This window comes from Hibiscus syriacus, unplaced genomic scaffold (genome assembly GCF_006381635.1).
Source record: "Hibiscus syriacus cultivar Baekdansim isolate YM2019G1 unplaced genomic scaffold, ASM638163v2 tig00110500_pilon, whole genome shotgun sequence".
NCBI lineage: Eukaryota > Viridiplantae > Streptophyta > Magnoliopsida > Malvales > Malvaceae > Hibiscus > Hibiscus syriacus.
The window spans coordinates 1,927,142-1,999,230 of record NW_024062762.1 but is presented as its reverse complement, the minus strand read 5'-3'; the positions used below and the strand labels follow the sequence as shown (position 1 = coordinate 1,999,230).

Sequence of the window (72,089 nt, the reverse complement as noted above, 5' to 3'; positions counted from 1 at the left end):
AGATGTAACCCAGATTAGGGTTTCCTCTTCAGCGGCCACTACCTCTCATCTCAACCATCAGATATGGACCCATCCAATGGTCTAGATCGAGCAAGCTGCTACCGCCATTTTGCCTACTCCCCAGTCACCGTTGTTGACGTCAATCGAAGGCCCTGTAAGTGTCAGAAATCCAGGATCAACACACCAAGCAACCACAGACCAACACCACACGCAAAAATGACTTTTCTTTTCTTTTTTGTTTGTAATGATTTCATCCGAAAACAAAGGAAAATACTGTAAAAAATTTGGGGTTATATAAATCCCAAACCACATCTGTAAAAAAGGTCATCCCTTTGATTTTTCGAAAGGAATACAACTGAAAAAAAACCCAAAAGAGCATTAAGGTATTTTTTTGCAGTTTCGAAAATAAAAAATAAAAGAAATATAAACTCCTTGCATGTAAAATAAAACCGAGAGTAGAGAGAAAATAGATTTACCTAGGTCGTAGGGGGATTTTCGTGGCGGCTGGAGGGTGTAAGAAGTCGAACGGTAAGAGCCTTTTGGGGCTTATTTTGGGGTTTTTTAGGAAGCTATAGGCTAGAGTAGGCTTCTAGGGTTAAGATCTGGTTGCCTAGAGTATTTTGGTTCAATACGACGGCCAGAACGATAGTCAGACGGCGTCCGGGATTAGAGAAAGGCAACCGGCAGTAGGCCGAAGCTTTAGAGAAAAAAATAAAAAGTAGTTTTTTTAAAACACGGTTTAAGCGAAAGAAAAAGAACTAGTAGTATATATAGACAAAGTTTTGGGGGAAATTGCATTTAGGTCCCCCAAACTTTACCGCATTTTTATTCATGCTTTACAATTTTTGGTTTAATCATATTTTAGTCCCCCTACTTTTAGCACATTTTTGTATGTTAGTCACCTATAGGGACTGTTTTTGTGATTTACCCATTTCTATGCATGTTAGATACTTTTGGGGTTATTTTCCATTTAATCCCAATATGTAGTGTTTTGCATTTTGGTAATGTGTAGTGGATGTTTAATTTTTTTTAAAATGCTTAGGGACTGATTTTGTAGTTTTCCTTTTTTATTTCGAATATATTATTTAAGGTTAGAAAAATTGGAATATTTATGAAATAGCCCCTATATTTTTTCATGTTTATATTTTGAACCTCATATATTTTTTATTTATTTTAATTCGGCCATGCAATTTTAATCTATTTTAATTTAGCCTCATGTTCTATTTATTTTTATTTTATCACTTAATATTGTAAATGTTCATTTTAGTCCTTTTTATACTTTATTTTGTTCTAATTTTGGCATGATAGTTTGATTATTTATGTTTTAACCCTACTTTTATTTTTATTTTAATTTTTGCATGTTGTTTGCACGTTAATTCATTTTAGTCCTAATTAATTCCGCATGATACCTTCATAAGCATCACTTGACTCGAATGAAAATAAATTGACTAAGGATAATATTCGATTATTTTAATATTGTCGTACAGTGACTATCTTAACGTATAAGAAAGTTACTTTCGATAATTTTAAAACGAAAGTCTATCACATTTAGTGAAACGAATTAAATCGATTTCATTTTTAAAATTCGGGGATTGAGAAAAAGACAATGTTCTTTTAATTAAATTCATCGAGAAAAGACTGTTAGATCAAAACTAAGGTCTCGTCTCGAGATATTTAAATAATTAAACATCAAAAATTGAACATCCTTACTCTCATTAAATATCGGTAAAGTAAATAATTAATCCCTTGTTTGTCATGCTTTTTATTTGTTTTATTTTTGCATGTGTTTTCCGATAGATTTTCAAAACAATAACATTCGAATCGACATTGAGAACAGTAATATCTTTTCATTTCGATCCAAGTAATAAATGACTTCTTTAAGGTACGAGATGTCATTTATTCGCGATTGGAAATCATTAGATATTTTCATTTTCATTTTCTTTCAAATTGTTATGTAATTTTAAGACGAAATAGTAATATCTCTTTATTTCAATTGGGGTAATAAATGACTATTTTAATGCACCAAAGGTCATTTATTCTCATTGAAAATAATTAGATATTATCGTTTTCACTTTTAAAATTATTTTGTCATTATTTTGAATTAATAGTGAACCTTACAATGAAATTTTAATATTTCTTTATTTCGATTGGAGTAAGAATCGATTACTTTAAGGTATGAGAGATTGATTCTTCTCGATAGGAAATAATTAAATATTATTATCTTTCATCCAAAATTTCAAAGAATATTATTTTTTTATGATCTTAAATTAAACTAAACTCGAACTTGAAAGTTTTATTGCAAAGAGAATTAATTAATTGACTAGGTACTGATTTAGGGCGTTGTGGGGGTGCTAATCCTTCCCCACACGTAACCGACTCACGAACTCGAATTTTGGTAACGTAGACCGTAAGTATTTCATTTTAATTAAAATTAATATTTTATTAAAATGAGAAATACATTTTGAGTGCCCAATCACACCCTAATCAAATATTGGTAGTGACTCCTCGAACCATGTTTTTATCACTAACCGATCATTCCAAAAATATTTTTGAAATGAAACCCCCTTTTCCCTCTCAAAAAAAACCGTTTCGACAGCTTGGCGACTCTATTTAAGACATTTTTTAGAGAGTCAAGCCATTAGTCGACTAATTAATTGTCTTCAAAATGAAAATTATAAGTTCCCTCTAATTTGATTTTTGATCCCTTGTATGGTTTGGATAAATTTTTCACTTGTAATTTAAATAGTTGTATTTATTTGTTTGCTAATGTTTTCAGAGTAAATAATTGTTCAGGGTTTTGAGTTGTATGTTTGGCGTTGTTTGCTTTATTTTCGTTTTTCCTCACATATTGCACAATTGCATTTTCATAACATGAGCTAAAACCCCTCTCCATCCTATTTAAGTAGGAGTGAGAAGCTACTCCCTTGTGTGGTTTTCACCGCCGTATGGGATAGTGAATCGCTCATGGGGCTCACGCCTTATGATCCTTGAGATGGTTTTCACCTCCGTGTGGACATAAGGAGGTGTGTCCTTTCGAATTTAACTCGATCCGAAAGCCTGTGATGGGCTAGGATTGAGGGTTCGGCGGCTCAAGGGGGCACCGAAAAGGATAATTCGAGGATTTCTTACTTTAGAACCGAACCCAACATATAGCAAACTTAGGAACCAGATAGAGCCTTACCTAAATCATAGGATCCCGTGACGAGAGTACACAAGGAAAAGCCTATTTGAGCCTTTTAATTTTTGTAGTATAATTTTTATTCCCTAATAAATGTATACGAACTAGAGATCGTGCAGTTAGGTTTAATTTTTCGAATAAGCATGTGAACTAGATGACATGAGGTTAGGATTTTATATAAACAAAGCATGGGGTAGAAATCCTATTTGGATAGGATCTACTAAAGCATGATTGGGTAGCTAGCATGTAGGGTAGGTTTTATCGACAAATTATATTATATCCGATTAATTCATTTTTTATTACTGACCAATTTTCTCTTGTCCTTTTGTTTTATATTGTTACCATTTTTGCATTGCATTATTCATTCCATGGTGTTGATCCTTGATCGATGTCCATATAGAAGGCTAGTAATATGAAACAAAGGATTCAAAAAAAGGTAGAAAATAATGCAGATGTTCTGAGATGGTACGAGCAGTAACAGCTAACAAATAGAGGCCTTTTATTAATTGGGTCAGATATGATTGGGTACACACACGTCAATGACCGTCAGAATGACCTGATCGCTAGCGACCTGCAACATAATCAAGGAGTGGCTCAATACTTGGTTGACTTATCACATGAAGTTGATATTGTAAGTGAAGGATTGGAGCCCGAGATTGAAGAAGCTTATAGGATCCTGGATTTACTGGGGCACATCCAGCAATTAGGAAAGATAACTTAAAATTTATTTGTTATATGTTTAAGCCTTGTAACAGAACTTTGTTCCTAATATAAAAAGTTATTCTAAGGATTAGTTCCAGAATCAACACCTTGCATTGCATTTACATTGCATCCACATTGCATTCTTTTTTCTTATTTCATTTTATTCATTAATAGTCATATTTTTCACATTCATTAATAAAATATCAATATTAATAAAAAGATTGTACGGCAGAATACTAAACACTTCTAAGCATCTGTACCATACTTGAAAAAAGGAAATGGATGAGAAAATTGCCCAAATCGAGAAGACTCAACTCGAAATGCAGGAGAGTTGCAAGAAAGCTCAAGACGTTATGCGTGAGAAAATGATGAAAGCTCAGAATGACAATATGGAAAAATTGGCCAGTTTGATATAAGGAAAGAGTATAAGTCGAAAAGAGACTCCAGTTATCGGTCCTACTGCCCGAGGAGCCTGTGTATCCCCTAGGTTTCAAACTACGGGCTAATCGTGGAAAGGTCCCAGTTGTTGGTTCCTCCGAAGAACCCTTATATCCCCCTGGCTTTACACCACCACATGTATAGAGCCCCTACAACAGTAAAAGAAAAGAAATAGCTAGTCGTGTTGATCGACCAAAGAAAGTCTCACGATCGAGAAATAATTTGAAGGTGTTCCAAACTTCTATCTCATATTTGTGCCCCCATTTGATTAAGGGTCAATACTTCGTATCGATGTTGACGAAAGTGCCACCAAGCTCTTATTCCCACAACTATGATCAAAATAGTGTCTGTGATTTCCACTTGGGGGTATTTGGGCATTCTACAGAGAATTGTAAGCCGCTATTAAAGGAGATAGAGATGCTTGTTGAAAATGGGTAAAACAGTATTTAGATGAGTAATGGTAGAACAATGGATGACGAACTCGAGTGGGGCATCAAAGCACAATATTTAGGGAGTAATGGGGTATCCTAATTAAGGAGAGATCTTTTCATCCTTCATTTTTCATTTGCAGTATCTTGTTTGAACTTGTTTTCTTTTGTCATTTCTCAGTTTTCTTGTAAGGATATTTCAATGAATTTGTGCTACTTTAAAGATGGTGAGCATTGAATCAAATTTGCAACTTGAAATTCTTTAAATATCAACTGAATTAAAACTCTTTAAATAAGGAGTTTCATAAAATATGGAGTAAGGGAGTTAAGGAACACCTGTTATAGTCAATTTCACATGAGCACTCAAGAATTTCCTTTTTAGATCGATATTTCTGTACTACCTTTGTTAGAGGAGTCTACAAAGCTTGAACAAATGGAAGATTTCAGAAAACTAAAATAAAAGTGTTCTAAAAGGCTTAGCAATGGAATATGCAAGTTGCTCCATTTTGTTGCATCCACTTAATATGCCAAGACGAGAAAGAAGAGTGTGTCACAAGGTTCACACAGGCGTATAAACAAATGAGGATGTCTCATTGGTTGAAACCTTAGAAAGTAAGAAAGCCAGCCTGAAGCCAACCCATCAATTTTGATACTTGTTAAAGAGCTTTAACTTTGTAATATTAAAGATTAGTTGATTCTTTTAATATTATGTGAACTCATGTTTGCGATTTGATTCGATTGTGAGCCTGAATTAAAGGGCAATACTTTACAAAATTCTTTCATTCTTTGATTTCTAAAATAAAAGAAAGGAGAAAAACATTTTCAAACAGGACAATCTCAAATGCAAAAAGTCATTGGAGTAGGTGAAGCCCTTTCTGACTTTGTTGGAGAAAAAGAATAAGTGATGCCAATAATGATGAAGCAATCCACAATCTTGAAAGCATATGATCCGAGAGATCAGAATAACTGGAGGATAGAACTTGTAACACTTCCTCGTGATGTTGTCGCTAACCCATCGAGAGGCAGATGATCGCCTTGTTTGAAAGGGGCACATGTCCTAGCGCTAAGCAAAAATGAAAGAATACGACTTTTGGCACCCAAGTAGGGAGGAACCATGAAAGTGCCCACATTGGAGTATGACCAAAGACCCAGATCATTTTGTGATAACAAGGTTCAGACCAAAAAGACATTGAGAATGAGGCATTTCTTTTGAGATTTTAATGCATATGAGGAGAAAAGAAGAAACGAAGATCACAAGATGATTGGGCAGATCTTCAGAAGTTGCAAGCTACTACACTGATATCTGAGTAAACCCTAGAGAAGAATGATCAAGAGGAAGAAGACATGGTTCTCTACTTTGGAGTTAAAGGAAAATTGAATCAACATTAGTGCATATATGAGAACATCATTTGTATAAAAGAAAATGCATTCTTTGCATTCGTATTTCACACATAAACATATGGTTTTTTCAAATCTTCTGATGAAAAGAGAAGATTCATGATATCATAATTCCAACAAGTGGAAGCTAGAATTCAAACCTCAAATGTAGAGAATCACGTTTAGGGAGGTAAATTCCCATATTCGATGGTTACGAGACAAATTTGCATAAGAAAAATCAATTTTCAAATATTATCTTGAAATCCAAATCTTTACGTATGATATTTCAAATTTTCAAACATATACTAACAAATGATAATGTTTAATTTTTAGATCTGATATTCCCTTCAGAAGAAGCGAAACAAATCCCCCTCTTCTAAGATTTGATATTCCCTGAGTGACAGTGGAACAAGTCTTCCTTGATTCAATCTTCCCTAAGTGACAGCGGAATAGATCAACTCCCCCATATTTGATATTCCTTTCAGATGAAGAGGAACATATCCTACTCTTCCAAGATTTAATATTCCCTGAGTGATAGCAGAACAAGTCTATCTCGATTCAATCTTCCTTGAGTGACAGCAGAATGGATCGACTCCCCTGGATCTGATATTCCCTTCAGAAGAAGTATAACATATCCCTCTCTTCCAAGATTTGATATTCCTTGAGTGATAGTGGAATAAGTCTGCCCCGATTCAATCTTCCCTGAATGATAGCGAAATGGATCAACTCCCCCAGATCTGATATTCCCTTCATAAGAAACGAAACAAATCCCTCTCTTCTAAGATTTGATATTCCCTGAGTGACAGCGGAACAAGTCTGCCCCGATTCAATCTTCCCTGAGTGACAGCAGAATGTATCAACTCCCCCAGATATGATATTCCCTCAAGAAGAAGCAGAACAAATCCCTCTCTTATAAGATTTGATATTCCCTGAGTGATAGTGGAACAAGTCTACCCCGATTCAATCTTCCCTGAGTGATAACAGAATGAATCAACTCCCTCAGATCTGATATTCCCTCCAAAAAAAGCAGAACAAACCCCTCTCTTTCATGATTTGATATTCCCTGAGTAATAGCAGAACAAGTCTGTCCCAATTCAATCTTCCCTGATTGACAGTGGAATGGATCAACTCCCCGAGGTCTAATATTCCCTTCAAAAGAAGCGGAACATATCCCTCTCTTTCAAGATTTGATATTCCCTGAGTGACTGTGGAACAAGTTTGCCCCAATTCAAATTTCCCTTAGTGACAGCGAAATGGATCAACTCCCCCATATATGATATTTCCTTCAGAAGAAGTGGAACAAATTCCTCTCTTTCAAGATTTAATATTCCCTAAATGAGAATGTAACAAGTCTACCCCGATTTAATCTTCTTTGAGTGACAGCGGAATGGATCAACTCCTTCAGATCTGATATTCCCTTCAGAAGAAGCAGAATATATCCATTTCTTTCAAGATTTGATATTCCTTGAGTGACAGCGGAACAAGTCTGCCCCGATTCAATCTTCCCTAAGTTACAGCGAAATGGATCAACTCTCGTAGATCTGATATTCCCTTCAAAAGAAGTTAAACAGATCCATTTCTTTCAAGATTTGATATTCCATGAGTGACAGCAAAATGGATCAACTCGCCCATATATGATTTCCCTTCAAAAGAAGCGAACATATCACTCCCCTTCAAGATTTGGTATTCACTGAGTGATAGCGGAACAAGTCTGCCCCGATTTAATCTTCCCTGAGTGACAACGGAATGGATCAACCCCCCAGATCTAATATTCTCTTTAGAAAAAGTGTAACAGATCCTTCTGTTTTAAAATTTGATATTCCCTTGTGAAAGTGGAACAAGTCTGCCACGATTCAATCTTCCCTAAGTGACAGCAGAATAGATCAACATCCCCAGATCTGATATTCCCTGAGTGACAGCGGAATATATCCCTTATCATATTATTATTATTATTATTATTCAATTTTATTTTTCAGATCCAAATACGACATGCCCAATCAGGCCCCAATTACAAAGGGTCATATGACCTAAAACCGGAGCCCAACAACAACTCAAAACCCAGAGCCCATCAAGACCTAAACCTGGAGTCTATCCTGGAGCCCAAATCAATTTAGGGTTTTACCCTAACATTTTAATCACCGCTCACTCCCAGTCGTTGGATCCGGAGAGATCCAACGGCCTAGATATAACCCAAATTAGGGTTTTCTCTTCAGTAGCCGCCACATCTCATCTCAACTGTCGAATCTAGACTCATCTAACGGTTCAGATTGAGCAAGCTGATGCAGTCATTTTGTCCACTCCCCAGCCACTTTCGCTGCTGGCAATCGAATGCCCTACTAGTGTCAAATATCCAAGATCAACAAACTAAGCAACCACAGAACAACACCACACACAAAAAAAACTTTTCTTTTCTATTTTGTTTGTAATAATTTCATCTGAAAACAAAAGAAAAGTTGTAAAAAATATGGGGTTATATAAACCCTGAACCACATCTATAAAAAGGGTCAAGCCTTTGATTTTCAAAATGAATAAAACAGGAAAAAAATCCAAGAGGGCATTAAGGTATTTTATTGCTTTTTTGCAGTTTCGAAAAGAAAAAATAAAAGAAATATAAACACTTGCATGTAAAATAAAATCGAGATTATAGAGAAAAGAGATTTACCTGGGTCGTAGGGGATCTTTGCGGCGGTCGGAGGGTGTAAGAAGTCGAACGATCAGAGCCTTTTGGGGCTCGTTTTGGGGTTTTTTTTAGGAAGTTATAGGCTAGACTAGGCTTCTAGGGTTGTAGACCTGGTTGCCAAGAGTATTTTGGTTCGATTTGGCACGGCGGCCGGAACGATAGCATGATGGCATCAGGGATCAGATAAGGGCGGCCGACAATGGGCCGGCTGAAGCATTAGAGAAAAAAATAAAAAGTAGTTTTTTTTCTTAAAACACGGTTTAAGTGAAAAAAAAAGAATTAGTAGTATATATAGGCAAAGTTTCAGGGGAAATTTAATTTAGGTCCCCCAAACTTTGTCGCGTTTTTGCAAAAAGGCCACTGGCATTGACCAATTTTATTATTTTTTCATTTTTAGCGCATTTTGCATAATAGTCACATGTAGGGACTATTTTGTGATATACCCATTTCTATGCATGTTTTCTATTTTTGTGGTTATTTTCTATTTAGTCCTTGTATATTTATGCGTGTTTTGCATTTTGGTCATGTATAGTGGCTGTTTAATTTTTTTAAATGCTTAGGGACTGATTTAGTAGTTTTCCTTTTTTTATTTCGAATGTATTAATTTAGGTTAGAAAAATTGGATTATTTATGAAATAGCCCCTATATTTTTCGTGCTTATATTTCGAACCTCAAATATTTTTTATTTATTTTAATTTTACAATGCAATTTTAATCTATTTTAATTTAGCCCCATGTTTTATTTTTTTTATTTTAGCACTTAATATTGTAAATGTTCATTTTAGTCCTTTGTATGCTTTATTTTGTTCTAATGTTGGCATGATAGTTTGATTATTTATGTTTTAGCCCTACTTTTATTTTTATTTAAATTTTTGCATGTTGTTTGCACGTTAAATCATTTTAGTCCTAATTAATTTTGTGTGATACCCTCATAAGCACCACTTGACTCTAATAAAAAAAACTGACTAAGGGTAATATTCGATCATTTTAATATTGTCATAAAGTGACTGTCTTAACGTCTAAGAAAGTTACTTTCGATAATTTTAAAACGAAAGTCTATCTCATTTAGTGACACGAATTAAATCGATTTCATTTTTAAAATTCAGGGATTGAGAAAATGGCAATGTTCTTTTAATTAAATTCATCGGAAAAGACTGTTAGATCGAATCTAAGGTCTCGTCTCAAGATATTTAAATAATTGAACATCCTTATTCTCATTAAATATCAGTAAAGTAAATAATTAATTCCTTGTTTGTCATGCTTTTTATTTGTTTTATTTTTGCATGTGTTTTCCGATAGATTTTCAAAACAATAACATTCGAATCGACATTGAGAATAGTAATATCTTTTCATTTTAGTCCGAGTAATAAATGACTGCTTTAAGATACGATAGGTCATTTATTCTCGATTGAAAATATTAGATATATCGTTTTCATCTGAATTGCTATATAATTTTAAGATGAAATAGTAATATATCTTTATTTCAATTGGGGTAATAAATGATTGTTTTAATGCACAAAAGGTCATTTATTCTCGATTGGAAATAATTAGATATTATCGTTTTCACTCTTAAAAATTATTTTGGGTGTCGTTATTTTTAAATTAATAGTGAACTTTAGAAAGAAATTTTAACATTTCTTTATTTCGATTGGAGTAAGAATCGATTGCTTTAAGGTATGAGAGATCGATTCTTCTCGATGTGAAATAATTAAATATTATTATATTTCATTCAAAATTTCAAAGAATATTATTTTTAGGGGATCTTAAATTAAATTAAACTCGAACTTGTAAGTTTTATTGCAAAGACAATTAATTAATCGACTAGGTACCGATTTAGGGCGTTGTGGGGGTGTTAATCCTTCCCCACACGTAACCGACTCTCAAACTCGAATTTTGGTAACACAAACCGCAAGTTTGTCTATTTTATTAAAATGACAAATACATTTTTGGGTGCCCAATCACACTCTAATCAAAGATTGGTGGCGACTCCTCGAATCATGTTTTTATCACTAACCAGTCGTTCCAAAAATATATTCAAAACGAGCCTCTTTTCCCCCTCCGGAAAAAACCATTTCGACATCGATTATTTGGTATTATGGCGGGATTACTAAGGCTTGATAAAAAGCAGGTGTTCGATTATTGGCGGATAATTCCAAAGGTAATTTTTATTTATTTATTTCAAAAAATTATTTGACGGGGGTATGAATGTTCGTTTACGTGTTATATCAATCGTTTCACATCACCTCATGATGATATTCTTCTGTATTTTCACGAAGCTGATTTTGGTTAAGTTAGAAGTATAATTGTTGATGCCAAGTTGCATCCTCCACTGATAAACGCATTGGTAGGAAGGTAGATGTTGGAGACGCACACGTTTCATTTTCCTTGTGGGGAGGCGACTATTACCTTTGAAGATGTTACACTCCATCTTGGGCTGCCTGTTGATGGAACGACTATTACTGGTATTGCTGATGGTCACTTATACGGCTTGTGTGAGAAACTGCTCAAAATTCCTCCGAACGATCGCAATTTAGATGAGAGAAGATCAAAATTTTATAGGCTGGTCGTCGAGAAAGGAGAGGTTGTTTGATGTGGTGCAGAGACTTGAATTGTCAAATTACAATTGGGAATTATTCTTTTATCGCCCTTTGCTTGGAAGAGAACAAGAAGTGGTTAGCGAGATTGCTAAGCTTGTCAAGATGGCATCTTTTCATGCTTTCAACTCTGATAAAATAGTATGGATTCATGGTAAATCTGGAAATTTTCGGTAAAAAAGTTGTCTATATTAGTTATTATCTATGATATTGATGATACTTGTTTCGACTTTGAGTTGTTTTGGAATTTAAAATTACACCAAAAGTCAGAAGTTTTCTTTGGATGCTGCTAATTGATAGATTTTCCACGAAAGCCATCTTTAGGAGTAGGACGAAAGGCTTGCTGCAGGACGCTTCTTCATGCGCCTTGTAGTTGAAGACTCTTTCCATCTCTTTGTGGGTCATGATTTTGCTGCCGCTTTTTGGAAATCCTTTTGCGATTGGTGGGGGGTTCAGTGGTTTTTGCAACCGGATATTTTGAGCTTCTTTCAATCCTTTTTTACTCAACGAATTCCATGAATTCTCAAGAGCCTTTGGTTGATTTCGGCTAGAGCTGCGATATGGATCTTGTGGCTGGCAAGAAATGAAAAAGAGTTTGATGATAAACCTGTAGTTCTAGCTGATATTCTGTTCTATTCTAAATTGCGTGCTTTGTTCTGGATTAAGTCTTCCAAAGACGATTGGGCTATCAATATAGATGAATGGTGGGTTAATCAGCTCCTCCATTGCCTGGTTTTGTGAAATTTAACGTGAATGGTATGGCAACACACGATGAAGTTATTTGTGAGTGTGTACTAAACGGAGGATGGTGTGATTGAGAGATATTTTCAGGGCAGGTTGACTGTTCAATAAGGGTTGTCTCAATTGTTTGTTCTTCGTTTCGCTGGGTTGTATTCTTTTTCTCAATCTTAGAGAGATTTTTAATGAGACATTTTACTTCAGATAAAGCTTTATGATTATTAATAAAAGCATATTTATTGAGAAAAAAAAAAGATGTGTTTAAACCCAATTTCATCTCGATCTCAATTATTTATTTTCTAAAAATTCTTCACGACTCATTGATCCCAAAATTTAAAAAATGGCTTATAATGATGAATCAAATTGAAACACATTGTATTCAAATTATTTAACCATTCTTAGGTAAAATGTGGGAAGGTTAAGGACTTTGGGGGCATGACCCTCATGATTTTGAATTGCGAATGGACCTCTAAACTTTTTAAATTTTGAATAATTGTAAATCCTATCTTTTTTTAACTATTAGAAAAAATTTGGACTAAATTATTGAAAGTTTTTTATTCTCTTATTTTAAAATTTTAAATTATTTCTAAAGGTCTTTTACTATTTCAATGTTATTTTTGAATTGTTTATCAAACTATTATGTTTTTCGTTTTCATCCTATATATTTTTTATTTGAAATATTTAGTGGGAAAACTAAAATTTTCATGTTCCCACTCATTCTTTTACTTCATGAAAAATAAAAACAATAAAAATTTAGAGTGATTACAAGTGGTAGTATCTTCTCTAAAGACTCTCAACCATTTGACAATGAACGCTCAAATATCCTGCAATCACTGGTGCTCGAACTCGAGTCCTCTAGGGATAACAATCATCCATTTGATCACTAAAGTCGCTTAGTTCGTGAAAAAAAATCAAATTGACCTTTGCAAAAAAAATCGAATCTATGTGACGGATGTATGATTTATGCTAAGGGACGAACTATAAAATTTTAGGGGTTAAAATAAATTTTTCATAGAAAATACAAAAAAATACTTCAATTATACGAGAATTTGAGATTTCAGGGACAACCGTTATACCAACTCCATTGGTATATCCTTGGTATCGTGGGATACTTTAAAGGTGGTAAAGTAGTTAGACAAGGTGATCCAATTTCACTCTGTTATAGCCATGAACATATACTTTCCAGACTGTTAGATGAATCTAGTAAGGATGGTCTATTTAGCTACCATCCTAAGGGTAAAAAATTCCATCTAATGCACCTTATTAGAATAAAAGGGGATAAAATCACCTGGAAGCATCATCACATTCTAAATTTAACAAAAAAATCATTTATTTCTTGGATGATTCCTCTTAATAGAATTGCCAACTAAAGACATGAGAGGAATTGCAACGTGTTGACAATGTAATATTTTCTGTCCATCTAATATGAAAAGTCAATAGTATTTTTTTTTTTTTTGCTCAGCAACCTGAATTTTTATTTAACTTAGAGATTTACATACCCCAACTTAGAGCCTCACCCTAATCCTAAATGGGGGAAAAGAGTACTCCACAGTTGGGGAACAGCTCATAGAACACAAAACGATTTACACAAAATGAAGGTAAAAGCACTCCTTATACCAAACTACCCCGCATTGACAAGATAAAATTGCCGGTTCTTCAAAAATCCATCACAGTATCTAATTAAATGAGGAAACCCCCAATTACCTGCATGCCAATCAAAATCAACCAACCTGCTAGATAATGATAACACTGTTTAATAATAAAACTCCGTTGCTATAGTGTCACCAACTTGCCTTGAACATAATTTTCCTCGTCGAACCCATCTTTGCCAAGTAATCTGCCATATTATTGCTAGTCCTAGGCATGAACACAAACTTTACATCATTTATCTTCAGTACATTAACATCAATTTCCTGAAAAGTTGCTCCCCACCTCCATGGTCGAACATAAGAATTTTGAACCCAATTCAACACTACTTTAGAATCAGATTCTACAATCAGGATAGCCTTAACACACCAATAAGATTCAATGAACACCTCTAATGCACTTTTGATTGCTACCAGCTCTGCATAATCAGAATTAACCTCTGTTACCGACCCAAAAAACATTGCTACTACATATCCGTATGTGTCCTTAATACTCCCCCACATCCTGCTATCTCGTTTGTTGCTGAACCATCCACATTGAACTTCATTTGACCCGTCGCAAGCGGCTGCCAGACTGTCTTCGGACATTGATATGCACTTGAACCGGTTGAATCCCCAAGCCAATCTCACCAGTATTTCTCATCTAGAACACTAAATTCCTCCAACGCTTTACACCAAGCATACGCTCTCATCTTCACATATACAAGAAGGTCTTTAAGTTTAGTGCCTTTATTCCTAAAAACAAAATCATTCCTGGCCAGCCTCAGACTCCAAAACGCCGCTGCACAGCTTACATACCAAGTCAATGCTATAGATCCTGTCCATCGAAACTGATAACAAAACTCAAATAATTCGTCAACTGTTTGCTTGTTACATCCTGTAATATGCCACCACCTGCAAAAAGCATTCCAGAAACATCCCATAAAAATCCATGACACAAACAAATGGTTCGCATCCTCTTCAGCATCTCCACACCAAGGACATAAGCATTGATTATCGGACAGCTTAATCCCTCTATTTTTAAGGAAGACCTTTGTTGACACTCTATTCAATTTTAGCATCCATAGAAAATATTTCACCTTCGGAGGAACCTTTAGACTCCATATTTTATTGAAGTTGAACGAGACTTCATCTTCTAAGCTCCCATTACTGAGCAATTACTCTGTCAATTTCTTGACCTTGAACATTCCATCAGTTCCATGAACCCATATGATCTGATCAGCCACAGACGGGTTTAAACTCACTTTGTCCACTTCTCCTTTTATAATTTGTACAATGATTTGTTCCCTATCCAACAAATGTCTCTCGAAAAGGGTTGTCGTATCTAAACTTTGTCATTCGCCTGCACTAAACATTTCACACACCGTTTTATATTTTCTTGACACTAACCTGTATATGCGAGGGTATCTTGACCTTAGAGCATTTTTTCATACCACACATCCTCCCAAAACAGTGCTGATTTCCTATCGCCCACTATCCATCGAAATGAATCTCCGCTCATCCATTTAACTGTTTCTTCACTATTCAAATTATTAACGATCCCTCTCCATGTTATAGAAGCGTTTTTTATTTTTGAAACTTGGATAAATTTTTTATTTATTTAAGTAGATTTGAATTCAATTTAACTCAACAAATGCTTTTTGAATAAAATTATATCTTAATAGAATTGCCTACTAATGATAATAAGGAATTGCAGCATCCGGACAATGTAATATTATGAACAAATACTACATTGTAATCACTTTAGACTATTAAAAATATAATATGTCCATCCAATATGAAAATCGTATTCGGCTAAACTTGGATGAAATTCTCTCATTCACATTGATTTGAATCCAATTTGATTCAACTAGTGGTGATAATCAGGTTGTTGGGATCAGATACGAGTCAGATTATTTTAGGTTAGATTATTTCACGTCTAAACTACATTTAGTTTAAGTTCGGTTCAGATCGGATCAAATCTAGTTCAGATTTAGTTCGGGTTTTATAGTAAGTCAAGTCGGGTTTGGTACTGAGTTAAGTCAATATCATATCGGTAAATTTTTAGATCGAACTAATACTGGATCAGTCGATTTTTTAGTCAAGTCAATATTAGACCAATCAATTTTCAGTTTGGAGTTGACCTTTGAATCTTCGGGTCAATTCAAATTGAGATTGAAAAGAATCTAATTAAATTTTAAAAAGTAGATAATACGAAAGTGATTGGTAACTAGTAGTGTAATAATATATGAACATTGGAATTATTACCAATATGGTAGTTAACTATTACTCCCTCAATCTCATTAATTTTGTCTTGATTTTTTAAAAGTACAAATTTTTAAATTTTGACCATGATTATTTTAAATATTTTAAACAATTAAGTTGTATAAAATATATATTTAAAAATTAATTGATTTAAGGTTTTGAAAATATATTTTTTTATATTTTTATCAATAGTAAATTTTAAATAATAATGAGTCGAAGTTAAAAAATGACAAAAAAAGATAATAAGAGACAAATTTAATAGGGAAAAGAAGTAATATTTTTTTACAAAAGAAGTAATATAATAAAAAATAATAAAATATATATTATTTTAATATTTATCACATTACTAGAAATTATGATAATAAAAACAAATTATTTGTTCACTTATACTTAATTATCAAGATAAAATCGAGTTGATGTTCTGTTCAGATTGGATTTAGATAAATTAAATTCATGTTAAAATAATAAAAATATATCTAAATATTAATGATACAATAATGATATGAAATTTTGAACTTAAATAAAAAAATAAAGAAAAACAAATTTTACTTTCCCAACCATGAACATATTTAATAAATATGCAATAATAAGACAAATAATTAATACGGGAAATACATCACTTTGGATTTCACAAATCACTTAATTATTTAAGGCATAAAAGTTTAAGCTGTAAACACACCCAATTACAACAATAGACTGAATTAATGAAAATAAAATGAGCAATAAAACCATAACTAAAGCTTAAGGGATAAATCAATTCCTGAACCATCCTTGTATTGATTATCAGTTCCCAAAGATGTGCTTGCACTTGCACTTGCACCAACATTCGCTTGAAAATTCTCGCCAAGGCAGCGGTTTTCACTACTTGAAGGCCCTCCACTGTTAAAGCATAGATTTGGTTGTGAAAAGCTCATTAGTGGTTGCCTAGACGACCAATTACCATGGGGAAGATGATACGGTCGGGACGAGGACGGTGACCATGGGTGCATTGGTTTACGAACCATCGAGTTGAATTGAACCCCAAGGGGTGATCTGTTGAAAGATCCATGAAAAGGATTCAAAGAATAGGTCGAAAACGGATGATAGGCAAAGTCTGGGAGACCGAAATTGCGAGATGGGTTCACTTCGATGAGCCCTTGGTGACGCCTTTTGGCTAACGCTCGTTCTTGCTTGTGAGCGTTTTGGTGTCCCCCCAAGGCTTGGGATGTGGAGAAAACTCTCTTGCAAAAGTTACACGAGAACCCCTTGCTTTTCTGATCATCATGGGAAGTAATAGGGTTCCTCGGGGCGAAAAGATCGAGTTCGATCTTCGATGCGCGTCGCACCTTAGTGTCAACGTCGTCACCATTTCTGGCATGGTTTGAGAGCTTCAAATCTAGCAAAACATCGTGACTTGACTCGATTTTGGTACTCGGTTTCGGAACCGATCCTTCCATCTCTACCGATATGCTTGAATGTTCACTAAGATCTTCAACTATTGTAACCATTGCCAAAATATAAATTTCTTGATTTATGTGAAATATTGGGATATTGATTTATATATATATGCAAACATTAAGGACTTAATTTATGTAATATCATGCAATTATGGAAATAAATCCCAGTGTGAAGTTGTTACTTGCATCATTTAAACACAAGATTGAGAATCATGACGAAGCACTTGTTCAGAATTAGTGCCTTTGGAAATCAATAGTATTATTTCCATAAAAATCTTCTAAATTAATGCTATTTTCAAAGTAGTATATGAACACAATTACCTTATTATTAGGTGGAATTTCTATATAAAGATTATAATTAATTTGGTGGACATTCATGCATGTAACTTCTACCAAATTTAATGTTTACATTTAAAATCAAGAATATTTACTTCTACTTAAAATTATATCAGTTTTTATAATAAATTAAATATATTATGATATGTACCAATGGGTTGGTTCAAATGATAAAAACACCCTTATATTACTTAAATAAGATCTCAGATTTGAGTCTTTGTGTATGCAGAAAATCAAGGTTAGGAGACTCACCCACCAAAACCAGGTGTGCAACGGATTGGTCTGGATTAATCAGAACAAAGTTCTGATACCAGGAGGAAAACAAAAAATATATATTATAAGAAAATTCTACATCGTTTGACGAGCACCACTGAGCACTACTAATGATGAACACCATTGAGCATCATTAATTTAGTTTATAAAAGTTTAAAATTCTAAAAGAGTCAACGTATAATTATAAATTAGTTAAAAATCTAAAAGTAAATTATTTAAAATAAATTTTTAATTATATTATTTTCCATAATTTTTTAACAATAATTGGATTAAATACCAAGCCTAAGTTAAAAAACCCTAAATATTTTTTCCTTGCCATTGAAGCCGATGTCGCGTTAGCTTCTTCTTCTGGTGAGATAGTCGTTTTCTTTATTTTTATTTTGTTTTAGACTTGGCGGCCGTCCAAGCCGTCATCGACGGGTGCATCCCTACTAGATTAGCTGCGAGAACAGTGAGGAACGACGACTGAGATGAACTGCGACCACATAGGGAGGGAGGAACGGCGACGACTATCTTGCCGACATGAGAGTCTAACGACGATGACGGCTTCAATGTCAAGGAAAGAATATTTATGATTTTTTTAATTTAGGGGTTGGTATTTGATCCAATTATTGTTGAAAAAAGAAAAAGAAAAATAATGTAATTAATATTTTATTTTAAATAATTTACCTTTAAACTTTTAACTAATTTATAATTATACATCGAGTCTTTAGAATTTTAATTTTTATAAATTAAATTACTGATGCTCAGCAATGCTTATAGTTAGTGATACTCAGCGGTGCTCGTCGAGCGTGGCAGACTCATCATATACTATAATATTTAAAATTAAATGAGTTATCACGAGTATAATTAGGTGGAGAGAAATATACATCATGAATCAACATTTATGCAAACTTTGTTCGAATGTAACAGAGAAGTTCCCATGTATATAGTTTACAATAACAACTTCCCATATTTGCACTTTTTAATTTATCTCATGTTAATTGTGGTTTCCTTATCTTACCATAAAACTTATGATTTATTTTTTTAAAATATCAATTTTTTTTTCAAAGAGACGTGTAATAATTTGAAAAGAAATAAAAAAATTACAGATATTTATTGTCGAAGAGAATTTAATGCCTTATGCTAGTAAACCCTAAACCCTAACTTTCAAATAAATAAACCGTTAATCAATCGGAAAGGACGCCATTGAATGAGGAAAAAATTATCGCCTCATCAAGGTTGAACTACCAATTAATGATTGTGAATTTGTATGCCTTTTATTATTAAATTTAGAAAGAAAATAATATAATTCGATTACTTATGTCATCAATATATTAAATTTTGGTCACTTTTATAATCGATTAGTTAAATTTTAATCATTTATATTTTCAATTTGACCCTCGAACAAAATATAAAAAAAATCAATTTTGTCCATCCGTCATGTTATTTGCCACATCATCAATCACAATGGACTACAACATCAATATCGTGGACTGCTACGTCAACACCGTGAACTACCACATTAGCATTGTCACAGTTAGGACTTTAAATGAGATGAGACAGATCATAAGCTACTCGAAATTGATTTGGTCAAAGCTCGATATATACTAGACTCGAACTCAAGATCGACTCAAGTTCTTAACAAGTCAAAACAAGTAACTTGATACTCGACTCCAAAAACTCGCGAGCATCTCGAAAATATAATATATTAAGATTTTTATTTTTTTTAAATAAATTATTAATAATATTAATATTTATGTGTTGCTTTTTTTTAAAATGTTATATAAGATTTTCATGTATTTAAGTTCATGTTTGAATTTATGGCTTCAATCGAGTCAAATTTAAGATTTTTTTCATTTTGAGCTTTTACGAGCTTCAGTTCATGGTTTCAGGTTCGAGTCGAGCTTGAAAATTTTAGACTCGCTGGTTTTCGAGCAGAGTTGAACTCCATTTCAGAGTTTTCGAGTCGAGTCGAGCTTAGTAATAGTCGACTCATTTATAGCCCTAGTAACGATCAACGACGGAAAACATTGGTCAAAGAGTCTCATTGAGTTTATTTTCTGAGTTGAAAGATCACATTGAGAAAAAAATAGTATGAGGACCACATTGAATTTTTTTAAGTACAGGGGTTTGGGGTGCCTCTTTGCCATTTATTATTAATGTCCTTTTAAAAATAAGGATATCAAAAATCTAAATCTATATCATAATTAAATAAATACTTATTGTTTTCTTACAATTTTTTATTATGTTAAAAATAGGCATAATGCAATAAAATAACCGTAACATTTGACAGTGGTGTCAAACTTGCCCGTATTTTTTTGAACATTTGACCACTCAACGTTTAGTTTTGGATCAAAAACAACCAACAGTGGATGGAAACCATTAGTCAACTGACGGTCAACGACTGATGCTGACGGGGCAAGCACACGTGGAGGGAAAAGATGAAGTGAATGTTTAGCTCATGCTGATTGATGATGTGGCACTGCCACGTCAGATTTTTTAAAAAATAAAATTTATTATTTATATTTAATTAATTCTTACCAATCAGAGAATGACACTTGTCACTCTCAGATTAGTTTTTGGTTAATGGAACTATGAAAATGTGAAATGCATAAGAAATGACTCAAATCTAAGTCTAAAGAATGAAATGAAATTCACTTTGCCACCAAACTAGGCTACTTACTTGGTTACTTAATGAAATAAAACCTATTTAATAGACCATTCAGTTTGAACTAGATGAAAAAAAACTAAAATACGTGTTGTTATTCCCCTTTTCTAGTAATATCGTCTTCCTCCAACCCTTTTGGTCTCTGAAGATTAACCTCATCCCCCATGAACAAAAGTTTTTGAAGGATCCTCATCTTTGACATGATAACTTGACGGAAAAGGTGTATTTTACGGCGGCGTTGGAGGTTCGCTGATGGTATTAGTCTTATTCCCAAAGCCGACCCTTGGTTGTTCTCTCAAGCCTTCCGGTTGGTTGGAGACGGCATTTTTTACGGCAGTAGACTCGTACACTTCCATGAACGACATTTTTTATTTTCTGAGTTTTATTCGAACTTCATACAGTCGTAATTACATAAATGTCCTACCATATGCAGGCAATGTACAATGAATTTTCAGACAAGTGGGTTCCGGGTTTCCCAGTTCGCAGAGTTTCTTCAACCTCATCAGCACAAGTGGGTTTAGTTTCAGACATTATTTCTGATGACGGACAGAGTTGGAACATTGATTATATTAATTCTTAACGAGAAGGATGCAGAGTCTATTCTAAAAATTCGAATACCTATGTATGATCAAGAAGACATTTTTTGTTGGAAATATGAAGGCACTGGAATTTATACAGCACGGAGTGGATATAAACTCCTAATCGGTTGCAACATTGATAATGGAGGTAATGTTAATATTTTCAAGATGATCTGGAATCTACCATGTAAGAATAAGACCAAAATTTTAATGTGAAAATTCATAAGAAACTATATCCCTACTATGCAACATTTATTTATTAAACATGTCAGCTCCAGCAACCTCTGCACTACATGCAATCTGTCAATGGAAGACAATGTTCATGTAAGCAGGGATTGCCAATATGCAAGATCAATTTGGAGGATGCTAGATATAAGCTAGTCAAAATGTTTTGAAGACTGGCTCCTTTGACTTATTAAATCTCATACTAAAAGCAAACATATTTTTTAGCAGTAACCATCTGGTCCCTTTGGTTTGCAAGAAACAAATTCATCAATCAACACCAACATCAGACAAAGGAGAGTGTTGTTACCTGTTGGGAAATTAAACGTGTAATTTCCCTATAACCATATTAGTGAGAATGCGAAATAAAAGTGAAATAAAAACGAATAATAACACACAAAATTGATAACGGAGTTCGGCCAATTATGCCTACGTCTCCAGACTGCTGCATATCTTTTACTAAAGGAGAAAATTTACAGGTGTTTACAAAAATCACTCACAACTCACAACCCAATTACACCCTAAAAATTGCTCTCAATTTTCTCTCATTAAAGTATTTCTCTCTAAGCTTTTCTTTGTGTTTCTCACTTGGATTTTAAGAACCTATTGGGGTGAGCTATTTAAAGATGCAGAATCCCCCCATTCTTATTTCTACCAACTAATTCATTTAATTGGCTTTCCTTATTTTCAACAAAAGATGCACCGTCAATTGGGTTGTTGGGTTAGCAACCAATTTCTCATATTGCCATTTATTGCACCTGCAAGTTTGACTTGGCAACCAATTTCTCCTATTGCCATTTATTGCACTGCAAGTTTGACCAACAATCTCCTACTTGAAGACTAATTTTAATCTGTCTTCACACCTAGATCAATGCAACAACATTTTTGGTCTTGTTACTCTAGCATGCCAACTGAAGATGAACACAACTTCAGTCTGTTCGTAGTCACCGTCTTTGTTAACATGTCTGCCGGATTTTGAGCTCCACTAATATTTTCAAGTTTCAAAATTCCATCTTCCATAAGAAACCGAATAAAATGATATCGCAATTGTATGTGCTTCATCCTGGAATGAAAAGATGGATTCTTCACTAGATGGATAGAACTTTGACTGTCGCAATACAAGACATTGTTTTTTTATTTCTTGCCTAACTCTTCCAAGAAACTTTGGAGCCAAACCATCTCCTTGCTGGCTTCCGTAACAGCGACGTATTTTGCTTCAGTTGTGGAGAGAGCAACTATCTTCTGTAGTTGAGAAACCCAACTCAATGCGGTATCTCCTAGAGTATAGACATACCCTGTAGTGTTCCTTCTGATGTCAGCATCTACATAGCCTGTTAGTATCGTATCTCCAACTTTGAAATAAAGTGCTTTGTTTTTAGTACCCCGTAAATATATGAGGATGCATTTGACTGCTTTCTAGTGTACCTTGCCTGAATGTACCTGCTAACAGCTCCCACTGTTTGGGCAATATCTGGTCTAGTACAAACTATGGCATACATCAGACTTCCAATTGCTGAGGAATACGACACCTTCACCATGTGTGCACGTTCTTCCTCCGTCTTTGGTGATTGTTCTTTGGAGAGTCTAAAATGAACACCTAAAGGTGTACTTACTGGTTTAGCATCTTGCATGTTGAACTTGGAGAGTACTTTATTGATGTACTCAGTCTGTGATAACATCAAAGTCTCTGACTTTGTGTCTCTCTTAATCCTCATCCCAATAATTTGTTTTGCAGCGCCCAGATCTTTCATTGCAAACTACTTCGACAATTTTTTCTTCAAGTTTACAATCTCTTGCATGTCTGAACCTGGAACGAGCATGTCATCAACGTACAACAATAAAATAATGAAGTAGTTATCAAACTTCTTAATGTAGCAACAATGATTGCTTGGCATCTGGTAAAACCACTGCTACCCATAAAGCTATCGAACTTCTTGTACCACTGTCTAAGAGCTTGTTTTAAACCATACAAGCTCTTCTTCAACTTGCATACCAGGTTTTTCTTGTCTACCTCTATAAAGCCTTTTGTTTGCCTTATATAGATTTCTTCCTCTAAATCACCATGAAGGAAAGTTGTCTTTACATCTAACTGCTCAAGATGTAGATTATATACAGGTACAATTTTCAACACCAGTCTAATTGTAGACAGCTTCACAGAGAGAAAATTTCATTGTACTCAATACCTTATTTTTGCTGAAAACCTTTGACAACCAATCTTGCTTTGTAGTGTTTGCTCCCATCGTGCTCTTCTTTGATCCTATAAACCCACTTGTTATGGAGCGCTTTCTTGCCTGGTGGTAATTCAACTAATTCCCACGTCTGATTTGACATAAGCGAGTCCATCTCATCTTTCATGGAAGACTCCCACTTGACTAAATCCTCCACCTGCATTACTTCATCATAGCACTCTGGTTCACCTTTTCAGTCAGCAACAAGTAATGCAAAGAAGGCGAATAATGTTGGGTTGGTTTAGGAATTCTGGAGGAGTGTCTCAGTTCTGGTGTGACTGGTTCTTCTTGAACTGCTTCAGGACTGATCTGAACATCATTTCCAGAAATCTCCTCAAACTCAGTAAATTCCTTTGTTTCAGCTTCGGTATTGGAGCTATTTGATTCTATGGTTGATATGTCTTTGTACATCACATTCTAATTGAAAATAACATTTCTGCTTCTGATAATCTTTCGATTTTCTTAGTCCCAAAACCGGTAACCAAACTCATCACCACCATAACCAACAAAGACACATTTTTTAGACATAGCATCAAGTTTACTTCTTTCAGCAGAATTTATGCGTACATAAGAAATACAACCAAACACTCTTAAGTGTGAAAAGGTTTATTTCTTTTCTACTCCAAACTTCCACTGGTATTCACCATCCAAGGAATTGAGGGCCCACGATTGATCATGTAAGTTGCAGTGTTGATAGCTTCAGCACATAGCAATTTGGGCAAGCCGACATGTATCCTCATGCTTCTGGCATGTTCATTCAAAGTTATATTCATGTGCTCTGCTACGCCATTCTGCTGCGGTGTCATGGGAACTATTGTATTCATATTGATCACATTGTTTGCGTAAAATTCTCTGAATCTAATATTTCTATACTCTCCTCCATTATCATACCTCAACCATTTGACTTTCAAACCAATCTTATTTTCCACCATGACCTTCCATTTTCTAAAGGTATCAAAGACTTTTGATTTTTCTTCAGAAAATAAACTCACATCTTCTTTGTAGAATCATTTATGAAGGTGCATAATATAGTGAGCCTACAAGAGATGGAACTGGAGATGGTCCCCATACATCAGTATGAACCAACTCTAACTTTTCAGCCTTGGGTGTCTTGCCAATCTTTGCAAAACTGACTTTCTTTTGTTTGCCAAAGATGCAATCCTCACACAGTTCGATATATATACTCTTTAGACTCAGCATCTTCCCTTTTGACAAAAATGTCATCATCCTTTTCTCGCTTATATGGCCAAGCCTTTGGTGCCATATGTTTGATTTTCCATCAGCATCTGCTACTGCAATGATATTCTCCAAGTTTGAGATTACATAGAGACTACCAGACTTCTTACCATGAGCAATGACAAGTGCTCATTTGGTAATCTTCCATTCACAACATGAAAAGGTTGTACAATATCATTCTCCATCAAGCTGTCCTACAGAAATCAAATTTCTTTTGAGGCCAGGAATATGTCTCACTCCTTTCAGCTTCCAGGTGGTCTGGTTTGGCAACTTTAATCGGATGTCTCCTTTTTCGACGATCTTCAAGGTTTCATCATTAGTTAGATGAACCTTCCCAAATTCACTACTGACATAGTTCTCCATGATTTCTTGGCATGGGTGGCGTGGAAAGATGCCCTTGAATCCAAGATTCATGATTCAATCAGACTATTGATGCTTAGAATCATGGCATCACCTATTTCCTCTGTCATGTTGGCAGATTCCTATGTGTCGGTATCTTTCTTCAGTGCTCGTCAATCTCTTTTAAAGTGACCCTTTTTGATTTTCCCCTTCTAGATTTTGATCTACCACGATTTGGATTTCTTTCTAAAGTTCTCCCTCTAGACTCTGTGTGCAAGGCTGAGGAGCTTGTTGCTTCACCCGATTCTCTCCGTCGAATTCTTCACTCAATACCAGATCTCGAACATCGTCGAATTTCAATTTACTGTTTCTCAAAGAGCTGCTGACTGCTATAATAGTATCATTCCAACTGTCTGGTAGATATGATAAGAATTAAAGCTCGAACTTCATCATCGAATTCAATTTTCACGTAACTCAGCTGGTTGTGATTGTGTTGAGTTCATTTAGTTGTTGACCCATTGATGCCCCTTCCTCCATCCAGAAATTGAATAATCGCCTCATCAAGTTAACTTTGTTTGAGGCCGATGACTTCTCATACATACTGGAGAGAGCTACCATAAGACACGTTGTGGTCTTTTCCTTTGTTATGTTGAAAGCAACATTGCGGGATAACGTCAGTCAGATAATTCCGAGGGCTTGTCTGTTGAGAAGAACTCAGTCTTCATCCTCCATGCCCTCTGGTTTCTTTCCTGAGAGAGGTTGATATAGCTTTTTCTGGTACAAAAAATCTTCAATCTGCATATTCCAAAAACCAAAATCCACACTATCGAACTTCTTAATTTTCACATTCCCTTCGTCTGCAGCCATCACTCCCACTCGAATCTAGCTTCTTTTGGATCGTTTCTGATAATTCCTGTGAACCACCGTGTATTAGAACACCTCCGTCGACAACCTCATATTGCCGACCAAAGTTTACAATTCACAAAATTCATTATTCATATAATAGTAACCTCACAGAAAAAACTGACAAAATTCACCACCAAAAAGCTCTGATGCCTGTTGTTGGGAAATTAAACGTGCAATTTTCCTATAACCAGATTAGTGAGAATGTGAAATAAAAGCATAATAACAACACATGAAATTGATAATAGAGTACGGCCAATTATGCCTACGTCTCTAGACTGTTGCAGATCTTTTACTAAAGGGAGAAAATTTACAAGTGTTTACAAAAAACACTCACAACTCACAACCCAATTACACCCTGAAAATTGCTCTCAATTTTATCTCATTGAAGCTTTTCTCTCTAAGATTTTCTTTGTGTTTCTCGCTTGGATTTTAAGAACATGTTGGGATGAGCTATTTATAGATGCAGAAACCCCCCATTCTTATTGCTACCAACTAATTCATTTAATTGGCTTTCCTTATTTTCAAGAAAAGATGCACCCTCAATTGGGTTGTTGGCTTGGCAACCAATTTCTCCTATTGCCATTTATTGCACCTGCAAGTTTGACTGACATTACCTTTATTCGCAGCCACTATCTGAAATGAAAGGTGTCTTCTCCTTGCTCCACTCGTATACTCATATTTTAAAGTGAATGTTGATGTTTGTTTTTCCTACACACCAGAAATCATGCTCAGGTTTCATTATCAGAGATAGTGAATGATATATTTTAGGTTCTAGTTTTATTCACAACAATTGTATTACCTCTGTTTTTATGGTAGAAGCTTTCGCAATTCTCCAAGGTGTACAATTTACTTGAGACCTCAAACTTAAATGAGAAAGATCATCCAGAAATTAAATGAGAGTACAACAATTTATCTTATTTAGGTCCTATTATTCGGGATGCAAAGGTTACAGTGGGAGTATTATCTCTTGCTCATCGTCTTTATCAGCAGAAACAACAATAGGGAAATGCATGCAATGGCTTCAGAGGGTCCTCGACTCGTCTCCGACCAGATGCGCCAGAGGAAGCTCTTAAAGCAACTGATGATGACCATCGGTTCATTGACCCACCATAACCTTTTTTTGGGTTTTTGAATCTACATGCATGTGACTTTTCTAGCACTAGACTTTTGAGTCTTCCCTCTACTCTCTTCTTTAGACACCGAGCTCTCACAGGTGTCCTTCTTCTATGCTGAAGACTATCGTTTGATGGCCTACCTTCAAAAACTTTTGTTCATGGGGATGAGGTTAATCTGCAGAGGTCAAAAAGGTTGAAGGAAGAAGAGATTATTAGAAAAGGGGAATATCAACCTTTGTTTTAGTTTTTTTTATTAAGTTAAAACTAAATCATCTATTAAATAGGTTTTGTTTCATTAAGTAACCAAGTAAGTAGTTTGGTTTGGTGGCAAAGTGAATTTCATTTCATCCTTTAGATTCAGGTTCGAGTCAATCTTTGATTGATAAGAAATAATTAAATATAAATAATAAATTTTATTTTTAAAAAAATATGATGTGGCAGTGCCACGTTATCAATCACCATGAGCTGGACATCCACGTCAACTTTCCCTCCATGTGTGTGCCCTGTCAGCATCAGGCGTTGACAGTCAGTTGACTGACGGTTGCCATCCACTATTGATTGTTTTTAACCAAAACTAAACGTTTAGTGGTCAAATGTTCCAAAAAAAAATTCGGGTGGGTTTAACACCATTATCAAACGTTAGGGTTATTTTATTACATTATGCCTTAAAAATACTAATTATAAAACTATAAAACTCTAAGATGACAGAAAACATATTATTAATATAAAATACAAAAAGAATATCTAAAATATATAATAATTTAAAATTTTCAGGGAACCTCGTTCTCTCTTCAATCTTTCCCTACATGCAATCACTAGCGGAAGATGAGAATGAAGGTTGAAGAAGATGTCCTTGGAAATCCTAAGCTCTTATAAAGATATGTCTAGACAAGAGAAAAATGTAAATTTGAAACAATGCAAGTAAAACACTAAAACAATTGCAAAGAAAAACACTACATTTCAAGAGATCAATGCATAATCCTAAGATCAACGACATTCATATGAAAATAAACATTCTTACAACCATAGGTCAGACAGAGTAAAGATGAGCATATGATACAAGGTTCAAACTACTTTTATAATCATATTGTAATTTTTCCGGAATCAGCAACATCAAAGATAAACATCACACATTGGACCAACAGAGCAGTAAAGATGAGAACATGATACTATTTCGTATCATAACTTTTAGATTCAAACTCTAACAATTTACCATACCATTAGCATTCAAGAGTGATTTTGCTCCATGTGGTTCAGATGGTACGTCCCTTCGTTCTTATGGTGTACCTCCACCATATGAAGCACGGGGGCGACGAAGGAGCCCCGTTTCAAGTACTTGATACGTTTTTGGCACGAGGACAACGGGATACGTATTGGAGACGCGTCATGGTGGCAGGGTACGACTGACAAAATTCGGGGACAGTCAAAGCGTATCTGGGGACGTTTCGTGGATGTCCCCATGAGTAATTTTGATAAAAAAGTACAAGAACCAAAAATAAGAACTAGAAAAAAAAGAGACGAGAAAGATTAAAGAACAAAAAAAAAGAGTAAACGAATTGTGCGAACGATGATCTGGTATGGAAATAAGTAAATAACAAACAAAAATGGAGAATAAGGGTTTATAAGCACGCGAAACAATGTTTGTTGTAAATGGAGAAGTAAAAGGAAGAAGCGACCACATCGGGAGAAAAGAAATAAAAGGAAGAAAAGCTACGGGGAGAGTTAGAATAGGATTTAAGGAATTTTTGGTATAATTGTCAATTGATCCCTCATCTTTGTAGGGCTTTCAAATCTGGCAACAAGTTTTGTAGTATTTACAAATTGAACACTAAAATTAATTTAGTTGTTTGGAAAAAATTATCAAATGTTAGGATTTTAATTAGGGTTAAATTAGGGTGTTACACCAATTTTCTATGAAATATTGGTTTTATTTATGATATTTTTATATCTATGTATAATTTTTTTTAAAAATTAAGACTAACAGCAAACGATTGAAATTTTGAGTCAAACAACAAAAGAGTTATCTCCCAACAATCTCAAACACAACCACTAATATCGGTCCCTTCCTAGGATCCAAAATTTGAGACACCTATGACCCACAATCACACGAAACCCCCACCCTGTCACCTGCTGCTGAAAAGTTTTGTGATACGTTTCTAAAAAAAGTAAATTCTGATTTATGAACTTAATTGAAGAGTTTTTAGTATTATCTAATTCAAATATTGAATGACAATATTACCCCTATTTGTAAATTGTTTGGTTTGATATCATTTTTTCATGTTTGTTGATATGATTAGCGACATTGTTTTGTAATAATCATGTTCCACAATTGTATGTTATTTTTATTTTGTTATATAATATTTTAAATATATTAATGGTAATACGAATATGGGGCTTTTTCTTTTCTTCTTTTTCCCTTCTCTTCTAATTATTAATATAAAAATTGATTTAGAGGCTAAAAAATAATCGTTAGATAATAAAAAGGCCTTTCTATTCTCCATATAAAAAAAGAGCATGATACATGAATTAAATTATACTAGAGATTGAAAGACTTTTAAAAGGGGAAGCGGCTGTTGGAGGAAGACTTGAACACAAGTCAGTTATTAGCCAACCTTGCTTATTTTAATATTAGTAGCGCATGCAAAGCAAAGCATCATTTTTAACCAAGAGGGTTGGAGATCAAGCTTCCTCGAGTTTTGCATTCAGGTTTGGCTTGTTGCTGGTGGGATCAATGTCGAGAGTTGACTTGAATCCTAGCTTACTGGCTTCAGCATGGTTGGTAGCCTTTTTCAGTTGTGCATTGATGTTGTCCCAATTAATAGGGCTATCAGTAGTAATCTCGGTATAGACCTGCAATTGGAAGAGATTGAATTGTTTAATACCAAAGAATAAGGGGAAAAAACAGATATGATCTTAATGATGGGTTCGGTATAAAAAATGAAATTGATGAATACCTTATTGTCTTCATTATTCCCATTCCTCCATGCAACAACCCACTTAATGTTTTGTTTGATAACAAACACAGATCCGGCTATGGAGGATCCGACATTGGAATCGGCCAAGTGTTGAAAATATCGTGTCTGATGCGATGGAACATTTAGCGGCTGATTCCCAGTTCCATACCAATCTTTTTTGTCGAACGTGCTTAAATCTTCATCGGTTTGATTGTTAAGATACACCTCTGTAGATATTGCAGGACCAACCTTGCTTGGAGAAGCCATCGTCTTGCCTTAGTTTTATATTTCAAAGAAACTTATGCTATTGGTTTGGTTGTGGAGTAGTATACTACAAACCCATATATATATATATACACACACTAGTCTGCAGCCCACTATATGACAAAAAGTTGTTAGAACTCGATTTGTCACATGTTGGTTTAACATTAATTATTTATATGTGGTTGCTGTAACTAATTACATTGGATTTGTATTCTGGCAGAATTGAATCAAGTCCATGTGCTGGTCTCTCCAAAGTGTAGAGCCCTAGAACATCGTTATGTTTTTTTAATTGTGGTAGTTATAACTATTTTGTAAGATTAAATATTTTAATGCTAGTTTTTAACATGTATTATCCACGTGTCGATTCTAATTTCATTATTTGATACCAAGTCTATATAACTAATTTCTTCTTTTTTAAAGAAAAATAAAAGACTACAAATATTTTAATATTTAACTTATGAGTTGCGATTTGCATTAAAAACCTAGAAATTCTGTCTTTGGAAATGATGCTTTTGCCCTTACTATTTGTTGGAAAAGTTACCATAAATTAGAAACTTTGAGCAATATATTAAATAGGTAAAGGTGGAGATTTGAATGATGAATTTATTTATTCATATTCTATTCCATGAGATCTTTATAACAGTATCTCATATGCTTAAAACGATTGAGTGATGAATTATATATTGATACTCAAAGTAGGGTGCTTGTGAATTATGCAAGAAAAATGAGAAAACTCATAACCCATAAGCGTGTTGTGCAAATCAAAGATCTCCGAATGTATCAATGTATGGGGCTGAATGTTCTTATCAACCAGCCCTATTGAAGGTTTGTGGTTATTTTACGCACTACAAATTAAAAAAAAAATCTTAGTGGCATATTTTCTTGAATATTCTGAATTAAAATGATATCTTATGATTTCATGATATTCGAATATTAATATGATAATGTCTTGCCATTCAAGAATATATATTTGATCAAAAAAAGGTATTAATGGCTTACTTTCAATTTTATTCGTATACTCATTGATTAGCTTAATTTCAAAATATATAATTTGCAACTATTCTCCCATGTGTAGCCCTATAAATACCTTGTAAACCTTCTATACCGTGTAAACATTCTAGGTTAAACACAACTCAAAAAACTTTTTTTCTCCTATTCTTTTCAATAATAGGCTCAAGAAAGGGTATAGTTCATCATATCTACAATTGTGTTACTGTACGTTGATCATCTAGTTGTTGTATCCCATGAGACAGATGACTAACAATCTGAAGCACCAACGAGTAATAAAAACTATGTCTAAAGAAAACTGTGTAGTTACAAGCCTCAACTCGTTTCCAATCGTTAATTTGTCAGAGATCGTGTATTTGTTTCTAAACTATTCTTTTTGAATATTTAATAAAAATATTCTATTTTTATTTTATTATCGTTTCAAATTACTTGTAACATTCTTAAGTTAAATTTTTATCTTCTACTTTTCTTCTAATCCAAGAAGATTCAAAAATTTTGGTGAAATCAAAAAAACAAAGAAATTTGTTTTTTTTTTGTCTTATCCTATGTTCTTATGAGTTTGCCTAATATGAAAGTGAACAAATCTATTTAACATAAATTATTGTTAAAGTAACATTGGTTACTAATTTTTTCAGATTATTGATTCTGCGCGGTAACAAAATCAAAATTAAATAATAATTAATTTTTTATTTATTAGAATTAGTAATACTTCTAGTTCCATATTTTAAAAGAGAAACGAATATGGGAGACTTCACTCATTCACCCAGCTTGGATACTAGAATGATGATTTTAGCTCATAATTCAAATATGAATATGAATCGATCAACAATAGCAGTTAACCACAATGAGAAGCCGACAAAGTTTTATTGACATGATTTTATGACATGTAAGAACAAGATGTTTTTCTATCTAACCACGATGAACTTTTCTAAGTTTATGAAGGGAAATCCTACAGTCTTTAAAGAGGGAGAGAGAAAATGAGAGGTAGACAATATTATGGCCTTCAATATTATTGAAGCTTGGAAGCACTCTAACTTCCTATGGTGAACTATATCCTTAATAGTTTACAAGATTCATTGTATCTTATATACCTTGTTTATCAAACTACTAAGAAATTGTAGGAGTCATTGGAGCTTAACTAGTAATGTAACCCCCTCAACTTGATGTGGGTGACCTGATTCGATTGGGGTGTCACATTAGGGCCACCGGAGCGACCCACCGTAAAAATCTCAGAAAAATTAAATTTTTTTATTAAAACATGTAAAGTCATAAAATCGTTTATAAATACAAAAATAAAATTTACCAGTATTCAGAAATAAAATAAATTTTAGACTCATACCCCCTAATCACATGCACCGTACTCTGTAAACAACGCCGGTAGAACTCCCTTACTAAAGTCGATAGCTGTACTAGTACGATTCTTTTAACCTGAAATGGTGAGTAATAGAGTGAGCTTTGGGAATCTCGGTAATACAAAACTACCAGAAGATTCTAAGGAACATGCATATAACAGATAAGCATAATTTTCTTATTGGTTCAGACATCTACAAATTTCTATGCTGAGCGTAGATTCTACTGATATTTCAAGTAGTAACAAAAAATAAGCTTTCAGTTTAGAGGGAAATATTTCGAATATATGGGTCAGGATATCAGAATAGGTTGTCTAGTGTGTTCCCACAAAACCAGTGAAAATGTACATATCATTTTTAAAACAATAACAATGTAAAACTTACTTTTAAAAACCATTGTAAAACCCTCCAACCGAACGTCATATGTTATACCCCAGAACTACATAGCTTAAGGGAGTAACTTGGGGCCTGGGAGCCTACCCAAGAAAGTTCTCAGGGCCACGGGTCCTACCAAAGAAAAATCTTGGGTCCACAAGGAATTATCAGTCGGTGATGAACCTATAAAAGGAATTACCAGCAACGACTGAACCTGCCAGAGATAGAAATTACCAGTCGATGCAAAACCTATACAATGAATTACCAGCAACAACTGAACCTGCCAAAGTTCTCATACCAAATCCAGAGTACCCTAAATAAAACATTTTCAGTCAATAAACAGATATATCAGAAATCAAAGCATAGATCAAAATAAAAATCAGAGAAATCATTCATGTGATCAGGGAACACACTAGAGGTTCCAGATATTATTTGGAGATACTGAATAATCCTTATCGGGTAGAGAAACACAAATCTTCAGTATACTGACAGAATGTCAGAAATTAAAATCACTATTGAAATAGTTCATTAGCTGAAGGGATCATTAGTTATTCATAATGTGATTTCTCTGAGTTACTTTTGTTTTCAGATATGATCAGAGTGATTCCATTATTCAGGAAAATCAGAAGCATTTTGGGTATTAGATTCATGGAGGATTTAAGTGATTTGAGTTGATAAGGGAGAAATGAAGATTCAAGGCACTTACAATTTGTGTTGATCTATCAGAATATCAAGTTAACTTAAGCTGAACAACTCCCATAAATAATGCATGACGATCGGTTCATTCGTTACCCTTCTAGGGTATTCACTCTTTAATACCAACAATTCTTGTCCATTGATCACTTTCAGAATCATATCTGAATATATCTTAAGGAGATGAACATATATTCCAATGGTCTTTATTTCATTTCCACGTTTCAACGATATCATGAAATGACGACGTACTTGATTTATGGTTCATAACTCATAGGGATGGTACATCATGTAAGTTCATCAGAGTTTCCATACTTATCCAAATCACTTACTTAATCCTCATTCATTGAGGTTACTTAGTTAATTTATTAGTCAAGTCTATCCCGGTCACTTCGGAGTTTTCCCGAGTAATTCGGACGTTTCTGAAATTCGGGTACACATGGTACTTCCGTTCAATTCAATTTGGTCATAAAAATAAGGTGATATTGGTATTTAAGATTGATTTTTTCATTTTACATTTTACATTTTTTCATTTTACTTTAGGATCTGAAATTTAATTCGATGATTCCAAGGTTACAGTGAATCAAAGTATGAGTTCTCAGGTCGTCTCCATTATCATAGTCATCCATATTTCATTTTACTCTTTAAGGGTATTATCGTAATTTTATTCAATTCCGTTAGTGGCATTACTTCAGGTAAATTAGGCTTGAAAGTATTCCAGTTCTATTAAAGTCATGATTACTTTGCTCATTTGCTCACTGGAGGCTAATTTCAATGCTAGGGGAAGTCTTGGTTTTTTTAGTGCAAGGACATTTTCATAATTTATCCATGGCGCTCTTTTCGGTAATTTCATATCCAAATATTTCCAACATATAACCTTTAACGAGATTAATCAGAATTTACGCATTCTGAGATTTATTGATTTACTGATTAAATCATTGAACTGAGGTTTATTCTCAGCCATTATATTTATTCTCAGCCATTCTATTTATTCCTTTTTCGAGTCGTCTGAGAATTTTCCAGTGTTCTATCTTTAATCCAATTAACATACGAGTCCAATGATAATTAATTACATCTAATGGAAAAATCATTTTCATTCATGGACGTACCAATTATCAATGAGTTCTCAAAAGCATACAAAGGGTAGTAGATTATTACCTAAATTTTTGTGCCATATCGATCGACCCTTTAAACTCCATTCAACCACTCTTGAACTTGAATTCAACGTCCAATAATCCCTCGGATGCCAAGTAACCAAATTTACGTCAGAAACTAAACTTAATTTAGAAACCAACTTGAATATGAAGATAAAAATTGAAAAACAACTTATCGGGTTTGGCAAAAAAAACTCCGGATTTGGACTCAGGACGACGAAAAACATAAAATAGGGCTTTTAAAAAAATTTGACTTTTCGATCAAAGTTAATGGTCAGATCAGTCAAAGTCAACTATCTGACTGGTCAACGGTCAACTCTAACCAAAGTTAACAGGTCAGGTCAAAGTCAACGGTTCGGGTCGAGTAGACGGGTCGGGCAGGCGGGTTGACTTTGTTCGGGCCTGTCCAGACCGGCTGGATCGGTTCTGGAGACTCCCTTGGAGAATGGACAAGCCCCATGCGCACCCTGCGGTGCGAGAGGGCGTGTGAGCCGGCGAGAAGATGGCTGATCGACGCCCGATTACTCCTTAGCTTATCAAACATTGATTGCAACCATCAATTTCACTTAAAAATGAAATCAACCCAACCAAATAACTGGAAATAGAACTGGACTTACCTAACGACGATCAACAGAAGAAACAATGACGATACGATGACCCACTAACTGGGTTTGGAGTGCACAATGACTGTGAACCCAATGGTGCAGGCCGTGAGGTGAAATAACGTCGAAAATGAGTGGTGGTCGGGGGTTTTTTATGGACTTTCTTGACGTGATTTACAACGAACGGTGTCGATTCAGAACGGGATAGGGTCAGGTTTTGATCACCATTCGATGTTGAGTCGATAGGTGGCATCGGAGCGGCGAACGATTGTCGGACGTCAATGAAATACGGTGGTAAAAGAGGGTTGTTGGGGAGATGGATTGGGGTTAATTTTGGGGGGAAACCAAACTGATCGGGAAGGGGTTTAAAATTTTCACTTAAAGAAAAATGGGTAAATTATTGGTTTGGTCCCCAAATTCCTGCACTTTCTAAAACTGACTACCAGTTTAAGAAACTTATAATTTAACCCTTAAATTGGGGTGTTACAAGCAATGCAAAGGCACCGAAGCTAAAAAGTTTTTAGTTGTCAAGTTCTTGAAATATACTATGGTTGATTCTAAACTAGTAATAAATCAAGTGAAAGAACTACAATTCTTCATGGAATTTTTGCTAAAATAATTGTCATAAGTGAATCCTTCTAGGTGACAACTATGATTGAAATATGACCTCCTATATTAAATGACATCAAGAATTAACTGAAGCACAAAAGAAAGGAAATGACAGTGGAAGCTCTGATTGTTAGTCTTTGAATAAAAGAGGATAATATAGTAAATGCCAAAAACCTAAACAAAGAATCAATCAAAGAGGCTAAGGCAAGTTTGATAGAAGTCAAGGACTCCGAGAAGGGTAAACGACCCTATACCATGTAGATTCCATGTTAACACCTTCATGGTCTACTGATTCAATTGAGAGAAAAATTTGTAGGAGTTGGGCCCTATAGATTGTAACCGATATGAATCTAAAGTAAAATAATGTATTGCGATGATCAACGGGATTTGAGGTAAAACAAAAGTCGGAGGCTGATTTTTAATTAAATTTTAATTCAACTCTAATTCCTTTTAATTTTATTTTCCTTACTTTTAATCGAGCAAACCCCCTTTATTTTCTTTTACATTTCACGCCTAGTCATAAAAGCAAGAAGCAATTCATCGGTAATTACAATATTCCCTGCGGTTCGACCTTCACTCTCTCTATACTATTCTTTATTTAATTTTTATTGAGATTAAGGCAAACTTTATTAGACAATTAAAACGATACATTGTCACAGGTAGTCTTATTCCAATAATGTAGTGGTACCCTTGAGACTCCCAACCAGATCACCCATATCAATATCTTTAAACACTCTGTCTAAAACCCTCGTCCTCGATCAAGATAAGTTACAACTTACCACCAATCCTCTGAATTTTGATTTCCTCGGTCCCCACGTTTGAATTCAAGCTTCGATACCACTACACTACAAGGATCTTCTTAATTTCCATTTTCCATTTTTACCACAGGTTTGGCTTGTTGCTGGTGGGATCAATGTCGAGAGTTGACTTGAATCCTAGCTTTCATAATTTATTGTTTCCATTTTTCCCTCCAAGTATCTTCTTAATTTCCATTTTCCATTTTTACCACAGGTTTGGCTTGTTGCTGGTGGGATCAATGTCGAGAGTTGACTTGAATCCTAGCTTTCTGGCTTCAGCATGGTTGGTAGCCTTTTTTCAGTTGTGCATTGATGTTGTCCCAATTAACAGGGCTATCAGTTGTAATCTCGGTATAGACCTGCAATTAGAAGAGATTGAATTGTTTAATCTATAAAATTAATACCAAAGAATAAGGGGAAAAACAGATATGATCTTAATGATGGGTTCGGTATAAAAAATGAAATTGATGAATACCTTATTGTCTTCATTATTCCCATTCCTCCATGCAACAACCCACTTAATGTTTTGTTTGATAACAAACACATATCCGGCTATTGAGGATCCGACATTGGAATCGGCCAAGTGTTGAAAATATCGTGTCTGATACGATGGAACATTTAGCGGCTGATTTCCAGTTCCATACCAATCTTTTTTGTCGAACGTGCTTCAATCTTCATCGGTTTGATTGTTAAGATACACCTCAGTGGATTTTGCAGGACCAACCTTGCTTGGAGAAGCCATAATCTTGCCTTAGTTTTATATTTCAAAGTAACTTATGCTATTGGTTTGGTTGTGGAGTAATATACTACAAACCCATATATATATATATATATGTCCGACCGCCTTTCGGGTGAACCCGGAATTGTACTTCGACTAAAATAAGTGGGTTAGAGTCACCACCGATCATTTAAATAAAATATTTAGGTTGATCGGACACCATCTTACCTGATCTGCGTTTTACCAGAAATATGTCGGGCTCGGGAGTCAGTTACAGTCAAGGAAGGATTAGCATCCTTGAACTGTCCTTTCGGTACCATTTAATTTGTCGATTGTCTTAATTGCGAAAATTAAAAATTTCAATTAAAATTTAAAAATCCGATTCAAAATGATTACCTTTTGTCGATTGAAATTACTACTGAAGAAAAAAAATCAAACAAAATGTTAGATGGCAAAATAAAATATTGAATGCTAAACAAAAAGAAAAAAATGAATAAATAATAATAAAAATAAATAAATAATATATTATAATTTCATAATTCTTTTTTATTATGACAAATGAACATGAGAAACACCAACATGTTAAATAAACACAACAAATAGAGAACCCATCCATTTCAAAACAATCAGCGTTGGCATTTTATAAAGCAGAAGAAAACAACAATTTGTCCATTGCATATCATGGGGTTATCCAGCTCATTTTTCAAAGACATTTAATATCCATCTAATTATAAAATTCCGCAAACAAACACGTTCTAAAACAACAAAAGCAATTTAAAAAAACCTTTCGAACTGCAAATGGAAATTAAAGTCCGTGTATTCAACTCAACTACAGATCCTTAGCGCTTTTTCTTGCTTGCTTTTGCACCATTGGCCAGCAATATCTTAGCCCAGCCAAACTTCTTCTCGGGAGTTATTTCAGCGAGTATATCTAACGCTAAGAGTGAAGTTGAATATGCCTCCTGTGGAGCAGTCTTTGTGGGAATGCGGAAAGTGATAACACTGATGGCATCAAATGCATCTTGGGGCTAACTATGATCCACGAGACTCACATCATTATGGTTCTTGACCATAATTCCACTCAGTTTAAATCAAAACAAATCGGAGCTAAAACAAAACAACGAGTAGAAGAGGACTTGGACACGGACTTTACGCGAGATGCTCATCCCCCCATAAGGTGTGTTCGGCTTCCCCTTTTAAGCTTTCGCTTCTGATACTCAATCAAAAACAACTCCCTCCTTGATTTATGGTGGCATGGTAGTGGACTAGTTGTGGAGTAGTGGGTTGTCGTTTTTCAACTTAGTGAGGTTTGATTAAAAATCCTGCAATAATAATAATAATAATAAATTAATAATAATAATAACATAATATAATGTTTTTGTAGACTCAGACAAAAATGTGTGTCTACAGCTGCCCATCTTTATACATTTTTATGTTAACAAGAATAGGGCAAAGACGAAAAAAGACAATCAATTTTTGTCTGGTGTTCTCAAATGTGATTGGGCTTCCTGGAATTGGGCCTTTGTCTTCTTCTCGGTTTAAAGATTTCGGGTTGAAAATTCTTCCAGAAAGTAGTTAATCGCACTCATCGAGCAGAATGAAATTGAACTTGTCAGATCTTTGGTTGGCAGATAGCCCTTCTCGACTTAAGCTATGCTGCAAATGATGTGCCTTGGAGCTGAGCGTAGTTAAACTCAAAGGTATTTGGTTGGTAAATAGCCCTTATTGCCTTGAGTTATGTTGCAAACGATATGCCTTGGAGCTGAGTGTAATCGAACTCGAAGGTCTTGGTTGGCAGATAGCCCTTCTTGCCTTAAGTTATGCTGCAAATGATATGCCTTTGAGCTGAGTGTAACCGAACTCGAAGGTTTGGTGTTTCAAGAGAAACATTTTCAAAGGTTTTTTTTCAAAAGAAACTGTCTCAAGGGAGACGAAATTTTGTTTCAAGAGAAAAATATTCAAAGATTGGTGTTTCAAAAGAAACTGTCTCAAGAGAGACAAAATTTTGTTTCAAGGGAAACTTCTCAAGAGAGATAAAATTTGTTTCAAGAGAAACTGTCTCAAGAGAGACAAAACTTAGTTTCGAAATAAACTGTCTCAAGGGAGACGAATTTGTTTCAAGGAAAACATATTCAAAGATTTTGTTTCAAGGGAAACTGTCCCAAGAGAGACAAAATTTGTTTCAAGGGAAACTGTCTCAAGAGAAACAAAATTTGTTTCAAGGGAAACTGTCTCAAAAGAGATAAAGACAAAATTTGTTTCGATAGAAACTGTCTCAAGAGATACAAAACTTAGTTCCAAAAGAAACTATCTCAAGGGAGACGAAATTTGTTTAATGTAAAACATATTCAAAGATTTTGTTTCAAGGGAAACTATCTCAAGAGAGACAAAATTTGTTTCAAGCGAAACTGTCTCAAGAGATACAGAATTTGTTTCAAGGGAAACGATCTCAAGAGAGACAAAATTTGTTTCAAGGGAAACTGTCTCAAGAGAGACAAAATTTGTTTTAAGAGAAACTGTCTGAAGAGAGACAAAACTTTGTTTTGAGTAAATTAGTCTCAAGGGAGACGACCCTTTGTTTCAAGAGAAACAATCTCAAAGGCGATCGATAATCTATTTGTTCATGCATGTTAAAGAAATCCTTTCAGAAGCTCTAATCGTTGACTTAAGGAAGTCAAATATGTGGATGGCATATTTACTGTGACGCTAAATCACTTCATCGGGCATGATATCCTTCATCATGAATTTGAAATTATGGATGGCTCATTCGCTGTGAAATTGAGCTTTTAATTGGACGTTATTCGTTGTGAAGTTAAAATCCACACTGAATATGAATGTTGCTAGTGGGTACGATTCCCTTCGTCGTGAAGTTGAAACCATGGATGGCCCTTCGTTGTGAAGTTGAGCCTTGAATTGGATATCTTTATCGTGAAGTTGAAATCCAATCTAAAGATGAATGTTGCTGGTGAGCACGATTCCCTTCATCGTGAAGTTGAAACCGTGGATGGCCCATTCGTTGTGAAGTTGAACCTTAACTTGAATATCATTCATCGTGAAGTTAAAATCCAAGCTAAAGATGAATGTTATTAGTGAGCATGATTCCCTTCGTCGTGAAGTTGAAACCGTGGATGGCCCCTTCGTTGTGAAGTTGAGCCTTAACTTGAATATCCTTTGCCGTGAAGTTAAAATTGGTTCTGAATGAAACTGGGAAGCCCCTTCGCCGTGAAGTTGAGCTTTGAATTGGATATCATTCATCGTGAAGTTGAAATCCAATCTAGAGTTGGCATGATATCCTTCGTCGTGAAGTTGAAATCGTGGATGACCCATTCGTTGTGAAGTTGAGCCTTGACTTGAATATCCTTCATCATGAAGTTGAAATCCAAGTATTGTATGTTGCTTTGAGTTGGATATCCATCGTTGTGAAGTTGAAATTCAATCTCGAGTAAATTGTGTCGCTTCGAGTTCAATATCCTCCACTGTGAAGTTGAAATTAACTCTTAACGAGACTCGGAAAGTTGTTTTGTCATCCGACAGTCGCCCCTTCGCTGTGAGGTTGAGCAACCACCATCAACTTTTGAATGTGCTTTTTAATCGAGTATCTTTCGTCTTGAAGTTGAAACTTGACTCAAAAAGATGCAAAAAATTATTTATGCTAAAAATGATAAATGTGATGCTCTTAAGTATGTCTAAGATGCATGCAACATGAATTAATTTTGTTTTATCCTTGGATGGAGCCTCATTTTTGTCTGCTGGTCTCGTCCTTAGAATCGATTATGCCTCATTTTCTTCTCAGTTTATTGGTAATGTCACAAGTTCTATCTGATCTCTCGGACTGATTGCCTGGTGAAATGCTCGAAATTTGGCATTGTTCGTTTTTTTCTTCAATAGAGGCAAAATGAGCTTAGCACCTTTCAGGACCTTTCACATTTGAGACTCTCCTATTTGAAAATGTTTTTTCCTTTCTCTTATTCGTGAGGGAAAAATATATGAAAATAGAAGAATTCTGTAAAACATTGCCCCTTAATTCAGGCTCGCAATCAAATCGAATCAAATTATAAACATGAATTTAAAGAATATTAAAGGAATTAATAGCTCTTTTAATGCTTTCAGAATTATAGTTCTTTGAAAAATATTCAAGTGGATGAGTTGGCTTTAGGTTGGCCTCCTGTTTAGCCATAAAAATGTCATTTTTTCGGTTATTGATTGTCTTGGCATTTTAATTGGATGCAGACAAAATGATTCAACTAGGATATCAATTACTAGACCTTCTATTTCGGTTCTCTGAAATCTTCCATTTGTTCAAGCTTCGTATGCTCCTCTAACAAAGGTAGTGCAAAAATATCGGTATAAAAATGAAATTCCTGAGTGCCCATGTGAAATTGACTATAACAGGAGTTCCTTAACTCCCTTAGTCCATCATTACCGAACATTTCTTGTTTAGATAAATTTGATTTAATTTGTCGTTATCTGGCTAGCCGAATCCATAAAGCTGGGGCGATTAACCAATTGCTTTAGAGGGATAACTTAACATTATAATCACTTTTATCAAGTTAACTAAAAGGCTCATCTCATCACAAAGTCTTCGGCCAGACAATAGCAGTGGAGCAAACACCGAATTGCCAAGTGTTCGAGCAATGTCATGGTTTGAACGTAATATATTCATAAGGCCAGGGCTTTTAAGTTTCCTCTATAACCAATTGCCTTAGTGGAATAGCTCAGCTTTACGGATTTGATTTCTTAAGATTGTCAAGAAGAACCTGTTATAGTCTAGGTGTTGTTGAAATTCAAAAATCATCTTTAGAGTTCAATTTTCAAGCAACTGACCTAAACTAGATTCACCTACTCGACTATTCCATCTATAAAGATCATTATCATTGCTGAACGTCTTAAACAAAAAGTATAAAAATGTCGTATGCAAAAGATACCCCATGTTGTCCGCACCTATGCACATCTAATTACCAAGCCTCTTGTCCATACCCTGATGAGAGGAGAAGGCTATATCGGTTCTTGTAAGAGAATGATATGGTGTTTGAGTGTATATTCTAAAGTAAGGTCAAAAGTCCTTGTTTTATCCGTTTTTTATCATGTTACTTTGTCAAAGATCTGTAACTTTGAATCATTTACAGAGTTAATTCAGCTGATATTCAAAGAATTTCAAGTTGTAAATATGATTCAATGCTCAGCACAAATTTATTGAAATGTCCTCATAAAAAAATATGTCAAAGTTCAAAAAAAGTTACAAAAAGAAATATGAGAATGTTCAAAAAACCAAGTCCAAATAGGACACTGCAAAATGGAATAAATCCTCATTAGGATGGACCACTTGCCCAAGGAGCATTCATTTGATTCAAGCCAGACAACCGTGAAATAATCTGGTCAACCAATAAGTCCTGGTTCCTAGTGATGGAATCCAAGGTACTTTTTTTATTTTGATTTATTTTTGTCCAGTTTCTTATGTAATCTTAGCATGTTCTCTTCAAGTTGAGAAATCTTGGCTTCCATTTTCCTTTACGCGAGTATTGTGAGGAGGACACGTGTCCAAAGCTTGTGGAGTCCAATGTTTGTACCCCTTTGTTTATGAAAATCTTTTGTTAGTTCGTGTGGATGCAATGAAAAAAAATTATGTGAAATATGCAAGAATGCATATGCATGAAATGTTCGAGGCATTGATCCAAAAAATGTGCTTCTTATTGTAAATAATCCTTATTGAGGACAAAAGTGTTACGTCTTAAGAGACAAAAAATATTTTAAAAGTATAGACCCCTAACTGCTTCATGTGTATCCATCTTCTGCATTCTTTTGTCACTGGTTGTGTAACATCTGCAATACCGGGTTAGTGACTAAATTGAAAAGTTTCAGAATTTGGTGACTAAAGTAGAAGAATGAAATAATTAATGATTATTGAAAATATATGATAAGGTTATTTAGTAATTATTAAAGGAAATTAAGGGTAAAATGATCATTTGACCAGAAAGATTTTTATCTTTCTTTTAAGGTGATAAAAACGTGGGAAGAGAGCTATCTGGAAGCTTTCTTCTTCTTGCTTTCTCTTCTTCACGTGGGGTTTAGCTACAATAGGTAAGTTGGGTTTTTATAGTTATTTACTTTAAATATTAAGTGGATTTTGATTCTTTGGGTATTAAATAAGCTTAAGGAAAGCTTAAATGGGATTTAAACAATAAGATAAAGGAATTAAGAAGGAATTTATAATATGAGTTTTAAGATGGAATTTTGATATGGTATGGTTGTTGAAGTTTTATGGATGAATTTGACTTGTCATCAATCTAATTAAGAAGTATGAAGTGTTAGAATTGAATTAGAACACATTGAAAATTTAGTGTGATTCTTGAATGCCATGTAAATGATGGAATTTTGGGTTTAAAAAAGTGATTATGGAATAGAAATGAGTTTAAATATGTGTATGGAAGTTAGGAATATTAAAGGAAGTAAAATATGAAGGTTTAAGCTGAAATGAAGTTAATTTTGAGCTCAAAATAGGATTTTTGGGCAAGGGGAATCGGTACCCATTCAAGGGGAACCGATACCCCCTCAAACGAACCAGAATTTACAGAATGTCAAGGGGGAACCGATACCCCCACAAGTGGGAACCGATTCCCCCCTAAAGGAAAATTGTAAATATTGGTTTAATAAGTTCGTTTAAGTTGCTAGTATCAAATTACAAGGTGTAGGTATCTAATAATTGTCTTAAAATGTATAATTATGTAGATTCAGAGCCTAAACGAGTTCCGGAATCATTGACAAGTAAGATCAATAAAAAGGGAAGATAAGAGATTGAAATGGACTAGTGAGGCCAGGTGAGTGTATATTAGTATTATATGATGTTAAATGGAAATAAGACTTGCGACAAGTCTATTTCCATAGTAAAATGCATGAATTCATAAATAAAAGTATATATGTGTTGACATGTTATTATATATATGTATTATATGGTTGATGTGAATATGTGATATGTTATGATGATATAAACCATATGATATGATAATAAATTATATGAATATAAAAGATAAGTTATATATATATATATATATATATATATATATATATATATATATATATATATATAAATGAAATATTACTACGTGAATACATGTTATGAGATAATTTAAGTAATAATATGAGAATATGGTAAAAGTGAGTTTATGAGAAAGGATATGAACTAAGTAAGCAAAGGTTACATAAATAATATATTAACTAGGAGACTTGAACTTCAGTGATACTATGAGCATATAAGATAAGATAGATGAGAAAGATTCATATGCTTAAATAAAATTATGATACATTAGTTGTATAATAGAAGCTATGGAGTGATATGAAATGATTATAGGAGTTGTACGGAATTGAATTAAGTAAATAGATTAAATTGTACATAAAAGAAATAATAGAAGTAATATATTCGGGTTTATAAGTATAATGTAGGTTAGGTAATGTAAGTGCATACTAAGAAATACAGAATAAGGTAGATGATATGATGTAAATTATATTATGAATTAGTGATGTAGGAATGAGATATAAATATGCAATAAAACTTATGTGTTATATGATAAATATGAACATATGAGAATAAGAGATTAGATAAGTGACTTGGTGATAGAAGCTATATGACCATGGATTAGGTAAATATGAATAATTTAAGTGATATGTAACTATGAGTATTTGAGTATGTATCTATGTGAGTTGTTTCATGAGGTTATATGAAATATTATACTATATGACTATGTGAGTATATGAAAAAGAATATAGGTACATGCAAGTTATATCGAAATGAGTTGTGTAACCATACTTGATATGTATTACATGTATGGGAATATAAGAGAATAAAGCATAAACTATATGAAAAAATATGATTCATGTGATGTGAACATATGAGAAAGTGTATAAGTTATATGTATTACATGATATATATGATTTTATAAGAAATGACATGAGCTATGTGATTACATGATTATAAGAGATCAGACATGTGATAAAAGATAATTAATATGCATGTGTGAATATGAAATGATATAAATGACAATGCCCATGTTATGTGTCATGAGAGCTAGGGGTATAGTTGGCATGCCAAGAGTCGAGGGTCTATGTGGTCCTTCGGGACATATATGTATTCTTTGGAACATGTGTGAAGTCTGGTGAGACACATACTTGATCCTTGGCATATGTATATGATTCTTACGGAATGATATGTGGTCCTTCGGGACATATATGTATTCTTTGGAACATGTGTGAAGTCTGGTGAGACACATACTTGATCCCTAGTATATGTATATGATTCTTAAGGAATGATATGTGGTCCTTATGGACATTATTATATGGAACTACGGTGCAATTTTATGCGGCACTACGGTGCATTTCTATGTGGCACTTCGGTGCATTTATATGAGCTGTGGTGACAGCATTAGTGCACAACCTCCATAAACTCACATATCTATAGTTTCACATATGTACATGGGCTAATCAAGAGATATAAACAAATACATGTTAGTGATATGATAAATGTTATAGAAATGATATGATGTTGTTTGTGTAGAGTGTTTGATTGAAAAGGTTTAGCATAAAAGTATGTGATTACATGATAAACTGTTAATGATGAGTTATGTGTACGTATTTATTTATGGTAATTAATCTGATATAATTTTTCATGATATGAAGGAATCATGTAATTTGGTATAGCATGATAGAACAGAACATGCATGTATTGATATATGTTATAAAGTGCATTATAAGTTTTTATGCCTCACTAAGTCATAGACTTAGCGTGTGATTGTTTCACACGTAGGTTACAGAAGCTAGAAGAGAAACGAAGAAGAGTAAGACAGGTCAACACCTCCTTTACAAAAATTTCAGATCAGAAAATAGAGAATTTAAATGTAGTTGGTTATTTTGAGTATAGTTGGCATGTACTAATTGGTTGTATTAGTTATGCTCTGATTGATTTTGGGTATTGTGGTCAATTTATGTAACTAAACCGCTTTTACTTTAATGAAATGTTTAAATTTTCTTTGAATTTTGTCAAGAGTCAAAGTTTAAAAAGTCAATGTGACACTCATACTCGTATCCGGGTCGGATACGGGTTGGTTGTGTTACATTTAATGGTATCAGAGCTACGGTTTAGTCGATTCTCGGCATAAACCGGAGTCTAGAGTGTCGTATAATGTATACATGCCAACAAAATAGAAAAAAAATTATGATCTGAATTGTAAGGAATATGTTGTCTTGCTGATAGAATAAGTTTAATAGAATACAATAGAAATGCGGTTATAAGAAATGACAAAGTGAATCGATATCTGACAAATCTGATGGTGATAGCAATTCACCTGCCCTGGCCAGACAGGATGAAGAGCAAAAACCTCAGAAAGTGTCTTATAAGATTAAAGGTTGATTTTAAAAATTGAAATCATATTCGAATAGTTATAAAAGGTTCTCACTGTTTCGAATCGAAAAAGTGATACGGAGAAGTTTTGTTATAAAGTGAATAAGATAGAATATGGTGAGCAAGTGTCACCATAAGGATGTTAAAAGATCTAAGGATGTGGTTAGAATTTGTGGAAAGTTCGAGAATAAGTGCATCAGTGACAAGCATATAAGATATATACAGTCAGAGTTGATGAGTTTGAAATAAAGGAATAGTACTGTGTATTAATAAGAATGTGGATAGAATAAGGGTTTGTATTTTGGATGGAAAGAGTTAGCGTTGGCTAACCAGATTATGTGATGGAAAAGGTATAGAATTTAATATTTTGAGATGTTGTCATGATAAGACAACCAAATATGAAATGGATCTGGATACAATTGTATATTTGGATCATAGTATTGTGGTATAGTAAAGGGAATAAGGATTTGTATATTTGAGTAAAGCTGAGGATTGATAAGAAGAGTTTAGGAATGGGTATATCGATGATCAGTTTATAAGACAAAGTAAGTCAGAATGTTCAGTTGAACAACGGAAATTATAGGATGTATGAGAATGGAGGTGAAATTGACAAGTTAAGTAAACGAATTTTGAGATAATTTTGATTGGAAAAGATGTATGTGATTGGTTGATTAGGGTTGTGTTCTAGATTGGACAGATGTTATTGATTAACTGTCAGAGTAAACGTGATAGAATTATAAGATTGGAATAAAAGGTAAAGTTGAGTTAATTAATTATGATGTGAATCTGAATATAGTTGGGTATTCTGATCAGATAGCTATGATGTAGAAAAGGAGATAAGTATTTGCATGGAATTTTAAGAAATGAAAATACAAGTATAAGAAATAGGTAATCAAAGTTATGAGGATGCAATGAAGATTGGTATATAGTGATGAATATAGGTGATAAGACAAGAGTATGTGAACATGAAAGGAAATATATGATTTGTGTATAAGGAATAAATAAAGGAAGAATGGAATAAAGAAATGAAATGGGATTGAGTTAAAGGATCAGACACGATAAAGGTTATATGGAAGTGTAGGTAATAATTTTGGATATACAAGTGAGAAAAGAGTGATTGGTGAGGTGAAAAGATTTTATAAAGTGTATGTTGAATCATATTTAAAGAAGATTTAAGGTCGTGTTCTTGGCAAAATGATGATGGAAAACGAATTTGGTTATTATTATAAAGTAATTAGAGATGGATTTATGATGTTGATTGATGAAAATAGATTGAAATTACTGGTTGATGTTTAAGTGATAAGTGACATGATATGAATGTATAAAGCAAAAAGGTAATAGAAAAGTTAAAGGATTGAAAACTACGTTTCCTGATAATGACAAGAAAGAGTAAGTAAATGAAGCAACATGAGAACATTAGAAGATATGTTTTATCAAAATGTTCAGTGAAAATTCGAGGGCGAATTTTCTTAAAAGGAGGGGAGATTTGTAATATCCGCAATACCGGGTTAGTGACTAAATTGAAAAGTTTCAGAATTTGGTGACTAAAGTAGAAGAATGAAATAATTAATGATTATTGGAAATATATGATGAAGGTTATTTAGTAATTATTAAAGGAAATTAAGGGTAAAATGGTCATTTGACCAGAAAGATTTTTATCTTTCTTTTAAGGTGATAAAAACGTGGGAAGAGAGCTATCTGGAAGCTTTCTTCTTCTTGCTTTCTCTTCTTCACGTGGGGCTTAGCTACAATAGGTAAGTTGGTTTTTATAGTTATTTACTTTAAATATTAAGTGGATTTTGATTCTTTGCGTATTAAATAAGCTTAAGGAAAGCTTATATGGGATTTAAACAATAAGATAAAGGAATTAAAAAGGAATTTGTAATATGAGTTTTAAGATGGAATTTTGATATGGTATGGTTGTTGAAGTTTTATGGATGAATTTGACTTGTCATCAATCTAATTAAGAAGTATGAAGTGTTAGAATTGGAATTAGAACATATTGAAAATTTAGTGTGATTCTTGAATGCCATGTAAATGATGGAATTTTGGGTTTAAAGAAGTGATTATGGAATAGAAATGAGTTTAAATATGTGTATGGAAGTTAGGAATATTAAAGGAAGTAAAATATGAAGGTTTAAGCTGAAATGAAGTGAATTTCGAGCTCAAAATAGGATTTCTAGGCAAGGGGAATCGGTACCCATTCAAGGGGAACCGATACCCCCTCAAATGAACCAGAATTTACAGAATGTCAAGGGGGAACCGATACCCCCACAGGAGGGAACCGATTCCCCCTAAAGGAAATTTGTAAATATTGGTTTAATAAGTTCGTTTAAGTTGCTAGTATCAAATTACAAGGTGTATGTATCTAATAATTGTCTTAAAATGTATAATTATGTAGATTCAGAGCCTAAACGAGTTCCGGAATCATTGACAAGTAAGATCAATAAAAAGGGAAGATAAGAGATTGGAATGGACTAGTGAGGCCAGGTGAGTGCATATTAGTATTATATGATGTTAAATGGAAATAAGACTTGCGACAAGTCTATTTCCATAGTAAAATGCATGAATTCATAAATAGAAGTATATATGTGTTGACATGTTATTGTATATATGTATTATATGGTTGATATGAATATGTGATATGTTATGATGATATAAACCATATGATATGATAATAAATTATATGAATATAAAAGATAAGTTATGTGATAAGATCTTTGATATATATATATATATAAATGAAATATTACTACGTGAATACATGTTATGAGATAATTTAAGTAATAATATGAGAATATGGTAAAAGTGAGTTTATGAGAAAGGATATGAACTAAGTAAGCAAAGGTTACATAAATAATATATTAACTAGGAGACTTGAACTTCAGTGATACTATGAGCATATAAGATAAGATAGAGGAGAAAGATTCATATGCTTAAATAAAATTATGATACATTAGTTGTATAATAGAAGCTATGGAGTGATATGAAATGATTATAGGAGTTGTACGGAATTGAATTAAGTAAATAGATTAAATTGTACATAAAAGAAATAATAGAAGTAATATATTCGGGTTTATAAGTATAATGTAGGTTAGGTAATGTAAGTGCATAATAAGAAATACAGAATAAGGTAGATGATATGATGTAAATTATATTATGAATTAGTGATGTAGGAATGAGATATAAATATGCAATAAAACTTATGTGTTATATGATAAATATGAACATATGAGAATAAGAGATTAGATATGTGACTTGGTGATAGAAGCTATATGACCATGGATTAGGTAAATATGAATAATTTAAGTGATATGTAACTATGAGTATTTGAGTATGTATCCATGTGAGTTGTTTCATGAGGTTATATGAAATATTATACTATATGACTATGTGAGTATATGAAAAAGAATATAGGTACATGCAAGTTATATCGAAAGGAGTTGTGTAACCATGCTTGATATGTATTACATGTATGGGAATATAAGAGAATAAAGCATAAACTATATGAAAAAATATGATTCATGTGATGTGAACATATGAGAAAGTGTATAAGTTATATGTATTACATGATATATATGATTTTATAAGAAATGACATGAGCTATGTGATTACATGATTATAAGAGATCAGACATGTGATAAAAGATAATTAATATGCATGTGTGAATATGAAATGATATAAATGAAATGCCCATGTTATGTGTCATGAGAGCTAGGGGTATAGTTGGCATGCCAAGAGTCGAGGGTCTATGTGGTCCTTCGGGACATATATGTATTCTTTGGAACATGTGTGAAGTCTGGTGAGACACATACTTGATCCTTGGCATATGTATATGATTCTTAAGGAATGATATGTGGTCCTTTGGGACATATATGTATTCTTTAGAACATGTGTGAAGTCTGGTGAGACACATACTTGATCCCTAGTATATGTATATGATTCTTAAGGAATGATATGTGGTCCTTATGGACATTATTATATGGCACTACAGTGTAATTCTATGTGGCACTTCGGTGCATTTATATGAGCTGTGGTGATAGCATTAGTGCACAACCTCCATAAACTCACATATTTATAGTTCTCACATATGTACATGGGCTAATCAAGAGATATAAACAAATACATGTTAGTGATATGATAAATGTTATAGAAATGATATGATGTTGTGTGTGTAGAGTGTTTGATTGAAAAGGTTAAGCATAAAAGTATGTGATTACATGATAAACTGTTAATGATGAGTTATGTGTACGTATTTATTTATGGTAATTAATCTGATATGATTTTTCATGATATGAGGGAATCATGTAATTTGGTATAGCATGATAGAACAAACATGCATGTATTGATATATGTTATAAAGTGCATTATACGTTTTTATGCCTCACTAAGTCATAGACTTAGCGTGTGATTGTTTCACACATAGGTTACAGAAGCTAAAAGAGAAACGAAGAAGAGTAAGACAGATCAGCACCTCCCTTACAAAAATTTCAGATCAGAAAATAGAGAATTTAAATGTAGTTGGTTATTTTGAGTATAGTTCGCATGTACTAATTGGTTGTATTAGTTATGCTCTGATTGATTTTGGGTATTGTGGTCAATTTATGTAACTAAACCGCTTTTACTTTAATGAAATGTTTAAATTTTCTTTGAATTTTGTCAATAGTCAAAGTTTAAAAAGTCAATGTGACACCTCATACTCGTATCCGGGTCGGATACGGGTTGGGGGTGTTACAGGTTGAATACCTTGTTAAACCGTTCCGGCTTCTCTGGATAAGTCGTGTAAGTGACGAGCTACTTGCCCCAAAAAGTCTCAAATGACTGCATCACCGTCTTTCACTCTCTGTTGAGCCTTTTCCTTAATGGAAATGCCATTGGAGCCCTCTATTGTGAAGTTCGCTTGCTTGTTTCTTGAATTTGTCAGTAATGACATCCAACTCAACTTAGGGTTTTGTCATCTTGTTCTCGTAATCTTCGAAAGGACTCTCCAGGTCAGTAACTTTTTTCTTGTTTTGCCCCTGTAACCTTTACCAACCCATTTTGGAAAAGTTAACTGTTGACGTTCTTGGTGCAAACCCACTCTATTCCGAGTTTTTTCTGACCATAACTAGACTTCTGAGGTTTTCATCTCTTGTATTATAACCCCTTTGTCCATTAATGCAGATTATTTACGTTTAACAAACACGTTTTTGGTGGATCAACACCTCTTTTGAATGAATGATGCAAAAAGATGAAAATAAAAATAAATAATAATAAAAAATAAAATGAAAGAAAACAAAAATGAAAGGAAAAAAAGTTAGTGAGATAAAGACGATAATCAAAATAAAATTCCTACCCCACATGATATCTACCTAACATGCTTATTATTCCTACCTGGACATGATCTCTATCCCGCATGCTAATTTCAAGCAAGTCCTAACCGCATAAATTTCTAGTTCACATGCTTTGAACATAAAAATAAAGAAGGAAATAATTCAGGCATCCTAGGGTTTAAAATGAGGTTTTGGGGTGGGATCTAATTCCCTATATTCTCCTGATTTATGTTCTAAAAGGTACCCAAGTTCTCCTCGCTAGTGCCCCCTTGGGCTTTCCAGACCCTTAGTCTTAAGCCCATTAAAAGCTTATGTGGACTAAGTTAAACTCGAGAGGATACATCCCCACTTAAAAAATGGTTCGGAGCTCGGGTATAGAGCCAGAGATAGAAACTTTTCAAAAATCTGAAATCATTGACAAAAATGTCAGTAGAACTATTTATTTGAAAAATAATCAAAGGTAAATAATTGGAATCGAATAAATAAATTTAAATTTAAATTTACTATTTTCGCATAAAAAGACAACAGAAAATTAATTCTGGCCTGACTCACTTACCTGTACCCAGCGGAGTCGCCAAGCTGTCGCGACCGTTTTTCGGGTGGACCCAAAATTAGGCTTCGACTTAAATAAGTGGGTTAGAGTTGCCACCGATCATTTAAATAAAATATTTAGGTTGATCAAACACCATCTTACATGATCTTCGTTTTACCAGAAATATGTTGGGCTCAGGAGTCAGTTACAATCAAGGAAGGATTAGCACCCTTGAACTGCCCTTTCGGTATCATTTAATTTGTCGATTGTCTTAATTGCAAAAATTAAAAATTAAAATTAAAATTTAAAAACCCGATTCAAAATGATTACCTTTTGTCGATTGAAATTACTACTGAAGAAAAAAATCAAACAAAATGTTAGATGGCAAAATAAAATATTGAATGCTAAACAAAAAGAAAAAAATGAATAAATAATAATAATAATAATAAATAAATAAATAAATAATAATAAATAATATATTATCATTTCCTAATTCCTATTTATTATGACAAATGAACATGAGAAACACCAACATGTGAAATAAACACAACAAATAGAGAACACATCCATTTCAAAACAATCAGCGTTGGTATTTTATAAAGCTGAAGAAAACAACAATTTGTCCATTGCATATCATGGGGTTATCCAGCTCATTTTTCAAAGACATTTAATATCCATATAATTATAAAATTCCGCAAACAAACATGTTCTAAAACAACAAAAGCAATTTAAAAAAACCTTTCGAACTGCAAACGGAAATTAAAGTCCGTGTATTCAACTCAGCTACAAATCCTTAGCGCTTTTTCTTGCTTGCTTTTGCACCATTGGCCAGCAATATCTTAGCCCAGTCAAACTTCTTCTCGGGAGGTATTTCGGCGAGTATATCTAACGCCAAGAGTGAAGTTGAATATGCCTCCTGTGGAGCAGTCTCTGTGGGAATGCGGAAAGTGATAACACTGATGGCATCAAATGCATCTTGGGGCCAGCTATGATCCACGAGACTCACATCATTATGGTTCTTCACCACAATTCCACTCAGTTTAAATCAAAACAAATCGGGGCTAAAACAAAACAACGAGTAGAAGAGGACTTGGAGACAGACTTTATGCAAGATGTTCATCCCCCCATATGGTGTGTTCGACTTTCCCTTTTAACCTTTCGCTTTGATCCTCAATCAAAAACAACTCCCTCCTTGATTTATGGTGGCATGGTAGTGGACTAGTGGTAGAGTAGTGGGTTGTTGTTTTTCAAGTTAGTGGGGTTTGAGCAAAAATCCTATAAAAATAATAATAAAATAATTAATAATAATAATAATAACATAATATAATGTTTTTGTAGACCCGGACAAAAACGGGTGTCTACAATATATATATACACACTATTCTGCAGCCCACTATATGACAAAAAGTTGTTATAACTCGATTTTCACATGTTGGTTTGACATTAATTATTTATATGGGTTGCTGTAACTAATTACATTGGATTTGTACTTTGGCAGAATTGAACCAAGTCCATGGCTAGTCTCTTCAAAGTGTAGAGCCCTAGATCATCGTTATGTTTTTTTAATTGTGGTAGTTATAACTATATTGTAAGATTAAATATTTTAATGCTAGTTTTTAACATGTATTATCCACGTGTCGATTCTACTTTCATTATTTGATACCATGTTTTTATAACTAATTTCTTCTTTTTTAAAGAAAAATAAAAGACTGCAAATATTTTAATATTTAACTTATGAGTTGCGATTTGCATTAAAAACCTAGAAATTCTGACTTTGGAAATGATGTTTTTGCCCTTTCTATTTGTTGGAAAAGTTACCATAAATTGGAAACTTTGAGCAATATATTAAATAGGTAAAGGTGGAGATTTGAATGATGAATTTATTTATTCATATTTTACTCTATGAGATCTTTATAATAGTGTGTTGAGTTAATCGATTGACGGAATCGGCCAAGAGGGAGGTGAATTGGCAATAAAAATTTTGGTGGAAGATTTTGCAGAAAATTGAAAGTAATTGCACAGCGATTTACAGTGGTTCGACTTTATCAACCAAAGTCTACGTCCACTACCTTAGCTATCCACACTAAGGATTTTCCAACAAATTCACTAATTTGTTCTTTCTTTTGAGGCCAAAGAGATAACCTTATAACACCCTCAAGAATATACCCCAATTCTTGAGAACACTCTTTCTCAAAGAGAAGATTACAAATTTCCAAACTTACAAGGAAATCCTCACAAGGTAGATTGTTTGCACAATTCTAGAACAAAGAAAAGAACACTCAAAAATGAATACAATTGAGTACAAGAAGTGTTCTTGAAAGCAAAATGAATATTGAATGAAAAATAGGCTTGAATTGCTCAAACAATGAGTTTGATGCTTTCTCTTTGATTCCCTCTTGATTCTAGTTGCTTGTTGTTTCTTGTTTTTGATCAATGGCTTCTAAGCTTGTTTAAATACACCTTCAATTGATTCTGAACGTTGGGGATGATTAGTGAAGTCAATAGAACCGTTTAAATGTGAAAATAATTAATATTAATGGTTGGGGCGTCTCATGCATCGATGCATACCCTAGGTGCATCGGTGTAAAATTCAAATATTTTGACCATTGGACTCTCAGTGCATCGGTGCACTAAGAGTGCATCGATGCATAAAATGCATTCGATGTTTTGAAAAATCCTGAGTGCATCGATGCATCAAATGCACTGAGTGCATCGATGCATGGTATGTGCATCGATGCATAAAATGCATTCGATGTTCAAGAAATTAATTGATGCATCGATGCATGGATTGCTGCATCGGTGCATGCCTTTGAAAAATTGATTTAAGGCTTGATTTTGGTTCAAAATACTTTGTGAAAATTGTTTCAAAAATAGTTTAAGTACAAATCACAATTTTACACATTTAGTAAGGATTAAAATTGATCTTGAAAGACTTGGAGTAATAGTTTGATATCCGATTAATTCAATCGAATATAATTAGAAAATCATTTGTAGAATCTTAAAATTTATTTAACTTAATTTGTTATATCGAAATATCAAAATGTTTTCAACAATCTCCCCCTTTTTGATATAACAAAACACTTGAGTAATTTTAAGATTTTATTTGAGAATAAGTTTTGAAATTAATTTTAAACTTACTCCCCCTTACTATTATACTTCTTCCCTTTAAAACTTTTAAAACTTTTATTTTAACACGCTTAACACTTCTCCCCCTTTTTGTTAAATAAAAAAGAATCAAAAACAAAGTGAAAGAAGGCTTTGGAAAACATAGCCAATTGATTAAATTTTAATGAATTATAGCTTAAGCTGCTAAGATCAAAGATCAAAAGAGAGGTTATCCATTAGTTTCATAATCAATATTCATAATCATAAATAAATAATTGGTCATAATGCAACTAATATGATGCAATATTAATAATCATTTAGCTCAAAAATGAAAATTCAAACCAAACCAATATAGATTAAGTTAAAATCCATAAAACATCCAAATCACATATCAAACAAATTCAAGCAAGTCAAACAATAATCCCCAAAGTATTCAAAATGTTTTAATAATAAACGTTCAAAGACGATCCAAAACCAAAACAAAATATACTCGTCCATAGAAGGATCGGGAGGAGTCGGAGGAAAATGGGCTTGCATCTCAAGCGAGAGAGTATCCATGCGTGCAAGCATCTCCCTTTGAAACTCCATCTGTCGAGCTTCCAAAGTGTCTAAGCATTGATTTACTGCTTCGTGAGTAGCAGTCAAGTGTGATTTGATGGAAGCATACCGTAGATCAAATGTCTCCAAGAACGATCGAAAATATGGAGGCATTTGATCCTCTTGTGGAGCTGGAGCTGGTACAGGCTCGTCACCGGGTACGTGATCATCGATGTCTTGCATAAGCTGTTGAAATTCAGCATCATCGTCATCAGCCGGAGCCGGAGGAGGAGGAGCACGAGAGGAGCTAGGAGCAACTCGTGAGGAACTAGCTACCGGAGTTTGCTTGCCGGGTCTAAAAACCCATTGACCGGTTACCTTGTCTTGTTTCCAATCGCTTTCTTCAAGGATATGAGATTGATTGAGTTTTGGAGAGGAATAGGATTGTCAATAGAGACATCCAAACCGAGTTTGATAAAGAGATTGCTAAGAAGACAACCATAAACTATTGTTTCAACAAGTTTGGATGGGATAATGTTTACGGTATCGACTAGCACACTAAAGATAATCTATGGAAGATTTATTTTGATCTTATTCTTAATACAATACATACACCATAAATCCCTAGCATGAAGAGTGGAATACCTACCCACTGATGGTCGAAACCACCATGAGATCATGAAATGAAGAAAACGATCGTGATGAGATCAAAGGGTACTAACACTAGCGTTTGGGAGATATGGATAATCCACAGTTTCTTTTTTGTCATAGACACCATCATCATCTAACCCAAATTTTGAAGCTATAGTTGTGGAATCAACAAGAATATATTGTCCTAGAAGGTAGGATCTAATTCCTATAGTTCCACATTGAGTTTTGTTTTGAATACAGACCACATTAGAATAGAAAATGCGGACTAATTGATGGAAAATGACAGGTTGAAGACGAAACAATTATCAAACTTCCAAGTTTGAAGAATTGGAAGGTATTCAAAATCAATATCTATCATGGCTTTAAGTGAAGGAATACGTTCTTCCTGAATTCTATAGGATTGGAAATAATTTTTGTACCTAGAGTACAATTCGTCTCTACGACGCTCAGGCATGTTAAAACAAGATCCTAATAGACTAGTTGGTGGAGGAGGAACGGGATTTGGTGGTTGGTTTGAAAGAGAATGACTTGATGAAGTCCTAGGGCGTTTAGGATTTGACATTGTTTAAAGGAAATCGGAATAATGAATATCACCTGCAATTTGAAACACATGTATGCACAATCAATCCCAAAACTCAAATAAGTCCTCAATAATTCAAGGTTCTCTAAACCATATCCTAATGGACATGTTTTGAAAAACTATTTGAAAATAATATTTGATTATAATATAGTTTTTATGACAAAAACAATTAAATCAAAAACTATTTCTGATTTTCAAATTTTTTTTTTAAATTTCAAAATTCAAATCAATTTTGAAAAATTGTGTGTTTTTGATGAAATTGGTTGTTAAAACTTGTTTAGAATCAACAATCAATTAATGCCCGATATAATGTACATTCTATAACTAATTAAAACTAGTTCTAAAATCAAAAATTTGTAAAACAGAGGTTTTTAGAAAAATACCTTGAAAATTCAGATTGAGAGGGATGAGGAGTTGTTTTGCACAATTTAATGATTAAAGCATGTTTGAAAGTTGAAAAACTTAAAGATTCTGACGAAAAATCGTTGATTTTGAGCAAGAATGGAGATTTTTAGAGTGAGAGGGATGAATATCTAGCGAGAGTAATTTTTAGGGTTTGAGATAAATGAGAAAAATAAGCCTTTAAAACCCCAAAACCCGACGATGCATCGATGCATGACCCTGTGCATCGATGCACATTCAAGGCGTGCATCGGTGCATCAACATGATGAATCGATGCATATTCAAAGGGATGCATCGATGCACATTCAAAGGGATGCATCGATGCATTGTTAAGTGCATCTGTGTATGAAGCACAAAAAAAAAAGTCAAAAATCCGTTTTAAATACTCAAAATGCTAAATTAATTAGCTCTAGTGGTATTGGCAACTTATATATTAAAAATTAATCATGTTCAATCAATCAAATTAATATTTATTTTAACATAAAATTAATTTTCATCAAGAATCATAAACTCCCCCTTACTAATAGCAATGAATGCAATCAAAAATTACTATCATAAGCATTTTTCATTTATTCTTAAACGTGCTAAAATTATTTTAAGCACTAAGTGAAGATAGGTCAGTTAAACCTAATTCTCTCCTAAGTGTCCAAAATCTTTCCTTGTCTAAAGGCTTTGTAAAGATATCCGCTAATTGATGCAAAGTATCAACAAATTCTAGAACTACATCTTCCTTAGTGACATGGCCTCTAATGAAATGATGTCTTATTTCAATATGCTTAGTTCTAGAGTGTTGGATGGGATTTTTAGTGAGACAAATAGCACTAGTATTGTCACACTTAATAGGAATAGTACCTACTTCAATTCCATAATCAAAAAGTTGTTTCATCCATAAAACTTGTGCACAACAACTACCGGCTGAAATGTATTCCGCTTCAGTGGTAGATAATGCAACACAATTTTGTTTCTTTGAAAACCAAGAAATCAGCATATTTCCAAGGAATTGGCAAGTACCGGAGGTTCTTTTCCTATCTAATTTGCATCCTCCATAATCCGCATCAGAAAAAGCATGCAAGCTAAAGCTAGAGTCTCTAGGATACCAAAGTCATAAACTAGGAGTATCCTTAATGTATCTAAAGATTCTCTTAACAGCTAGTAAATGTAATTCCTTAGGACATGATTAAAATCTAGCACATAAAAAACACTAAACATAATGTCCGGTCTACTTGCAGTTAGATAAAGCAAAGAGTCAATCATTGACATATATAATTTAACATCTACACATTTACCTCCTTCATCTAAGTCAAGCTTTGTTGAATAGCTCATTGGAGTGTCATGAGGTTTGCCATTTTATAGTCCAAACTTCTTGAGCATATCTTTGATGTACTTAGCTTGATTGATGAAGATGTCATCTTTTCTTTGCTTGATTTGGAGTCCCAACATAAATTTGAACTACTAATAAATCTTTACCTTTATGCTTTAAAAATAATGTAGTGTCAACCTTCCTTTTTGAAAAACCTTTTTCAATTAAAAATTTTGACAATCTTTCGTACCAATCTCTAGGAGCTTGTTTTAAACCATAAAGCGCTTTTGTCAATTTAAGAACATGATCCGAAAATTTTGAATCTTCAAAACCTGAGGTTGTTCCACATACACTTCTTCTTTTATAAAACCATTTAAAATGCACTTTTAACATCCATTTGATATAATTTAAATTCATGAAAACATGCAAATGCTAATAACATTCTAATTGCTTCCATCCTAGCTACGGGAGCATATGTTTCATCATAGTCTATGCCCTCTTCTTGAGTATACCCTTGAGCAACAAGTCTAGCCTTGTTTCTCACTATATTACCACTCTCATCAAGCTTATTCCTAAATACCCATCTAGTACCTACAGTAGATTTATTACTAGGCCTTTCAACTAATGTCCATACTTTACTTCTCTCAAATTGATTTAACTCTTCTTGTATAGCCATAATCCAATGTTCATCATTTAATGCTTCTTTAATATTCTTAGGCTCTATGCATGAGATAAATGCAACATAATTACAAATATTTCTAAGAGAAGATCGAGTTGTTACCCCTTTGGATGGATCACCTATGATTTCACCACCCTTGACATAGTTGTACTCTCTTGGATAAGATATTTCCCTTTCTTCAATGGTTGGATTCTCAAGAGGATCATGAGTTTCCTCATTTTTCGTTTCTTCCTTTGATGATGGTTCTCCAACATCATGTCTAACGTCATTTGTATTTATAACACCTACATCATCATTCACACAAGAATCCTTCCTTGGAAGAGGATTATCATAAAAAACAACATGTATAGACTCTTCTACAACTAAAGTTCTTTTATTAAATATCCGATAAGCTTTAGAATTTAAGGAATAACCCAAAAAATTTCCTTCATCACTTTTAGCATCAAATTTGCCAAGGTTTTCTTTACCGTTGTTCAAAACAAAACATTTACATCCAAAAGGATGAAAATAGCTAATATTAGGCTTTTTATTTTTGAAAATTTCATATGGAGTTTTCTTTAAAATAGGCCTAATCATTACTCGATTAATAACATAACAAGCGGTATTTGTGGCTTCCGCCCAAAAATATTTTGGCAAATTATTTTCACAAAGCATGGTTCTAGCCATTTCTTCTAAAGTTCAATTTTTCCTCTCAACAACTCCATTTTGTTGAAGGGTTCTAGGTGCTGAAAAATTATGGCTAATACCATTAGAATTACAAAACTCATTAAATCCAATATTTTCAAATTCAGTACCATGATCACTTCTAACACTAGTGATAGAGTAACCTTTTTCGTTTTGAATTACTTTTGAAAATATGATGAAATTTTCTAATGCTTTATCTTTAGTATTTAAGAATAGAACCCAAGTATATCTAGAATAGTCATCTACCAAGACAAATGCATATTGTTTTCCACCCAAGCTAGTAGTCCTAGTTGGCCCAAAAAGATCTATATGGATCAATTATAATACTCTACTAGTTGATATGTCATTAATGGATTTAAAAGAAACTCGCTTTTGTTTTCCTTTAGCACAAGCATCACATATTTAATCATTATCAAATTTTAGTTTAGGCAGCCCTCTTACTAAGTCTCCTTGAATTAGCCGTTGCAAAACACTCAAGCTAGCATGTCCTAGTCTTCTATGCCATAACCAACTACATGCTCATCCTTAGCAACTAGGCACAAATTAGTCATATCAATAGAATCTAAATGCACCATGTATATGTTTCCTATTCTATGACCAACAAGCATAATCCGATTAGATGCAATGTCAATGACTTTACAACCATTAATATCAAACATGACATTGAATCCCTTATCACAAAATTGACTATACTCAATAGATTATGCTTTAATCCATTGACATATAAAACATTATTAATTTGTATGGAATAGGTATTACCGATAGTACCAATACCTTCAATGTGACCTTTTGAATCATCACCAAAAGTCACTTCTCCTTCATTTTTGGCGTTAAGCTCAATGAACCGGCTTTTGTCTCCGGTCATGTGTCTTGAGCATCCACTATCAAGGTACCATGAGTTTGAATTTGTTTCCGTGCCTTGTGGCAATGCTCCTTTTCCTACAAACATAGATTAATTTCTAATTTTTGGTACCCAAATTCTTTTGAGTCTGTATTTATTAGTTTCCAAAATCCTAGTCCCCTTAGGTATCCATTTGTGTAGGATATCCTTATCGTTAGTAATAATGAGCTCTTTAGGAACCCATATACTTCTAACGATTTTTCCATTAGAGGTTCTTTGGGGACCTCTATGATTGGAGTTTTTAAAACTTTTTCTAACAAAGTTGGATTTTGAATTTTCTCCATTTTCAAAACGTTTTGTTCCAACTTTATCGAAAGAAGCTTTAAGATCATCAATTTTCTTTTGATGATCATCATTGACCTTTGAAAGTAAATTTTGCAAATCCAAATTTTTCTTTTCAAACTCTTCTAGTTTGATTTGCAAATCTTTGATTTTACTTTCAAGATTGTTGTTGGTTTTGGATATGAGTTTATTTTCATTTTTCAATTTTGAAACATCATTTTTATATTTTAAAAACAATTTCTCATAATCCAAAGCCAACCCATTATATTCCTCTAATAACTCATCATAGGATAAATCATCAAAATCAGATGAGTTAGAGGTTACCTTAGAATCTTCCCCGAATGCAATCAAGCACAAGTTTGCTACTTCTTGTTCCTCTTCATCGGAACCTTCTTCATCGCTCCATGTAGCCACATGAGCCTTGTGCTTATTATTTGGTTGACCATTTCTCTTCAACTGTGGGCAATCATATTTGACATGCCCCGGCTTTTTGCATTCATAGAAAATGATCGGGTCCTTCTCTTTTGGTTCATTTTTGAGGCCTTCATTTCGTTTGAATTTTCTTCCTCGGTAAGGTCTCATCATTTTTCTGAACCGTTTGGCAAACAATGTCATTTCCTCGTCATCATTATCTTCATTCGAATCACTCTCATCTTTTGTGGATTTGAGAGCAACTCCAATATGTTTTTCTTCTTCTCCTTCTCCTTTGGTGTCTCGTCAATCTTATCGAGGTCCACCTCATCTTCAAGCATCATTTCATGAGTGAGGAGGGAACATATTAGTTCTTCAAGAGTTAAGGACGTTAGGTCCTTAGATTTGATGATTGTCGTCTTCTTTGATTGCCACGATTTTGGAAGAGAGTAGACTAACTTCCTCACAAGCTTTTCATTTGAAATGATCTCTCCATATGATTTGAGACCATTGACAATCGTTGAAAATCTATCCATCATAGCTTTGATATCTTCATTTGGTTTCATCCTGAAATTTTCATAGCTATGCGTTAGAATACTAATTTTATATTTCTTTACCTCATCGGTACCTTCATGAGTGACTTGAAGTTTGTCTCATATTTCTTTGGCGGTTGTACAGGATGAAACTCTTCTATATTCATCTGGTCCAAGAGCACAAAATATGATATGGATGGCTTTGGAGTTGAGCTGGAACATTCTTGTCTCTCATTCACTCCACAACCTTGGATGAGTGAGAGGCTTGATGTATCCTTATTCTACGGCATTTCATGCTCCATGTGACTTGCTTGAATAAAGTACATCATCCTATTTTTCCAATAGGCATAGTTAGCTCCATTGAAGAAATGAGGCTTGTTGACGGGCATCGAATCGAGATCGGAGTCGTAATTTAAAGCGGAGGCCATTGATGACTTGATAATCGATGTAACTCTTCCCGAATCGACTCAAGAGGTGATTAAACCTTCAAATGAGTGAGGCTCTGATACCAATTGTTGAGTTAATCGATTGACGAAATCAGCCAAGAGGGAGGTGAATTGGCAATAAAAATTTTGGTGTAAGCTTTTGCAGAAAATTGAAAGTAATTGCACAGCGATTTACAGTGGTTCGACTTTATCAACCAAAGTCTACGTCCACTACCTTAGCTATCCACCCTAAGGATTTTCCAACAAATTTACTAATTTTTTCTTTCTTTTAAGGCCAAAGAGATAACCTTACAAAACCCTCAAGAATATACCCCAATTCTTGAGAACACTCTTTCTCAAAGAGAAGATTACAAATTTGCAAACTTACAAGGAAATCCGCACAAGGTAGATTGTTTGCACAATTCTAGAACAAAGAAAAGAACACTCAAAAATGAATATAATTGAGTACAAGAAGTGTTCTTGAAAGCAAAATGAATATTGAATGAAAAATAGTCTTGAATTGCTCAAACAATGAGTTTGATCCTTCAATTATATTCTAGTTGCTTGTTGTTTCTTGTTTTTGATCAATGGCTTCTAAGCTTGTTTAAATACACCTTCAATTGATTCTGAACGTTGAGGATGATTAGTGAAGTTAATAGAGCCGTTTAAATGTGAAAACAATTAATATTAGTGGTTGGGAGCATCTCATGCATCGATACATACCCTAGGTGCATCGGTGTAAAATTCAAATATTTTGACCGTTGGACTCTCAGTGCATCGATCGATGTTTTGAAAAAGCTTGAGTGCATCGATGCATGGTCTTGTGCATCGATGCATCAAATGCACTGAGTGCATTGATGCATGGTATGTGCATCGATGCATAAAATGCATTCGATGTTTAAGAAATTAATTGATGCATCGATGCATGGATTGGTGCATCGGTGCATGGATTGGTGCATTGGTGCATGGATTGGTGCATCGGTGCATGCCTTTGAAAAATTGATTTAAGGCTTGATTTTGGTTCAAAATACTTTGTGAAAATTGTTTCAAAAATAGTTTAAGTACAAATCACAATTTTACACATTTAGTAAGGACTAAATTGATCTTGAAAGACTTGGAGTAATAATTTGATATCCGATTAATTCAATTGAATATACTTAAAAATTTTGGTGAAATCGAAATAACAAATATTGTTTTGGATTTATCCTATCGTTTAAATGAGTTTGCTTAATCTCAAAGTGAACATTGGTTACTAATTTTGTTTCAGAATATTGATTCTGCGTGGTAACAAAATCAAAAATAAAAAAGAATTAATTTTTTGTTTATTAGAAATAGGACTAATTCTAGTTTCATATTTTAATAGAGCAATGAATATGGGAGACTTCATTGATTCACCCAGCTTGGATGCTAGAATGATGATTTTGGCTTAGAATTCAAATCTAAATATGAATCGATCAGCCATGGCAGTAACCACAATGAGAAGCCGACGAAATTTTATTGACATGATTTCAAGACATGTAAGCAAAATATGTTTTTCTATCTAACCACGATGAACTTTGATAAGTTATTGAAGGAAAATCCTACAGTCGTTAAAGAGGGAGAGAGAAAATGATAGGTAGACAATATTATGACCTTCAATATTGTTGAAGCTTGGAAGCCTCTGACTTCCTATGTTGAACTATACCTTTAATAGTTTACAAGATTCATTGTATCTTATGTACTATGTTTATCAAATTGTGGGAGGCATTGGAGCACAACTAGAAATGCAAAGGTGTCAAAGTTAAAAGTTTTTAGTTGACAAGTTCTTGATATATACTATGGTTGATTATAAACTAGTAGTAATTCAACAAGTGACGGAACTCCAACCATTTATGGAATTTTTGCTAAAAGAATGGTCATAAGTGAATCCTTCGAGGTGGCAACTATCATTGAAATATTGACATCAAGAATTAACTGAAGCACAAAAGAAAGAAAATGACAGTGGAAGATGTGATTGTCAGACTTTGAATAAAAGAGTATAATATAGTCAATGCCAAAAACCTAAAAAAAGAATCATTCAAAGAGGCTAAGGCATGTTTAATATAAGTCAAGGACTCCGAGAAGGGTAAACGACCCTATACCATGTAGATTCCATGTTAACACCTTCATGGTCTACCGATTCAATTGACAGAAAAACAAGTAGTAGGGGTTGGGACCCATAGACTGTAACCGACATGAATCCGAAGTAAAAATATATTTCGATGATCAACGGAATTTGAGGTAAAACGAAAGCCGAAGGCGGATTTTTAATTATTATTTTAATTCAACTCTTCTTCCTTTTAATTTTATTTTCCTTGTTTTTAATCGAGAAAACCCCCTTTATTTTCTTTGGCAGTTCACGCCTAGTCACAAAAGCAAGAAGGAATTCATCGGCAATTTCAATATTCCCTACGGATTGACCCTTACTCTCTCTATACTATTCTTTATTTAATTTTTATTGAGATTAAGGCAGATTTTATTTGACAATTAAAAAGACGCATTGTCGCAAGTAGTCTTATTACAATAATGTAGTGGTACCCTTGAGACTCCCAACCAGGTAACCCTTATCAATATATTCAAACACTTTTTCTACGACCTCACGTTCATAAAAATTTCCTTCAGGTAAGACCATTCCAAATCTTTCGAGAGTAGGTACAATACCTCATCCTCAATCAAGATAAGTAACAACTTACCATCAATCCTCTGAATTTTGATTTCCTCAATCCCCACGTTTGAATTCGAACTTCGATACCACTAACACTACAAATTGTTTCCATTTTTCCCACCAAGCATCTTCTGAATTTCCAAAATTCTTCCTCTTCCACATGGTTGCCTACTTCATCATGGTTCCTTTTTGGTAACCTAATCATTCTCGGTACACTGTTATTCCCATGTTTCACCTTATATCGGAAAGTTTCTTACCATTTTGACGTGTAAAATCATTCTTGGTTTGTTGGCTATGAAAGCATGATTACATCTCCATGACTTGCAAAAGCATGCCACGACATTTTCTAATGCATTGTCGGCGATATGGTTAGACAATTATTCTAAACATTGATTTGATGTTGTGAAGAATGATTATGATGTATTTCAACATGTATGTTTATACAGTTTTATGTAATCTTCTTGAAAAAATACTGATACTTTTGGGGGGAAATCGATTCATATTCAAAAGGATTAATCTCTTAGAAAAATAATCGATCCCTGATACCTATTTTTGCTTGAGGTTGATTTTGGGACTCTAATAGAAATAAAAAATGTTTGGAATTTATAATTTAAATCTCAAGAATTGAGTTTTAGCTAAATTTATCTATAAAATTGATATTTTATAAATTAGTCCTTAAACTTTAAAATACAATTGAAGGTTGAATTTAACTCAAACGAACTTGAAAATCCATTTGTAGATGTCTAATGACCTAAAGACTTGATTAAAAAATATTTAATTCAAAATTTCAAGGTAATTTCTAAAATTATTTAAAAGTGTTCAATTTAATCCCCTAAAAACTTGATTTTAAAATTCCTATAATATTTTCACATTATTTTTATTGAAAAGTTTTTTTTTTTGCTAAGCGATATGATTTTGTTCGTATAATCAAATAAGCCCTACCCAAATTGAATGTCGCATTTAAAACCTCATTAATCTTAAATAGAGGAAAAGAATAAATAAAACCAGGGCAAAGCAATACAAACAATAGACTACAAAAGCTATCTCACAAATTATGAAAATACAATAGCGAAACCAATCAACAAAGCAACACCAAGAAAGTCTTCCTCTTCTAACTCTGCCCATCACCCAATTCCAAAACAAAAACAATTCCTCTGTCGAAAATAATATATGTCGTACCCTTACGGTTCCTGTACCTTTAAAAATTGTCGTTTCCCGTCCCCGTCTATCTATCTGTATCAGTGCAACATAGCCTCCACCTTGTACTTCTCTTCCTTGTCTCGTCTCTTCAACTTGAGAAGCATGTTGGGTTTCGCGAAATCTTCCGATACCTATTTGCATATCAAACACTTAGCACCCAAATGAAACTGCAATCGCTTTTGCAAAGAACAGAGTTTCGGTTTGTCGTTCGACTAGATTGGATGGTTGAATGAAATCCTGAACACCTTGAAAGGTGGACAAACTTTTCAAGTAGAATCTAGAGTTTCACAATACTAAATGACCATGAACCAGAAGCTAGTAGTGAGGAGACCAAAACTGGAACGACACTATTGTTCTATGTTACTCGGGCTCAGGTATGAGTGTCGTATACATACGTGAATCCGACCAAAGTGAATTTTTCCCAACTTTTTCAATGCAACTGAAAAATCTTTGAAGTGTCAACAAAAATGAAGGGTCGGAGTAGTATAACCATTCTTCATGGAATGTGGAAGAATTAAGCATGCAGAGATGGTTATGAAACAGTTACGAACAAAAGAGGTCATTATAAAACATCATATGACACATTTACAATAAAAAATACAACTAGCCTATTCTACACGAGAAACAGACTTGAGTATAATACACATGCATTTGGAGTCCTTGGATGACCCATATCCGGATATGGAGAATATATGCTCCAACTATCGTAAGATTCCCAAACACCACATCAGATGGTATGCGGTTCAAGTAACAAAATCACATATGTACTCACTTCCTATTACGTTGAACAACCAAAAATTTAAAACACGACAACCATATGAGGAAATAGGAACAGCAGTTTTGTGCTTACTTCGGCGTTGGTATGAACGATTTCTTTAAGTTCGTAAGGCAGCAGGGAATTGGATCTCTGTTGTATGGTCTTCACAGCATGATTTGCAGCATCCTGAACTACAGGATCGTTTGTGGCCACAGCTTGCAGCATTGGTCAATGGAGATCTGATTATAATTTAAAATAAATTGTCAATAAAGTTTCAAATGAAACTATACATATAAGACTATATATTGCTCAACTTTATTTTTCAAAAAAAGACACCATTTTTTACAGATACCAGACATACATAGGTACAGAAATATGACCCTCCAAATACACTGAAACACTTGTATACACTGACCTCGGACCCGAGTTTGAATAACAGAAATATAAGAAACTCATCCTACTAATAAACAAACAAGCCGTATTACCAGTAACCTTATGTATCATCCTCCTAATACACAAAGAAACTTGGAAAAACCAAAAATTAAAACCAGAGTCTGATCAACAGATCAGAGATATAATAACTTCATCCTCCTCCTACTAATCAAACTAGTTATGCTAAGACGTCTATCGGTTTTATGTTAGGGGGCGAACTTATAAAATTCTACGAGGCAAAAAAAGACTATCGGTTCAAGACGTGTGATCCTGCAAATATATAAGAAATATAACAATTGGATATAGCCATGTGGGACACATGCAAGACTCATATCGAGAATAACCGTCGAAAGCAAAATTCCTTTGCAAAAACATAGTGTAACATCCCAAAAAGCGGGCTAGTGACCAAAATGCAAATTTTGAAAGTTTGAGGATCAAAGTAGAAAATTGGAAAAAGTTTAAAGAACTAAATGGTATTTTTCCCAAAAAGAAATTTATTCTATAAATGGATTTAGTTTGGTGACCAAATTATAAGATTTTGAAAGTTTGGTGACCAAAGAATAAACTTTGAAAAGTTTATGGACCAAAATGGTAATTTTAAAAAGTTACAATTGATTTTGAAAATAAGGAAATAAATATATTATTTTCAAATTTATAAAATTTTGTAAAATAATATTTAATGGTTTAATTCCATGTTTAATTTGGACATTTAGATTAAAGTGGCAGGATTGTAATTTTTGGAAATTGCAAGGGAAAAATGGTAAAGTGAAAAAATATTTTGTTCATCTTTGACAATTGGAAGACGATAAGGTTGTTGTGGCTTGGTATTAATGTAAATATCAAGTTCATTAAGGATAAATTATTATAGATATTTTAATTTCAATGGTAAATTCGGAATTTAGTATTTAATGAATTATTAATTCATTAAATATTAAACAAATATGAAGAATTATCAAAATTTATTCATCTTCTCCATAAAAGAACGTGAGCTTCTCCAAAAGCTAAGAAAAATATTTGTTTTCCATTTTTGAGCAATTTTCTTTGGATTTTGGGTTATGCCGTGAAATATAAAATTATTCTACGCGAAAAACGCTATCATTTGGTACTGATATTTCTTTTTAATCTTCCTGGATTTCAAAGATCCCAAATATAAGGGTTTATGTTCATGATTGGGTTCATGAAATTGATGATGAATCTTGATGATTTAGAGGTTGTAGATTCATTTTCAAGCTTGATTTATGGTTAAAACATGTTCAATCTTTCTAGAAATTATTCTTTAAATTCGACCAAAAGAGGAAATTGTAGAACTTTTTGTTATGATGAGAGTTGATTAGGGATTTTATTGTGGGTTCATGAAATTGATGATGAATCTTGATGATTTAGAGGTTGTAGATTCATTTTCAAGCTTGATTTATGGTTAAAACATGTTCAATCTTTCTAGAAATTATTCTTTAAATTCGGCCAAAAGAGGAAATTGTAGAACTTTTTGTTATGATGAGAGTTAATTAGGGATTTTATTGTGGAGATGTTAAAAGGTTGATTGAAAGTTGATTTCATGCTTGAATCGAATCAAAATTGAGCAAAATCACGAAATCATAGTTTTAATGGATAAAATATTTGACCATGATGTATTTGACTGAGAAAAATTATGGAAAAATTATATAAAGTCTGGAAATAATGTAAGAAATATTCTACAAGAGTTAGAAAATTGGGGACCATTTTGTAATTTTTGAAAAGTTAGGGGACCAATTTGGTAATTTTGGAAAAAGTTGTGAATGGTTACATAATTGTCTAATAGTTGATGAACTATGCTAGAAATTGCTGTTTTGGGATTGAAATGAGCATTTAGATGGGAAATATGACTATTTTGGAAGTTTGAAAAGATTGGTGATTTAAGTTCAACATTCACATAGTTGGGGTGCTTAAATGTAATTGTACCTTAGTAAAAGTACTTGTTTGGTAATAATTTCAGTACTGGAATTTTTGGTATTTAAAATTTAAGTGATAAAATGGTGAATGACCATTTTGTGTAAATTGGAAAAGTTGATGCCAATATTAAAAGAAATTATTAAGTGTTAAGTATTTTGATAGAAAATGAGTTTCAAGTATCTTATGGATTTTGTTTTGGGGATGTGTTTATGTTAGTACAATACTAACATATGTATTGTTATGAAATTGTGATTTGTACATATCCTAATTGATTTGTGACTAAGACAAGTATAAAAGGGTTGTTGTGGATTGTAGTGAGGAACATCTTTTGGATATATAAAGTGTCAAGGTGAGTGCAAATTTAATTTGTACTTATGTTATAGAAAATACATTGGCTTACGATGAGCCAGTGACGGATTTACTATGGTAAGAAGTGACTCCTAAAATGTTATTTGATTTGTGATGCATGCATAACATTATACATGGATGTTTTATACATCATTAGGTAGGATTTGCGATAAGTCTATTTCCCATGTTGGAATGCATGATTCCATAAGTACAAGCATGTGATTGATATGATGCTTATGTGTGCATGAGTACATGAAAATGCGTATATGTGTCATATGTTATTATATGTGCCATGATTTACATGATTACATGTATATGCGATATGTGATACTAAACTACATGAATATATGATATCAGCTGTGTGATTGTCTGACATGTTATTTTATGTGACATGATCGATGTGAACATATGAGAATAAAATATGAGATACGTGAATCTAATATATGTGAATACATTCATATGTGAGCAAGATATGACATACGTGTTTATATGAACACATGAGAAATGATATAAGCTATATGATACGATCTACATGATTACATGCACATGTGATATATGTGATATGATATGAACCTATAATGAAAAGGGATCTATGAGATCATACAAGAATGTTACACAATGATCTATGAGATCATACAAGAATGTTATACAAGCTACATGATAATAAGTTATTAGATTACATGTTTATATGATACAAGTGATGTGAACTATTATAAATGATAATTCCCATGTTATGTGATATGAGAGCTAATGGTATAGTTGGCATGCCAAGAGTCGAGGGTTACATATGACATCCTTCGGGATGATAGGTCCTTCGGGACACAGATGACATCCTTCGAGACGATAGGTCATTCGGGACACGAATTAAGTCCTTCGGGATGATAGGTCATTCGGGACACAGATTTCACATGCCACTCAGTTGATTATTATACGAGCTGTGGTGACAACATATGTGTGCAAAACCTCAAAGTACTCGCATACCTTAAGTTCTCAGTAATGTACATGGGCTTATAAAATATATCAAAAGTATACATGGACTAGTACATGAGTTATTAAAAAGATAACATAAATACATTGTATGTGATGTATATGCTTTGTTATATGAAGTGTATTACATGATTTATATGCGATATTATGTGTATTGCTTGGTGA

At 33.7% G+C, this 72,089-nt stretch overlaps 3 protein-coding genes across 3 annotated transcripts; all 3 read right to left on the bottom strand.

Annotated features, from left to right (window-relative positions):
* Positions 1–16,758: 16,758 nt before the first annotated feature.
* On the bottom strand, positions 16,759–17,511 carry LOC120129450 (zinc finger protein 7-like). The gene has a single exon (XM_039146943.1). The coding sequence runs from the start codon at positions 17,509–17,511 to the stop codon at positions 16,759–16,761; it is 753 nt and encodes a 250-aa protein (XP_039002874.1).
* Positions 17,512–28,531: 11,020 nt separating this feature from the next.
* LOC120129468 (cysteine proteinase inhibitor 6-like) lies at positions 28,532–68,659 on the bottom strand. The gene is made up of 3 exons (XM_039146956.1): positions 68,322–68,659; positions 67,525–67,602; positions 28,532–28,630 (listed from the first exon to the last, which is right to left on the bottom strand). The coding sequence occupies exons 1-3, from the start codon at positions 68,451–68,453 to the stop codon at positions 28,571–28,573; spliced, it is 270 nt and encodes an 89-aa protein (XP_039002887.1). The 5' UTR covers positions 68,454–68,659; the 3' UTR covers positions 28,532–28,570.
* Positions 30,000–37,938, bottom strand: LOC120129467. Its single transcript, XM_039146955.1, has 3 exons — positions 37,899–37,938; positions 30,298–30,567; positions 30,000–30,193 (listed from the first exon to the last, which is right to left on the bottom strand). Exons 2-3 carry the CDS (start codon positions 30,562–30,564, stop codon positions 30,023–30,025), a joined length of 438 nt encoding a protein of 145 aa, XP_039002886.1. The 5' UTR covers positions 30,565–30,567; positions 37,899–37,938; the 3' UTR covers positions 30,000–30,022.
* Positions 68,660–72,089: the final 3,430 nt, after the last annotated feature.

Bases quoted from the DNA above. Each gene is read 5' to 3' on its own strand.
- LOC120129450 (XM_039146943.1), bottom strand. From the start codon at position 17,511: ATGGTTACAATAGTTGAAGATCTTAGTGAACATTCAAGCATATCGGTA.
- LOC120129467 (XM_039146955.1), bottom strand. From the start codon at position 30,564: ATGGCTTCTCCAAGCAAGGTTGGTCCTGCAATATCTACAGAGGTGTAT. The intron at 30,194-30,297 runs GTATTCATCAAT...TTCCAATTGCAG, and splicing joins GGAATAATGAAGACAATAAG to GTCTATACCGAGATTACTAC.
- LOC120129468 (XM_039146956.1), bottom strand. From the start codon at position 68,453: ATGCTGCAAGCTGTGGCCACAAACGATCCTGTAGTTCAGGATGCTGCA. The intron at 67,603-68,321 runs GTAAGCACAAAA...ATATGCAAATAG, and splicing joins TCGTTCATACCAACGCCGAA to GTATCGGAAGATTTCGCGAA. The intron at 28,631-67,524 runs GCTATGTTGCAC...CATATGGTGGAG, and splicing joins AAGAGAAGTACAAGGTGGAG to GTACACCATAAGAACGAAGG.